The 64311-nt window shown below is 52.0% G+C and overlaps 1 protein-coding gene and 1 long non-coding RNA gene across 2 annotated transcripts; one reads left to right on the top strand and one right to left on the bottom strand.

Moving 5' to 3' along the window:
- Window positions 1-26099: 26099 nt before the first annotated feature.
- LOC115897669 lies at window positions 26100-36395 on the bottom strand. The gene is made up of 3 exons (XR_004057431.1): window positions 36201-36395; window positions 28198-28365; window positions 26100-27868 (listed from the first exon to the last, which is right to left on the bottom strand). It is a non-coding gene; the product is annotated as an uncharacterized LOC115897669 (long non-coding RNA).
- LOXL1 (lysyl oxidase like 1) lies at window positions 34838-60882 on the top strand. Its single transcript, XM_010383266.2, has 7 exons — window positions 34838-36309; window positions 51832-51940; window positions 55408-55545; window positions 56044-56200; window positions 56820-56915; window positions 58408-58523; window positions 60580-60882. The coding sequence occupies exons 1-7, from the start codon at window positions 35196-35198 to the stop codon at window positions 60584-60586; spliced, it is 1737 nt and encodes a 578-aa protein (XP_010381568.2). The 5' UTR covers window positions 34838-35195; the 3' UTR covers window positions 60587-60882.
- Window positions 60883-64311: the final 3429 nt, after the last annotated feature.

The following is a 64311-nucleotide window of genomic DNA, read 5'->3' as shown; positions in this document are numbered from 1 at the left end:
AGCATGGAAAAGAGGCTGAGAGGCTGAGGGGGTGCTAAGGATGGCTCAGCATGGGCCTGCAGGCACCCCTCACCATGGACAGCCTGGGCACCATGGATGGCAGGTTAATGACAGCAGGAGGCAGGCAGACCCTGGGTGGGAAGAGGACAGATCCTGGTGAAACCCCACCTTCAGGCCAGGGACGGTCTGAGACCTGGGGGCCAGGCTGCCAGTTCCACGGACTGCAGTGACAACCTATGGGGCTTTTTCTGGGCCTGCCCTTGGCCACCCATGGGCCAGTCAGCATACACTTCCTCCCCTCTGAAGCCCATAAAAACCCCCAGACTCAGCCAGCCTCAGGCAGACTACCAGATGACCTGCCTGTGGAGAGGAGCTACTCACTGAGGGTCTCTTCTGAGCTGTTCTGTTGCTCAGTAAAGCAACTCTTTGCCTTGCTCACTCTCCACTTGTCAACATGCCTCATTCTTCCTGGATGTGGGACAAGAACTTGAGATCCATCGAATGACAGGGTTGAAAGAGCTATAACACAAACAGGGCTGAAACCCACTCCTTGCTTGCCATGTTGCAGGTGACAGGAAGGAGAGAAGAGAGAAGGAGAAAAGAGCTATAGCCCTTTGGGGAGCCCAGACCTAGGAGCTCCCTAAGCCAGGGCTGTGACACCCTCTTTGGGGTTCTGTGGTTCTTGGTGTCCCCAAGCTTCCATGCACGACCGCATTCCCTTGTGCCAGCCATGGATGCTGCTTGTGGTACTCCTGGTCCAGCCACCACCTTGCAGGGAGCCAGTGCCCATGCCAGCATCCGGAGCTGCCCCTCCCACCACAGCTGGCATGCCTGGCTGTATGCAGTGGCCAGACCCCACATTCACTCGTTTGTACACCCCTCAACACTCCATGTCTGGGTCTCCCTTGGCAGGTGTGGGCGCCAGGCCAATAGTGCAAGCCTAATGCAGCCTGCCAGGTCGAGTGAGCAAACAAGCCCAGTAGGCCCAAGCAAAACCCAGGCAAAGGTGTCACTGTCCCGAGAGGTTTCCAGCTGGAAAAGTAACACCTCAAGGATTCCGTGACAATAACACAATAGAGTAATGTCAGTGATGATGGTGGTGATGGTGATGGTGACGTCGGAGACGTCAGTGATGGTGGTGAAGCTAATTATATGGTGATGTTGGTGGCAGAGGTGTGATGTCATTTATGATGGTGGAGGTGCTAGTGATGGTGACATCAGTGGCAGAGGTGATATAGAATCTGTCAGTGGTAATGATGTCATCACTGGTGGTGGTGACGATAGTGCTGACTTTCATTCTGCCAACAAAAACTGACTGTCTCTAATGGTATTCCTTAAGTAGCACCAGAGGAAAAGATGTGAGATTCAAGGAAGGGACTGAAGGGGATTGCAGTGGGGAGGGCTCTGATATTGGTGATGGCAGTGGTGGTGAAGGCAATCATGGTGGAGATGAAAGCAGTGACTAATTCATTCTGAAAAAACTAGTGCCCAGCACACTTCCAATGAGCAAGGCCTAGACATAATATCTTTAAATGACTCACCATGGCCATGAGCATAGAGATAAAGAAAATAGAAGCAGCCAGGCCCTATCCAAGCTTTCCAAAACTTAGTCCTGAGCCAGATATGAAAGCTTGGATTGGATTGGCTGCATTCCTTCCATGCTCTCACTCTCACCTCTCTTTCTTTCACTCTTCTTCTAAGCCTCTTCCCTGGAGAATTCATTCATTTATTCCTTCTTCTCTGGCTACATTGAATGACCCCAAGGCCACTCTTTGTTCCTGAAGCTAGGATAATAGCTCTCTACCCACTAACAACCGCACAGAGGCATCATGGATAAAACTCCAAGTTCTCTGGACCCCAGGGTCTGTGTTTCCCTCCTCAGAGAGGAAGAAAGCAGGTGGGCTTCTGCACCCACCCTCAGGCTTGCCAGTAGAACCCAGTCCTGGCCTGAAGCCACCAGACCTTTGGTCAGTGAGGAGGAAGAACAGAGCTACCAGGAAGGGCCTCCACTGCCCAGGACCCAAATCCAAAGGACAGTCAGTGGGCTGGAGCTTCAGGAGGTCACGAATAAGGTCACGTGACCCCTGCCCTCACAATTATATAGAAGCTGTACTAATTGGGTAATTAATATGTTCCACGCCTTGTGCTAAGCACTCACATGCTTTATCTAACAGAATCAGAATTCTGATTCTGATTTCACCCTCACGACTGAATTCAAATTCAGAAACAGGTGCAGTCATTACCCTCTCATTACCAGCGAGGAACCTGAGGCACTGGGTTACACAGCTAGTGATTGGCAAAGTCAGGATTTGAATGCTAATGGGTGAACCCCAGGGCCCCACCATTATGCCACAGCATTGGCTCTTGGGCAGCTTCCGTTTTCACCTCTTTCCCGGCCCACAGCCTCACTTGGCGTCTGCCATCCTCCCGCAGCCCACACTGAGTCTCCTCTCCTGCAGAGCAGGCCCTCATCTCACAGGCCACCCTACTCTTGGCAACGGAAGCCCCACCGGTGGGCCGAGATGGTCCAGGGCTGGATGACGGGGGTTATGTGTGCAGGAGGCTCTGCCCTACTTCCCTCATCCCTCTCCATGCTTTTGATGACCCCAGTAAGTGTGGGAGGGCCCAGAGGCAGCCATGTTTACTGCATCTTGTTTTGAAACAAAGCTCTGAACATTCCTTCTGCATTCCTTCTCCAGGAGGGGGAGTGGGCTGGGGATCTGGGGTTGCAGGAAGTCAGTCTGCGGGGGTGAGTGTGGGGACCCAAGATGGGGCTGGCAGTTCCCGCATAGAAGCAACAGCAGCAGCGGCAGCAAAGCCTGGGCAGCTGGGGTGGGCCAAGTGTGTGAGGGGAGAGCCGCGCAGCTCTGGGAGACAGGGTGGAGGAGGGCCGTGCAGGAATAGCCTCTCTTTCCTATCCCTGCCCAGCCAACCTTTCTCTGGACCAGCACCGGGGCAGAGACCCCTTGGATGGAACAAGACCAAGGTGGAGAGGAGGGAATTTCCAGTTGGTGCCAAGTGCCATTAGCCATACTGCCCAAGAGGGAAAAGGACTTATTTCTGGGACCTCAAACAAAAGCACTAGCTCCAAACTGTCCTGCCAGACCCTGGGGCTCGCTGAGCTTGTAGTGCAGAAGAGATTCCAACCAGAAATGAGGGAGGCTGGTGGCAAGCTTAGGGGGGTGGAGTCACAAGCAATAGCATTTAGTCTGGGTGCACATTAGAATCACCAAGGGAGCTTTTTAAAAACAACGAATTCCCAGGGCCCACCAATTAAACCAGCATATCTGGGGGTGGGGCCAGGGCACTGGTCTTTTTCAAAAGCTCCCAGGTGGTTCTAAAATGCGGTCAGGAATGAGAACACCTGAGTTCAGAACAGGAGCTTAATGAAGGGGGATTAGTGATCAGCTGGTTTGACCCCTTCCTTCCACTTAGAGGGAGTTCAAGGAAGTCCTCATAGTGAGTGATTATGGCCCAGAGAGGACAGGAGTGACTGTGCAGAGCACTGTCCAGGAGCAGAGCTTGTCTCCGCAGTTGACTCTCCTGCTACTCTCCTCCCTGGACCACACCAATGGCTGCCCTCTTTCCAGGAGCTCTGGAATAGACCTCCCTACACTCCCACCTTAGTGTCCTTCAGCTGACTCTAGAATTAAGCATTGCAAGTTCTATTCTAAGCCAGCACATAAAAGAATTTATTTAGGGAGTTAATAAGAGCCAAAGTCTCAAAGGTCTGACCGTCACCTGCAGTAATATGCAAATGGTACCCGAACACTGGTAGTGCAGCATTCAGAGGCTGGGAGCAAATAGGATGCAAATGTATGCAATCATTATGCAAACAAGGGGAGCCCAGATTAATGGCCTCAATCGTTCAACTAGACAGCAGCTGTCTCTTTAGGTATGGGCATGGCTGACATGGAGGACTGCATTGTCTCCTGTCAGAAGCATCCTGAGGAAGGGTCAGCTCTCAGGTCAAGAGGAGGGATTGTTCGGACACCTGGCTTGCTGATGCTCTGCTCTGAGAAATCTGGGCAAGGATGTCTGTCAGCCAGGCAGGATATTCTTCTCTGCCTGGGCTCCTTACTCAAGTCCCAGGATCAATGCTAAGCACTGAACTTTGTGGGGAGAGTAGTGGTGATAGGGATGATGGAGGTGGTGGAGGTCATGGGAGAGGTAATGGTGGAAGTAATAGAGTTGAAAATAGTTGAGAAGATGGCAGAGGTGGAGGTGAGGGTGATGAAGTTCCTGGTAATGATAGTGACCTGAACAACAGAGATAATGGCGACAACAGAGGTGAAAATGGGCTTGGAGGAGATGACAGCCATGGCAGTAGTTCGGACAAATATAATGGAGGTACTGGTAGTGGCAGCGGTGGTGACAGTAATAGTGGAGGTGATATTGGATGTGATTCTGCAGATGAAGTGCAGGTGACAGAGGTCGTGTTAGTGACAGTCATAGTGGAGAGGATGGCAATGCAGAGGTGAGGGGTGGAAGTCATGGGGAGGAGGAAAATAGTGACGCTGCCATCACAAAGGATAGAAATGATGACAGTGGCAGGTCATGGTGGCAATGGTGAAGATCATGGTGGAGGCTCAAGTTCTAGAGGCCATGGTAGAGTGGTGGGGACAGTGAAGGTCATTGTAGTGACCAATATAAGATGAAGGTAATGGAGCAGCGGCAGAGAAGATGAAGATGATGGTGGGGGTAGTTGGTGACAATGAGTTCTCAAAACTCCTAGCTCAATAGGAAAGGGGGCTAGAGAACCTGGCAGAACAAAGGGACAAGGTGGGCGGTAAGCTTGAATAAGAGATACAAGGTCTGTTGTGTTGGGGAGAGAAAGCGTGAGGCCCCCAACCACAGGCCTAAAGAAGGCTCAGAGACAACACCCGACTTCTCTCTACTTGGGAGACTCGGTACGCACTCCAGTTTAACTCGGTCAGTGGGGTGAGCCTGAGGTCTGCCAGTGATCAGTGGGATGGCCTGAGATTGGGGAAATCGCAGTCCCCATTAGTCCTCAGTTTCCCCCTCTGTGAAATGGAGGACAGCATGAAGTCCAAGTGCATGCCCCATGGCTGACTAGTGGTGCATGTGTAGTGGGATGGGGCTGCCATGTGTGTGTGGGGTGGGGATGGGGGGTGATGTCAAGAAATAGCCCATGATAACTGGGCTGGGGAGATACTGACAAATGTCTTCTCAGGGAAACTCAAAGCAATGGCCTCTTGTCACTTCTGTCCCATGCCTTGGATCCTCTCCATTTCTCCATCATCCCTACCTCATCTTGGTCGCCGCACTGTTGGTCACCAGAGCTTGGTCACCAGAGCTGTTTCCCTGACTGTCCTCACACCTCTCTTTCCTTCCTAGAAGGCTGGACCCTAAGTGGGCTGCAGTGTGAATTAGTTAGTCCTTGGACTCTGGAATCGGGCTCCAGGTAATAGTTGTGTGACCCTGGACAATATACTTAACTTCTTTGAGCCTCTGTTTTCTCACCAAGAAATTAGAAATAACAATACATGACTTACAGGTTGTAATATGGCTATGTCTATGATGCATTTAGCCCAGGAAACTTCGACTCAAAGAAATGGTAGCTGTTGGAAAGGCACAACAGGAGCCAGGCTCAGAATTATTTTGTAACCCAAGAAACTGTAGCCACAGGAGAGAGGACCTCTCCAGGATCTGTGGCTTCCCACAGCCATAAGGTGCAGCCTCCAAGAAGAGCCACCTTCTCCTTCCTGTGGAGCCTGCACTTGCGTGTGCCAGCCTACAGAGGGCGCTCCTCCTCCTCCACAAGCCCAGGACTCCATGGGGAGGCCCGGTTGCCCCAGGGACCAGGCACTCTGCCCAGGTTGCAAAAGTCCTGGGCAATCCCTGTGCTCTGGGGCAGAGGTGTTGCCGAGAGGGAGGAAGCCTAGATGGCTGGCCCAGAGCTGCTTTGAGACTGAAAAGGGGTCAGGGAGGACTCTGTTTTGTTCATGGCTCTCAGAGGCCCTATGCCTTCTACTCTGGCTGCAGATTTGCTGGGGAAGGAGCTTGGGACCAGGGGAGCCTCAGGTCCCCCCGAAGCATTTCCCGGCAGCCCTAGGACCCCGTGAGCAGGTGCAGTGGGACCCACACTCCGCCTCTACTCCTCCTTTCCTGGCTGGGAATCCCGCCTGCCCCCACAACACACACACACATTCTCAGTGTGGTTCCATGTGATTTACTGTGAATGGTCATCATCGTCCTAATGGCCCGCATCATGGCCTGAGGAGAGCAGAGACCTCAGATGAGTCATCTCCCCAAATGGTAATGAGGGCAGTCTGGAGAGGATCTGTCCTTCAGCCTCCTCCCTGGGCTCTCGGTCTCCATCCCCTCACCATGAACAGGCTTACCCAAGGAGCTGCTGCTTCACCAGCGGGGGCCTGCTGTGCCTCTCCAGGTCGGTGTGGCACAGGGTGCAGCTGTGCAAGCCATGCCCTCTGGCCACAGGGCAGGACATTAGGCCAGCACTCATCCCCTGCCACGGTCAGGGTTGTGTGCGGCTGGAATCAGAGGCCTCCTCTGTTTTCTCAACCTGATTCATAAACATTATCTGTTTCACTGTGAAAAACTATCCATGGACCTCTCCTGTGGTTTTCTACTCCCAAGACCAGCAGTGTTCAATAGGAACAGAATGTGAGTGAACCACAATTATTTTAAAATTTTAATAGCCACAATAAAAAAAAGTGAAAAAAAAATGTGTTTAGCCCAATATATTCATAATATATTGTTTCAATATGGGCCAGGCACGATGGCTCATGTCTATAATCCCAGCACTTTGGGAGGCCGAGGCGGATGAATCACTTGAGGTCAGGGGTTCAAGACCAGCCTGGCCAACATGGTGAAACCCTGTCTGTACCAGAAATACAAAAATTAGCCGGGCATGGTGGCGCATGCTTGTAATTCCAGCCAGTCGGGAGGCTGAGGCAGGAGAATCGCTTGAACCCAGGAGGTGGAGGTTGCAGTGAGCCAAGATTGCACCACTACCCTCCAGCCTGGGTGACAGAGTGAGACTCCATCTCAAAAAAAAAAAAAAAAAAAAAAAAAAAGATATACACACACACATGCACATATATAGATACAGAGATACATAGTTTCAATATGGACCCAATATAAATTATTAATACAAATTTTGCCTTTTTTGGCACAATGTCTTCAAAATCTGACATATACTTTACACCTTTAACACATTGCAATTGGAAACAGCAGCATTTCACATGCTCAGAAGCGCATGTGGCTAGCAGCTCCCATATTAGACTTCACTAGCAATTGTTAGCTCCTAGTACCATCTTTACAGGCAGGTGAGTCTCCTAGGAACCTGAAGCAGCCATGGCCGACCGGTCTGATGAGCTTCAGTTTCTCTACCTGAGAGCCCAGCCCTTGAGAACCTCCTGGGAAGTGGGTGAGCCTTCTCCATGGCCCCCTGGCTCACAACTGGATGCGCCCTCAATTCCTGGCCTGAGGGCTCCTGCTCACAGGAAGCTGCCATCTGGTGCAGTCCCTCCAGAGGAGAGAGGAAGGTTCAGGAGGCGCCCTCCTCAAATCCAGCGTCCGGGTCATTCAAGGCCCCAGGCTGCACTCCCAGAGCTCCTTGCCCTGGGCCACGCTCCCACCTGATGCCAGGGCTGTGCTTCAGCTCTGCATGAGGGGAGGGGCTTTGTGTAATTTGAAAGGAAAGTTAATATTTAGATAGTGGAAATGAGAGAGTAAGTAAAGAGACCCAGGAAGGCAACAGTCTGGCCAAGGGTCTGGAGCTGGGAGGTAGCGGGACAGGAGATGACAGGGAGCCCAGGAGGAATCAGGGAAGAGAAGAGAAGAGGAACAGCCGTCACCCTTGGAGAGGGGTGTGTGTATGAACACTAAATGCAGAGCCTGGACAGAATGGAGCCATGGAAGTCTCTGAGACAGGGAAGGAATTTCAGTAAGATCAGGATTTGAGGCACATTAGTCTGGGGGCTGTACAGAAAGGACTGGGAAGGGAAAGATGAATGGGGAAGTAAATGGGGTAATTAAAAACATAGGCAGGAATGCAGAGCACTTGGACCTTCTGTGGTTGGCCCCAGGGAGCTCAGCCTGGGATGCGGGCCTCTGTGCCAGGAGTCTGCACAGGGAACTGGGTTAAGGGCTTTGAGGTGGGCAGCGAGTCCTGGGGCCCCGCCTCCTCTGCCTGTCTCCAGGAGAACCTGGATAGCTCCTACAGAGGGATTTGCAGAATAAGTGGCTTCTGGGGATGTGACTGTGAGTTGAATGTGGGTTTGCTTCTCCCTCCTATACATCCATCACCACCCGTTCTCTGCCCTGAATGCCAGGGTCTGAGGGCTGAGCTGCCAGCTCTGGGCTCCTGCAAAGCCAACACATAATTCCGGGCCACTGAGAACCCAGACAAAGCTTTTGTGAGAATTAAACAAGACAGGCCCCTCTGGGCAGACACAGCCTCTTGGCAGATGGTGTCTTTGTGCTAAGCAAAAAGTGCCCGGCGCGGGCTGGGTTTCAGTCCCCACCACACCCTTGGCTGAGGCCTGGCACGTGAACCATGTAACCATGCACGACAGTCCTGCGTAATTCCCAGTGCTGGGGGAAATGGTATGAAAGCGGTGAGTCATACTTGAAAACCACAAGGCACCAGAGAAGAGACCTTCAAATGAGACCCCCTACCTGTCCTGCTTTCTCCTTCTCCCCTGGACCAGGGGCCCAGAGCTACTGGGGGACTGGGCAAGGGGAGGTACGGCAAGAGCAAACTCACTGGATCCAGGGAGTCATAGCAGCAGAGTCTCGGGCCCAGGCACAAAGCCTGCATACATCTCCTCTCTCCTGGAGCCAAGTGAGAAGTGAGAACAGCCCTAGGAGAGAGGCAGGACAGAGACTAGAGTCTTGTTTTTTTTTTTTTTTTGAGACGGAGTCTTGCTCTGTCACCCGGGCTGGAGTGCAGTGGCCAGATCTCAGCTCACTGCAAGCTCCGCCTCCCGGGTTCACGCCATTCTCCTGCCTCAGCCTCCCGAGTAGCTGGGACTACAGGCGCCCGCCACCTCGCCCGGCTAGTTTTTTGTATTTTTAGTAGAGACGGGGTTTCACTGTGTTAGCCAGGATGGTCTCGATCTCCTGACCTTGTGATCCGCCCGTCTCGGCCTCCCAAAGTGCTGGGATTACAGGCTTGAGCCACCGCGCCCGGCCTAGAGTCTTGTTTTTTAAAAACAAAACAAAACAAAACAACAACACAAAAACAAACAAAAAAAAAACTTAGGCCAAAAGAAGTTCAGTGGTCTATTCAAGATGACCCAGCTAATAAGTAAGGGTGGACAATGAGAGGCAAAGTCACAGGGCAGTGAAGAGGCATCAGGTGGCCTAGGGAGAGTCCTGGCTCTGACTCTGAGCATTCATTGAAGTTCTTCAAGTATCAGTCTGCTCACCTGTAAAACGGGGCTCATAGCTACGGTTATTCCTAGGATTAAAGACAGCAGTGTATGTAAAGTGCTTAATGACAGTTATAGAAACTGGGACTCAAACCCCAATTTCCTGCCTAGGGAGAGATGTGGATACATTGCAGAATTCCTCAATAGATGACGAAGCCCAGGATATTAGAAAGTTGTCAAAGTACCAGGCCCATAGAGCAAAGGAAGAAGATTCAGAGAGATGCACCTTCCGCAGCTCTGGAGGATGCATAGCTTGCCCCCTGGGGCCTGCTTCAGGACCAAGGTGAGCGTGGCCGAGGGCTCAAAGTAGGGTCCCTCTCCATGAACTGCTCTTGGCCAAAAGGAGCTGCCCTGTTTCAGGCCACATCCCCTGCACAGGGAAGCCCCATCCAATGACTGCGTGAGTCCCCGGGCCAGGCTTTCCTGCCTCAATCTCGGTAACTCTGCAGGCTGCCACGCCCTGGAGCTTCCCAAGGAATCACCTGCAACTGCCCACCTCTGCTCTTCTCTCCCCACAGGTGAGGGGCACGCCCCCAAGAGCACTCCTCACGCAAATTCCCGTGTGTACATCTTCATCACAGAGTCTGCTTCCTGGGTATATTGTTTCTGTGGCTGCTGTAACAAATTACCACAAACTTGGTGGCTTAACACAATGCACATTCATTCTCTTACAGTTTTGGAGGCCAGGAGTCTGAAATCAGTTTCACTGGGCTTGAGTCATGGTGTCATCAGGGCTGGTTCCTTCTGGAGACTCTAGGGGAGGATCTGTTTCCTCACCTTTTCTCGCCTCTGGGTGCTGCCTGCATTCCTGGGCTAGTGGCCACTTTCTCATGTTACTCCAACCTTGCTTCTATTGTCACATCTCCTACATCCTCCTCTGACCTTTCCTCTCTCTTGTAAGAGGAAGGCCCACCCAAATAATCCAGGATAATCTTCCCATCTCAAGATCTCCTTTTTTTTTTTGTTTTTTTTTTTTTGTTTGTTTGTTTGTTTTTTGAGATGGGTCTCACTCTGTCACCCAGTCTGGAGTGTTAGAGGCACCATCATGGCTTATTGCAGCCTTGACCTCCCAAGTTTAAGCAATTCTCCCACCTCAGCCTCCTGAGTAGCTGGGACCACAGGCGCACACCACCTCGCCCAGCTAATTGTTTTTATTTTTATTTTTATTTTGTAGAGATGGGACTCACTTTGTTTCCCAGGCTGGTCTCGAACTCCTGGCTTCATGCAATCCTCCTGCCTCGGCCTCTCAAAGTTCTGGAAATTACAGACATGAGCCACCACGCCTGGCCAAGATCCCTAACTTCATTATATCTGCAAAGTCCCTTTTGCCATTCACAGGTTCTGGAAATTAGGATGTGGATATTTTGGGGGACTATTATTTAGCCTGCCACACCAAAAAACCTAACCAAAGAAAGCAGCTGCCTGCTGCCGTGGCCTTCCTCATCACCTACCAAGCATCCTCTTGTTGACACCTCCCCAGCAAGGGCAGTCTGACTCCATCACAGGATGGTAGGAGGGGTCTGGCTATGGAAGGCCTGTCTCTGGAGTCAGTGAGCCCCATCGTCCTGAGGGTGTGTGATACCCAGCTATCAGGAAGGCTTAAGCAAGCTGGAAGCCTCTGAAATCCAGAAATACCTGTCCCCTCTTTTCTCTGCCTCTCAGCCTATGTCACATTTCAAGACTTGGCTGCTGCAAGAAGCCTTCTCCAGAGCAGACAGAACAGCTGCCTCTTCTCCAGCCTCCACCATGCTCGACGGTGGCACCACTGGTGCCCACCCCACAGCCTACTACATGCATCTGTCATTTCATGCCTACCTCTCCCCTCGACTATGCAGTAGGTCTTTCTCATTTTCCCACCCACTCGATGATTAGCATGGGGTCTGCTCCCCTGGAGAACAGAGACCTTGTCTGCTTCCAATCAGTCAAATAAATGCTTGCAGAACTGGGTCATGCTGAGCCAATCCACAATTTCCAAGGAGGAAGACGGAAGTGTGAGGTGTCAGCCGAATATCCTGGCTGCTCAGTCTGAATCATTGCAGGCTGGGGTGGCCTGGGGAGGCCCCCCTCTACATTTCCATCAGTCTGGGTCTGGCAGCTGGTGAGATGACATGCTGCTGCTCCTGCAGGTCTGCCTGCTTGTCTCCCTGACTCAGAGCAACTCCATAACCAGACCCAAGCTTGCCTGTTCCCCAGCCCCAGCGACCGTGCAACAGTTTTCCCATTATCCATACTTTTCAGAGTAGTCCATAGTCTCTGTGTGTCCTTCTCTCTCATTCTCCCTGTAACTCGCTCCCCTTTTTCCCATCGAAACTGCCCTCCCCAAAATCACAACCACCTCTGTGCTGCTCAGTCCACAGGACACCACTCAGTCCTTACCGTAACAGGCTGCTGCTGCCTCCTGTCCTGGCACGAATGCCTCCAGCTTCTGCATCTCTTCATGAGGGAACTATCTGGCCCACATGGAATGCCAGGGGGATTCACACCCCAGGAGCGGCCCTTGAAGGAAGGGCAGGGAGCTGGTGGATACATACCCCAGATTCCCCACCCCTCGATGGGACAAGTCTGAGACCTATTCTGTACACTCAGAGAGTCCATAGGGGGCTGAACCTCCGTGTTCCACAGCAGTAGCTGCTGGGTAACTCACTCTTATCTACCTTTTTCTCTTCCCTATCTCACTTCCCTACTCCCTCACATGCTGCCTGGGATCATCTTCCAAACAAACAACTTCACCCAAATCCTTGTCAAAAGGCCTGTTTTGTGGGGGCGGGGAACCAACCTACGGCAACATATTCAATCATGTTACTCTCCTCAATGCTAATAAGAAAAGACCAGGCCCCTTCACTCAGTATTCAAGACCTCATTGATCCTGTCCTCAATCTGCCCCTTTGACACCATCTCTTACCTTTTCTAGCCTCAAATGTATACTCTGGGCTGGGCACGGTGGCTCTCGCCTGTAATCCCAGCACTTTGGGAGGCCGACGGTCTCGAGGTAAGGAGTTTGAGACTGGCCTGGCCAACATGGTGAAACCTCTTCTCTACTAAAAATACAAAAAGTTAGCTGGGTGTGGTGGTGTATGCCTGTAGTCCTAGCTACTCAGGAGGCTGAAGCAGGAGAATCACTTGAACCTGGGAGGCAGAGGTTGCAGTGAGCTGAGATCGCACCACTGCATTCCAGCCTGGGCAACAGAGTGAGACTCCATCCCCCCCCCAAAAAAAGTATACTCTGGCAACACAAAATTTCTCATCTGTTTTGTGTCTTAGCCCAGGTATTTCATCTAGGAAGTCTTCCAAGTCTAGAGGTCAGTGGGCTTCCTGCCCCATCCTAAGGTGAGCACTTCTATGAGTCAGCCGCAAGGAAGAACTAACCAGGCTGGAGTGGGCTGTTGGCCCAAAATCGAGCTCCATAAGGCTACAGTGGGCTGCTCTGTAGCCAGCCATGTGGGCACTCTCCCTGCCCCCGCAGCCATTCAGGAAGCCCCTTCTTGCCTGGTGGTGTGCTGAAGTCAGCTTGCACTGGCTCAAAAGAATGAAACTTGTGTACCTCTTCCAGTTCTGCATTCAGTAGCATTATGTGGGTTGTCTGAAATCGGCCATGGCAAGAGTATTTACACCATGGAAATTGGCACATGCTACAAATCAGGAGTTTCATTTTCTTCAAAGAGTGACCATGGCCTCCCACCATGTGCCATAATCCTGAGTATGTCTGTGGGTTCCTAGTACAGGTCCCAGTTCTGAACTTCCCTCAAGAGGCAGGGCAGAATCAGCTTGGGGGAAGGGGTGTTGACTGGCAGCATGGTGCCAAGATAGATGTGGAGCCAGGGGTCACAGTGCAGTTGGCTGAAGTGGAAACCGAAGGAGGGAGGAGAGGAGCACATGGGACCTGGGGACAAGGGCCAGGGGTGTGTGTGTGTAGGAAAGAGAGAGACTCCAAGAGAAATGGAGAGAGACAGCAAGGAAGAGACATGGAGAGAAGAGAGAGACATGGAGACACAGACAAAACAAAAAACACAGAGGGAAGGAGGAAGACAGAGTGAGACAGCAAATAGAGACAGAGGCAGAAACAGAGAGCAAGAGACAGCTTGAGACTGGGAAGAAATGACAGAGTGGAGGAAGCCAAGGGCAGAAATAGAAGAATTCAGCAACAAAAACAAACTGGAGAGTGACAAACAAAGACCATAGCAGCAGAGAGGGCTCAGGAGGGTGTAGCCCAGGCCTAGTTGGGGCCCATGGTGCATGGGGCAGCTTGCAAGAGAGGCTCAGGGCCCACTTAGGACAAGGCCTCCCTTGCCCCCTAGCCCCAGCCATCATGTGAATACCTCCTTAGCTGTCCATCAACTACTTGAAGATGTGAATGTTTGATTGCTTCTCCAATTTAGGCATTAAATCCCTCAGTAATTCAATAGTGCATTGTCCAATTACCCACATGACACACAACTTTAAATTAGGAAAAAATATTTAGACAATTCAATTGCTAAGTGATCTGATTGTTTCTGAAAGAAATTCCCTCATAATGCTCCCTTGAGTTATTCTCCCTTCTTAAATCAACCTGAGAAAGGGATGTGCACACTCAGCAGTCTGTTTCGTGGCTCTACCTGGCTGAATTCAGCACAACCTTTAGATTAGAGTCCCCGGATTTAGGCCCTTTACCTTGTCCAGTGGTGTGCTAAAGTCAGCTTGCTGGATAAAAAATGCAATTTTCACACCTTTTCTTAATTCTGCATTCAGTGACATCATGTTGATAGCTTGAAAATGGCTGTGGTGGGAGTATTTACACCATGGAAATTGGTAACTGCTACAAACCAGGGGATTTTTTTTCTTTAAAGAGCCACCACTGCCTTTATTCACCTCCCATACTCCCACCTATCTGTGGCCCCCAAGTGTGATAAAACCCTGAGCAGATTTGTGGGTTTACAGCATTTGCTCCAGGGCCCAGCTGGGAGCCTCCCTAAAGGGGCAGAGCAGAATCAATTGGCTTGGAGGTTTGGGAGAGTCAACTGAGCAGCATAGGACCAAGCTGGGGATACCAGGGCCCTTCCCTGGCCTTTGTCCCAGGGATCACTGTGCCTCCCCATCAAGACAGCACAGTCTGGAATGAGGAGCGCCTGCCTGAACATTGGGAGAACACAGGTATCACTCAGTGTTGGTCAAGGAAACCCAGGCTCAGCAAGGGACTGGCTCCTGGTCACCAGCAGGGTGGGTGGGATGGGTGTGTCTACTGGGCTTTGGCTTTATGTCCTGTTGTTCTAAGCTGCTCACACTCAGAGTCCCAGAAAGTTTGTTGTTGTGCACTTCTAAATAGAGAAAAATTTTGTCTCTATGAATTTATACTCTCTACTGCCTTCTCAGGAAGCTGAGTCCTGGTCACTGGTGGCCCTTTGTGCTGCCATCCTGAGGAGCTGGGTAGACCAATTAGAGACAGGAGGGGCTAGGGAAGTGGGAGACTTATGTGGGAGGAGGTTGGGGAGAGGCTGGAGAGAACTATGGAAGGATTTCATGTGTCTCCTTGGGGTATGAGACCATCTTCTGAATCTTCCCACCCAAATTGTCAGTAAACTCAACCTTGCTCCCTGATGTCTTTGAGTGAGTGGAATCTGGAGGGGAGAGTGTGGTGGCAGGTTGGAAAGAAGGATGAGGGACCAGCCCCACTGGTTACGTGTGGAGAGGACAAGGTATGTGGAGGAGGAAGGCAGGCTTGGCAGAACTCAGACATCTGTGGGAGGAGGAGGCAGGTTCTTGCCTCTCTCTTCCTCTGGGAAGCAGCTTGTCTGGGAAATCCAAGCACAAGTCCATCCAGAGCAAGTTCCTTGATTTTCCCTTGTGAGGAAGAAAAGGGCTATCCTGACCCAGGAGGAAGAGAAAACTGAGGTCAAGTCAATCAAAGGGACAAAGCTAACCCCTATGCCATCAAGGATGTATGTGCAGTGCTGAGTACTATTCTTTGGATCTGAGCTGTGCTGAGTGTTGGTTTACAGAGCTCCAGAACCCCCAAGTGTAGAACGACTCATTCACTGATGTCATGTGTGTAGAGAAGAGACCCGCAATCCTGGAAGATTCTCCTCTGCAGGCTCTTGTTCTCTGTCCCACCAGCCTAGTAATATGGGCAGGTCTTAACTTCATGAAGAGGCCCTGCCAACCACAATTCCACGCAAAGCTTGCTGCAGAGACTGAACTCTGAGGGCAAGGACCCCAGGCCAGACAGCAGACAACTGGGCATCTCTCTTTCTCTTTTCCTCCTCTTTCTCCTCCTCCTGCTCCTCCTCCTCCTCTTTCTTTCCTCCAGTCTGAGCCCTCACTCCCCACCAGCTAACTAGCCCAGAGCAAGCAGCTAAATATAGTTCCTTATTCTTTGACTCTTAGAAATCAGCCACAAACTGTCTGTCAACATGAATTTCTCAGCTCAGTCTTTCTAGCCATGAGCAGCTGCTGCTCCTGATACTTCACTGGGCTGCCCTCAAGTTCATATTTGGTGGGGTCTGCATGGGAGGAAAACACAAATTCGAGAGGGCAGCTTTAGAAAGTGTGAAGCCAGAGACTTTGAAATTGGAGACAGGAACCAAATCTTAGCTCGACCACTTCCTAGCTGTGTGATCCTCTGCTGGCTCAATTATTGAGCTCTTACTTAGATTCTGTGAGATGCTCTAAGATCTTTCCGATAAATCCTCATTTTGGTTCAGGCTAATGTGAGTTGGGCTTCTATCACTTGCAAGCTGAAGAACAAGAACTTGCTTCTCAACCCCTTGGGTCCTCTGCTGATGGCCTCTTCCATCCATCCTCACTCACACATTCCATTCCCACATTTTTGCCATCTCTTACCCCTAAAATGTTCCAAAGCTGTTTTCTTTGTCTTTTACTTTTAAGGAAGATTTTTTTCAAGTGTAACACACTTATTGTATAGTCTCAATTTGTTGGGGTATAGATGTGAAATTGTTTTCTAACTTCCCTGAGCCTCACTGTCTTCATCTGTACAATGGGACTACTATTGCCTGGCTCACAGGACTGCTAGTGCAGTCAACCAGGAAACCTAGATGGAAAGCTTCTAGCCCAGGCCTGGCACAGTGTGGACTCCTCTCCCAGTGTGGAAAGTTATTCTTTACCTATCACACAGTAGAACAGAGACTAGAATTATAATGCCTGCCCCCAGGAAGTGGCTTTATTGAGATGTACAAAATATTCTACACAAATTTTTATTTCATCCTCACATTTATTGAGATGAACAAAATCAGTGTTGTAGATTGTTATAGACACAGTATCTGTCCCTGTGCCCTGACCCTGACTGTGGGACTGTCAAATGTGCTTCCTAGGGAAACCAGACACAACAGACACACCACACACACACACACACGAACACACACACACACACAAACACATGAAGCCAAGCACATTCAGAGACAATTTGATGACTGTAACACATACACAGGCACACACACACGAGAGCATGTGCACGTTTGTGAGTGCACTGCAGGTCCATGGCTGGATGAAGCATGGGAAATGGGGGAATCCACAGGTGCACGTAGCCTCACTGTGCTGGCTCTCAGCGCTCTCCTTCTGGGCCAGGCCTGGGCCATGGATGTATTGAGAGGCTTTGGCGCCCTCTGCTGACTGTGGTCCTGCCTGCAGCCCTCTCCAACCTAGCCAGAACCAGTGCCGCAGGCCCAGGGAAGCCAGGAGTCTAGGAAGGGGGAAAACCAGAAGGGAAGAGAGCGAAAGGGGATAAAGAATGAGGGAGAAGAGAACCAGGGCCTATACTGTCCCCAAAACCACCAGGATGGAGGACCCAGCTATGCAGCCACTCACTGACCACAGCAGCTGCTTACAGACAGGAGCATCACCTCCCAGGTGCTCATGATGACTCTCTAGAGACCCTGTGGTGGCACAGCTGGTGGTGTGAAGGGCACAGGCTCCAGAAAGTTCCTCAGGCTCTGGCTGTGATGCCTTGTAACTCCACGTGGCAGAACATCCACCAGACCAGTGAACTTTTCCACCTCCTCTGAGAATGCCCAGGCCCAGAACTTCAATCCTGGAGGCTAGGGAGCTTGATGATGGAAAACATGGACTTGGGAACCAGACTGACCTAGGTAGAATGCCTGCACTGCCCCTCACTAGCTGTGTGACCTCAGGCTCCTAATCTCTCCATGTCTCTGCATCCTCGTCTGCAAAGTGAGGGGAGTAAGACAGCTGCAGTCAGGATGAAATAAAAATCCATGTAGAGGCCAAGTGCAGTGGCTCACACCTGTAATCCCAGCACTTTGGGAGGCCAAGGCAGGCAGATCACTTGAGATCAGGAGTTCGAGACCAGCCTGGCCAACATGGTAAAACCCCGCCTCTACTAAAAATACAAAACTCAGCTGGGCATGGTGGCACACGCCTGTAATCCCCAGCTACTCCAGAGGCTGAGGGAGCAGAATTGCTTGAACCCAGGAGGTGGAGGTTGCAGTGAGCCGAGATCATACCACTGCACTCCAGCGTGGGCAGCAGAGAGAGACTCCATCTCAAAAAAAAAAAAAAATCCACCTAGAGAGCAGCCCAGGACCTGACGCAAAGTGCATAATAAATGCTAGCTACTAGCATTACTGTTGTCGTGTTGTTGCCCTTGCCACGGGCTTCACGAGAGATGAAGGACATAGCTTCATCAGGCCCTCTACAGCTGACATGACTCCTGGAAAGGGGAGGGAAGGTGGGATGATCAGAATCTCATGTTTGCATAAGGCCATGATGTCAGGCTGTTAGACTCCTGTTGGGAACACCTGTCCCAATTGTCTGACCTTTCTTCTAGGGTGGCACAGCCCTGTTCCTCTGCAGGACTCACTGCTCATCTCCCTACATGAGGCTGTTCACCTAGGCCGAGCTGACTGTCCAGGACTGTGTGCCTGGCCTGAGCTCAGCCAGGGAGGCCCCTCTTCTGGTGTTTTCAGACTCAGGGACGCGGAGACTCACTTCTTTCTCATGACATAACCTCCAAGTTACAACACTCAGAAACTGCCAGTGGTCATATTTTCTGTCTTAGACAAAACCAGTCTTCTGGGGAAAGAACGAATGAGGCTGACCTGCAGCAAGAAGCAAAAACAAGAACCTGGTGGGGCTGCCGTGGCTTGCAGATCCTTGGTCCCAGATGTCTCTAAGGCCAACCCACATCCCTGCCCCTCTGCTGGCTCAATTACCGAGCTGTTTCTTAGATTCTGTGAGATGCTCCAAGATCCTCCAATAAATCCTCATTTTTACTCAGGCTACTGTGAGTTGGGCTTCTGTCACTTGCAAGTCAGAGAACAAGGACTAGCTTCTCAACCCCCTGAGTCCTCTGCTGAAAGTCTCTTCCATCTGTCCTCACTACTCACATGTTCTTATCCCACAGTTTTGCAATCCTCTACTCCTAAAAAGTTCCAAAGCTGTTTTCTTTCTCATTTACTTTTAAGGACTTTTTTCAAGTGTAGCACATTTATTGTAGGGCCTCAATTTCCTAGGATGTAGACGTGAAATTGTTAATAATCTCTCCTGCAACACACACACACAGTCAACTGTGCTCTTTGAAATCCTTTTCCTGCTGGTGGTAGGGATCTTAATGACATCATGGCTGCATCCCACAACTCCGCTGTCACTTTCACCTACTAGAACTGTCTCATTTCAGTAACCAAGACTTGTTCCTGTTTGTGTCTCCTGCCATGCCCATTTCTGCCCAGACAAGAGTGGTGACTGTCCCTCCCACCCAAACAAGGCCACAATGGAGGGGAGCATCCCGCTCCTGATCAACCTCCCTATCACTTTTCTAGTCTTTCAGTGACAGGGCGGCCAGGAGAGGGACTTGGAAGCAATTCTCACATGTCCTCTCCTGGGTGAATTGTCACTGCTTCTCTGGCTACTCCACTGCCTCCTCTCTGCCCTGGTGACTGTTTCATGGACAGCCTGTGCATTCTCTCAAGCCCTAGAGAGATGCCCTCATGGGTGAGACACCAGCTTGTCCACTTGAGCCCAGCCACCTCACACAGCTCTCTCTCTCCACCCTGCCATCTGTCTCGTATTGCCCTCTTCCCCAACTCAGGCAGCTCAGAGGTATACAAGGGGGTTCACAGACTAAGGAGATGCCCCCTGGGGGATGCTATGCTTGTCTCTCAAGAAATTATCTTATGTTATCAGGGAGGAAAGGCACCCCACCCTACCCCTCATCTCCCGTGAAGAGGGGAGCAAGCAGCCTCTACCATAAACACTGCCCTCCCCACATGGCAACCACCGACGGTTCCATCCCCTGCTCCTCTTCCAGTCGCTGTGGGAGGTGGTGGTGGTTGATGAGAGAAGAGCCATCAGCCCTGCGGGAGGGAGATGGTACTGGCTGCTGACCACCCACTGACAACTCTCTGAATGCAGAAGGCAGGGTCCCCGGTGCCTTTTGTACTCAGCTTTGGGTGTTAGCTGCAATTCCAGAACAGGAGGAAGAGTCCCACACAATATCCTGTTATGCTGGTGCAGAACTCTCCTCCCTCCCAGATCCCAGCTGAATTGATCAAAAGACTAGGAAAGAAGAGAACGCCTGTTGGCCTGGACTGAAAGCCAGAGAAGGTACATTCTCATGCCAGGAAAGCTGGGGATTGCTGTAAAATGTGCAACATACAGATTAAAAGAAGACCCCAAGGGCTGATTCACAACTCTAATTTTTGAGAAAGCAAAACTATACCATGAGAAGTAGATGAGGTCCTGGCAGAAAGTACTGACCCTAAATTAGGGCAGATGGTGGGACATGGGGCTTGCAGGGCATCTTTGGAAAGCCCTTTCCATAGTACCAACTACCTTGGGAAGGAGCTGACTGGGAGGTGGGCTGGGGTGGGGGTATGTGGTTGCCATGTCAAGTAGATAACTGAGCTGGGTGGGGTGGGAGGAGTTCCTCCCTCAATCAGTTTCTCTCTAATACCATGTTCCTCCTTTCCTGTTAGAGTGGGCAGAGGTCTTATCATAGCTATGTTGAATACCTACAGCAACAGCCTGGAAACCCTGGACACTGTGCAAATAGAACTGGCCCTTGGTGCAGAGGAGGCAAGGTTCCCTGCTAGGCCTGGCCCCGGCCAACCTCCACACATTTGTCCCAGCTAGATCCCTGAGCTGGTAATGCCCCTGGAAGCTCTACCTGGAGTGGGGGAAGAATGGGACACTTGCACGCAAACACTCACACAAAGCTGCAGCCAGCTCGACTACTGGCTGGTGCCTCTGGTGATGAGTGAGTGGGGAGGCATGTCATAGATGGTTTGTGTTCATAGCCAACTGGTGACGTGAAATTGCATTAACCATTCCTAAAATATGACAGGACAATTGGAGCAACATCCAGGTGAAGGGTGACCTAAAGAGAATCCATTTCCTTCTCCTCGTTTGGGGGAAAATAACAAGACTTTATCAAACACTCATTTTTAGCTCGGTGTGGTGGTGCCTGCCTATAAATCCAGCTGCTTGGGAGGCTGAGGCCAGAGGATCACTTGGGGTCAAGAGTCCGAGGCCAGCCCAGGCAATGTAGTGGGACCCAGTCCCTAAATAAATAAATTTAAAAAAAATAAAATGTAAAAAAGTTTAAAACACTCATCTTTAAAGTAGGAGTACAGAGAAAAGCAAACACACCCCCCCACACATAAACCCACATGCGCACACATATACTTGGAAATACACAGAGCCTTTGAAAAGACTCTGCATGAGGCAAGGAAGAGAATGTGGCCCTAAAAGGGCAGAGAAAAGTAATTCCTTTGAAAAGATTTATCACATAAACATAAATAACTTGCAGACCACATCTGCTCTGTACTCAATTCACTTAATTAAAGTGTGCACTCTAAGAAATGAGAGTTGAAAAATAAGATGGAAAGAATGAAATGAGAAGGCTGCTGGCTGAGAGGCAGGTGGAAATCAAAAACAAACCAGAGGAGAGAAAGAAAGACTGCAAAGAAACTAAAAATGCAGCAGAATTTTAATTTCCATCAAGATGGTAAAGAACAGAATTGGAACTACAGAAAATGGAATCTGTAAATATGAAGGACAGATAGAAGTTCTCTGAGACCGCAGAGGAAAAGCCCAACAGGATAAAAAAACAAAGGGAGAACATGATAGGTATCCGGGCTTACAGAAGACACTAAACAAATGAAATAAAAGCAAGAATTACAGGAGAAAGATGTTCCTGAGCTGATGAGAAGCCTGAGCTTATACATTTAAAAGGTTCCTCCTTAAGTCAAATTAATAAAAAGAAATGAACACTTAGAAATGCCATGTAGAATTTTTGTATTGCAAGGGTAAGGAAAGAATTCTATCAGCACCCATGCAGACAGAAATACGGAGAAATATCTCCAACATTTATTTTTGTTGTTGTTGTTGTTGTTGCTGAGACAGGGTCTCACTTTGTTGCCCAGGCTGGAGTGCAGTGGTGCGATCACAGCTCACTGCAGCCTCAACCTCCTGGGCTCAAGTGATCTTCCCACCTCAGCCTCCCAAGTAGCTTGGGACTACAGTCATGTATCACTATGCCCAGGTAATTTTTTTGATTTTTGTAGATATGGGGGGGTCTCACTATGTTGCCGAGGCTGGTCTTAAACTCCTGGGCTCAAGTGATCCTCACACCTTGGTCTCCCAAAGTACTGGGGTTACAGGTGTGAGCCACGACACCCAGCCCAACATTTCTTAAAGTGTATAATTGGAAGAGAGAGTCCATGGAATTTTGTTAACTATTTATGCTGGGGACAAAAGTTTCTGTCATAAAATAAGCTTGGGAAATGCTGAATTAAACAAAACAAGATAAAACCCTATGCTGAGGCTTTCTCAGGGCTTTTAACGTGTTCATGCATGTTGTTAAACTGGCAATATTAGCAAGCACAGTTTTCCGAACTTATAATGACTATGGAATCCTTTGCCATAGACAATGTGGTAAGACTGGTGTTCAATAGAACACACTTTGGGAACCACTCTTCTATAGAATTTTGAGAGAACAGTTGTGACCTTACATTTTAACAATTTGCCTGGTGCATTCATGCATGAAGACAACAGAAAAAGACTTTCCTACATGCCAGAACTTAGGACACATGCCATGTATGGCTCTACTTTTCACGGGGAAAAAAGTACTCAGAGATGCACTCTTTCCAAGCCAGCAAGAGTCAAAATAAGTAAAGTAATAGTAAGTGAAAAAGCAAGTCCTGGGCTGCAATTCTCAACCCTGACCCAAATAAACTCTCTAAATGAAAAAAAAAAAAAAAAAAAAAATCCAGCCTGGGCAACATGGCAAAATCCCGTCTCTACAAAAAATAAAAAATAAAACCTTAGCCAGGCATGGTGGCACAAGCCTGTAGACCCAGCTACTCAGGAGGTGGGCAGATAGATTGAGCAGGAGAGGTCAAGACTGCAGTGAGTCGTGATTGCGTCACTGCACTCCAGCCTGGGCAACAGATTAAGACCCTGTCTCTAAACAAAAACAAAAACAAAAACAAAAAAATCAACACAGAGAAATTGTATAAAAGCCCTGGAAGTGAATATTAAAAACATGTTAAACAAATGGTTATGCACGTATTGGTCAGGAGACAGAAATCACACCAGAGCCACTTCCTTCCCTGCCCAGCCCTGAGCCCCACAAACTGCATTCACCACCCAGGCTCCCTTGTCCTCCAGCTCCTTGCTGACTCTGACAATGGAGGGTATGGGTAGGAGTGTGGAAGGCAGGAGGTGACAAGAGCTGGTGTATCTCATCTGTGCCCTGCCTCTTTTCATGGCCTCTCTCTGGCAAGGCCTTTGTTCCTCTACAAGCTCAGCTCTTGCCTGCACCTCTTTTTCAAGGTTCCAGCTCTCCCTGGGCTCCAGTTACACTGGTTCCTCCCATTGTCCCTGAAGCCCTAAGGACAGTAACACCATGTCTAGTCTAGTCTCTGGGTACCTCACCTTATCCACATTTCCTTTTTTTTTTTTTTGAGACAGAGTCTCACTCTGTCACCCAGGCTAGAGTGCAGCGGCACAATCTTGGTTCACTGCAACCTCCACCTCTTGGATTCAAGTGATTTTCCTGCCTCAGCCTCCCGAGTAGCTGGGACTACAGGCATGCGCCACCATGCCTGGTTAATTTTTTTATTTTTAGAGAGACAGGGTTTTGCCATGTTGGCCAGGATGGTCTTGAACTCCTGACCTCAAGTTTTCCACCCACCTCGGCCTCCCAAACTGCTGGGGATTACAGGCATGAGCCACTGCACCCAGTCCCCTTATCCACATTTCTATAAGAAGTCCCTTCATTAAAGTCTTGTTAGTTAAACCATCTTGGGTGAGTGTTTCTTGCCAGGACCTTAACTCAAACCCTTCTCAATTATTTTTGTAAAGCCAGAATAACCCTGATACTAAAACCTGACAAGTGGCACAAAGTGAGACAGAATAAATGAGTCATACACTAGCCTCATTTATACAAATGTAGAGTCCTAATGAAAATTTAATCAGATAAGTCCAATGTATGTCAACAATGTATTAAAAGAATGCGGCATGAGCAAACATTCCTGGAATGCATGGATAATTCTATATTAGAATGGTAGTGAACTGATTTACCACAGCAATAGGTCAAAGGAGAAAAAGATCATTTTACATACTGAATAGATGTTTGGTAAATTGCAATGTCCATTCCTGATTTTCTTTTTAAAAGCTCAAGTAAACGGGAAATCAAATTATACTTATCTCACGATAAAAAATAATAAATCTCAAACCAACAGCCAAAATCAAAAGCGTAAAATACAAGTAGCATTCCACCAAATCTGAGAACAAGACAAACAGTTCTAGTATCTTGTCATTTAACATTATTCTAAAGATCCTAGCTAATGCAATTATATAGAAAATAAAAGAGAGGGAAACAAATTATAATTATTTGCAAATATGATTGTCTTCCCATAAAAAACTAAGAAAATACAAAATTACCAAAATAGAAGAATTTAGTAAAGTGGCTAGTTATAAAATAACTTTTTCTTTTCTTTTCTTTTTTCGAGACAAGGTCTTGATCTGTCACCCAGACTGGAGTGCAATGGGGATGATCTCGGCTCACTGCAATCTCTGCCTCCTGGGCTCAAGTGATCCTACCACCTCAGGCTCCCAAGTAGCTGGGACTACAGGTGCTCATGCCACCATGCCTAGTTAATTTTTGTATTTTTAGTAGAGACAGGGTTTTGCCATATCGCCCAGGCTGTTCTTGAACTCCTGAGCTCAGGCGATCCACCCACCTCGGCCTTCCAAAGTGCTGGGATTACAGGTGTGAGTCACTGCACCCAGCCTAAAATAAATTTTCATTTCCTAATAAACTGTTAGAAAACATGATGCAAAAAACAGGGGCTATATTAGTTATCTCTGCTATGTAACAAATTACCCCAAAACTGAGTGGCTTAAAACGTTTATTATCTCAAGTTTCTGTGGGTCAGGAATCCAGGTGTGGTTTAGCCAAGTCCTCTGGCTCAAAGTCTCTTACAAGGGTAGAATTAAGGGGTCAGCCAGGGCTCTGGTGTCATCTGAAGGTTCTACTGGGGAAGGATTTGCTTCTAAGTTACCTCACATGGCTACTGGCAGCATGTGGTTCCTCACCAGTTGTTGGGCTGTGGGCCTCAGCTCCTGGCTCGCTGTTGGCCAGCCACCAGCCTCGGTTCTCTGCCACTCGGGTTTCCCATAAGGTGGCTCATAACACAGCAGCTGGTTTCATGAGCACAGGCAAGCAAGAGGGTTAGAGAGACAAAATTACAGCAAAACAGAAATTAGCCTCTTATAACCTAATCTCAGAAGTAACAACCCATCATTTTTTGCCATATTCTATTTATGAGAAGCAAGTCACTAGATCCAGCCCACACACAAAGGAAAGGGATTCTACAAGGCGGTGAATACCAGAAGGTAAGGATCACTGGGAGCCATTTCAGAAGCTGCCTGCCACAGATGTCATTGCTTTCTTTTATGAAAATAAGCACCAAACACACTACATTCACCTATAAAATAAAGCTTCCTAAAGACCTATAATAAAAAAGACCTTAACAATAGAAAGATATGCCACGTTCCCGGACAGAAACACTCAATAGTGCAAAGAAGTTGATTATCAGTAAATTAATCTACAAAACTAATCCAATTGCAATGTCCAGTGGGATTTTTGTTTGCTGGTTTATCTTGGCAGAAAAAAAAAAAGTTTAGAATTTATCTTAAAGAACATATCAATGACTGCAAAGAACACTTCGAAAGAAAAAAATGGGTCGGGCGCGGTGACTCACGCCTGTAATCCCAGCACTTTGGGAGGCAGAGGCAGGTGAATCACTTGAGGCCAGGAGTTCAAGACCAGCCTGGCCGACATGGTGAAACCCTGTCTCTACTAAAAATACAAGAATTAGCCGAGTGTGGTGGCACACATCTGCACTCCCAGCTGCTTGGGAGGTTGAGGTGGGAGAATCACTTGAACCAGGGAGGTGGAAGTTGCAGTGAGCCGAGATAGTGCTACTATACTCCAGCCTGAGCGACAGAGTGAGACCCTGTCTCAAAAAAATAATAATAAAAATAATAAAACAAAACAATGGGACTTGTATTCTCCGTCACTAACCCTTATTAAAAAGTTACAATCATTAAAATAGGGCAACAAATACCAATGTAAGAATGATGTGACAGGCCAACGGAACAGAATGGTAAACCCAGTCAAACACACAAAAATATTTAGTGTATGATAAAATGGCCTTTCAGATCATTGGAAAATGATTAATTTGTTTATAATTCATTTGGGGATAGTTGGAAGTTATGTTCTTACCTCTCACCACACATGAAGGTAAAATAAAGAGTTTAATATAAAAAAGTGAAATGAAATCAAAAAATCACAGAAGCACATTTAATTGAAAATGTATATGTTCCTGGTGAGGCAGCAGTTATGCAACAATAAAGTCCAAGACCATAAAGAAAAGATTAATAATCTGACAGCTTAAAAATGAAGCATCAAGAAAGTATTTTAAAAATCGATGGAAATGATAAATTAATTGCATAATATGTGACAAAGAGCGATATATGAAAAGGTGCTAAATACACATCTTATAAACCAATACTAAAAAGATGAACATTACAATAGAAAATAGTCAAAGAATATGAACAGAAAATTTATCATTCATTCACTCAACAAATATTTATCGAGCACCTCTTCTGTGCCAGACAAGTTTACACATGGGACACAGCAGTGAACAAGACAAAGGTCTCTGCCCCAAGGAGCTTACATTCTACTGGAGACAGGCAAACAATAAACAAGTACATTATGAAGTATTTTAGATAGTGGTAAGTACTATTGGTTAAAAAAAAAGAAGAAGAGTTAAGGCGATCAGGAGCGAGGCATGGGGAGCTCAGGGGCTGGGGAGGTCTCATGAGGAAGGAGACATCTGAGCAAAGCTTTGAACAGATTCAGGGAGTTGACCACACAGAGCAGGGGAAATTGCCATGGTGCGGTGGAGGGGCAGGAGAAGGCCAAGGTGGCTGGAACAGAAAGAGCAAGGGACCAAGTGGCGAGGATCCTGGAGACCTTGAACAGGACTTTGGCTTTTAACCTGAGAACCATTGCAGAGCTTTAAGCAGAAGAGTGAAATGTCTCAAAAGGATCATTCTGGCTACCGTCTTGAGAGCAGACTTTTGGGGTACAAAGGTAGGAGCAAATAGACCATTTAGGAGGTCAGCAAACACAAGGCAACATGTTCACTCTCACAGGTAACCAAAAAAAAAAATGCAACTAAAAAAATGTATTCACCTGTTTTTAACCTATCCAATTTTTAATGTTCTTTTAGAAAACTGTACCCAGTATGAGTAAGGGTGAGGGCACTTTAGGCAGGTAAATGGGAACCACCTTTCTGGATCTGGCTGGGTAGTCTATGCCAAAGCCTTAAAAACACTAAAACCCTTTCACCAGAAATGCAACTTCTAATAAATTAATCTAAAGGTCTAATAATTGCTGATACTTAGTGACTGCTTGTACGCACCAGGTTTTGAACTAAACACACTCCACATTACCTCATTTAAATTCATACCATTATTCCCATCTTACAGAAAGAAAAAAGGCATGGAGAGTCACACAGTTCACAAATGAGGGCTAGAACCAAACCTGGGCACTGTGACCTGCTACACAGCAGAGGCAGATATGAAGATTTCTTCAAGGGCGCTTATTACAGCATCATTTATAATAGCAAATAAAGTACCCAAAAAAATCAACAAAGGAGGTGATTCATTCAGTTATGATTTGTCCACATAAGTCAGTCATTAAAAATCCAGTTAAAGAAAACTCATTTCCAATCCAGCCAGGTGCTGATACAGGCAGAACTTTCCGGAGCTTCTCCTTGGAAGCTGCCAGTTGTTGTGATGTCCTATTTCTTGATCCAGGTGGTAATGCAGAGGTGTGCTCACATTGGGATCATTCATCAAGTGGTACACTTAGGATTTGTGAACTTTTCTGTCTGTGAGCAGAGATCGCGCCACTTCACTCCAGCCTGGGCGACACAGCAAAAAAACACGTTATTTTTAAAAATTTAAGTTGCCAGGTGTTTCTCCTCCTACGGGGACACAATAAGGCTGTGGAGCAGGCTTCTTGGGTCAGCGATGAGGCCATAGTTATGTAGACCCAAGGCTGGTAGCCACCACTTGCTCCATGTGGAATTAGCTCTCAAGATTCTGTGGTCTGAGAAAGCCTGGTCCTTCCCATACTGCAGGAAGGAAATGCTATGCAGGAAGTGGCTGGCCTTCTGGCAGATAGAAATGAAGGTACTCCCCCACCTCACACCCCACCTTCCCATTCCAACCAGTGGGTTAACATTTCCACCTCCAAGTGAAACTGGCAATCTGACTGCAGGCCCAGGATCCAGGTCCAGTCCTGAGGGAGACAAGGTTCTAACAGGGGAGGGGATCACCACTCCAGAACAGAGGGGGTATCTTGGAGAGTGGGGGACACAAGTCTTGACCTCCTCTTCATCTAGGCAGGCAGGAGCTCCTGTGATCAATATGAACATTGAAACAGCAGTTACCTTGACACAAGGAAATGTTCATCAACTGTTATCACACAAACAAAGCAGCTTGTAAAATGACATAGACACTATGATCTAATTGTTTTTTTAAATGGAGGGGGGTGTGGAGCCTAGAACAATGGTTTTTCTCTAGGTTACAGAATGAATTACTTTTTCTCTTTTACTCTGTATTCTAAATTTCCTATAATTGACCTATTTCTTTTGTAATCTGAGATTAAAAATTATATTACAAAAAACCTTAAGGGAGAGATTGCTGGTATCTCTTCTTTCATCACCCTGTGGCCCTTTCCTTTCCAGCGCTCAGCTGGGCAAAACTAGTCTCCACTGGCCCCGAGGGCCTGCTCCTTCTGTTACAGGAAAGGGGTCCCGATCCAGGCCCCAAGAGAGGCTTCTTAGATCTTAGATCTCACACAAGAAAGAATATGGGGCAAGTCCACAGAGTAAAGTGAAAGCAAGTTTATTAAGAAAGTGAAGGAGTAAATGAATGGCTACTCCATAAGCAGAACAGCCCTGATGACTGCTGATTACCAGGCATCTATGATTATCTTTTGATTATATATTAAAGAAGGGGTGGATTATTCATGAGTTTTCTGGGCAAGAAGTAGGGAGTTCCCAGAACTCAAGATTTCCCCTGTTCCCCTTCCTTTTAGCTCGTATAGGGTAACTTCCAGATGTTGCCATGGCATTTGTAAACTGTCATGCACTGGTGGGAGTGTCTTTTCACATGCCAATGTGTTGTAATTAGCGTACAATGGAGAGTGCGGTCAACCAGAGGTCATGATCACCACCATCTTGGTTTGGGCTTTTTGGGTTTTGTTTTGTTCTTTTTGAGACAGAGTTCCGCTCTTGTTGCTCAGGCTGAAATGCAATGACGCGATCTTGGCTCACTGCAACCTCCGCCTCCCAGGTTCAAGTGATTCTCTTGCCTCAGCCTCCCAAGTAGCTGGGATTACAGGTGCACACCACCACGCCTGGCTAATTTTTTGTATTTGCAGTAGAGACAGGGTTTCACCATGGCCAGGCTGGTCTTGAACTCCTGACCTCAGGTGATCTGCCCTTCTCGACCTCCCAGAGTGCTGGGATTACAGGCGTGAGCCACCATGCCCAGCCAGCTGGCTTTTTAAAAAAATTTTAATTGCATTCTGTTTTATCAGTGGAGTCCCTGTGACCTGTATCTTGGGACCTCCTGTTTCATCCTGTGACTACTAAGGCCTAGCCTCCTGGGAATGCAGCCCAGCAAGTCTCAGCCTCATTTTATCCAGTCCCCATTCAAGATGGAGTCCCTCTGGTTGGAATGCCTCTGTCACTTCCATCACCCACCTCCACTCTCAACCTACACCACCTCCCCTTCTCCAGGTCCACTACCAACCCCCACCAGGGGGAAATAAGTAAACTGCATGAGCTCTGAGAAAGCAGAAAAAAAGTCACCTCATGAAGGTGAATCAAGGACTGAGTCACTGACAGAGACGGATGGGTAAATGGGTGGACAGACAGACATGGAGACTGAAATAGAAATGCCTCCCAAAGGCCACAGAGAGTCAGTGCCATGTCTTCACCTCCACCCAGGACTATCACTTATGACATCCCTACCAGCCTGGGCACCCACTGGAAACTTGGCAGGTCTGGCTGCTCTCTGTGACAACTGCCGTCAGCACAGGGGCTGGTATTCCACAGATACCCAGGCAACATGCTGAGTGAGTGAGTGAGTGAGTGAGTGAGTGAGTGAGTGAGTGAGTGGATGAATGAAGGAATCGTTCATTGGGAGAAGCATCAGCAGATAGAGATGACGGGAGGGAGTGTAAGAGAGTTGAGGAGGAACAGAAACAGATGGAGACAGATGGACGCTGCAAGTCACATAGTTGGCCACAGACAGAAAATGAACGAATAAGATGGAGGGAGGTTACTGCAGAAAATTTAAAAGCTATAGAAAGCCGGTCATGGTGGTGTGCACCTGTAGTCCCAGAGGCTGAGGCAGGAGGATGGCTTGAGCCCAGGAGTTCCAGGTTGCTGTGAATCCACTACACCCCAGCCTGGGGAACACAGCAAGACTATGCTTTTCTTAAAAAAACAAAAACAAACAAAGAAAAAGCTAGAGAAACCCAGAGAGATCCCAGTGAAAGTTAAATATACAGACAAAAAGAAAAGGAGAGAGAGTACACAAACCCTCCCTTAACCTTGTCAGGATGTTAGTAGTCAGAATCAGTGGTTCCTGCCTTAGTTTCCCTCCTAGATTTGCAGGCCTCTGCTGGGTTGTGTCCCCAGGGCCTGGCGCCCTGCTTGGTTTTGCCAGTTCTCTCCCTTGGGCAGGGGACAGTTGCCCTCTTACCCCAGGGCATGGTAGCTCAGGACCCTCCCACCCAGAAGGCCCAGACGACTAGAATCCACCCCCCCTGCCACCCCAGCCCCGCAGGCAGGTCCCTGGGAGAAGATCCCTCTCCCCAGCTGGTCCTCATTCCTGCAATAACAATGGGCCCCTGCCTCCACTGGCTCTGGGCTCAGGGCCCCCAGGTTGGGTAGGGGTTGGGGCTGGAGGTGGAGGTAGAGACAGGAATATAGAGTCTGTAGAGACAGGCCACACAGAGCCTGCTTGCCCCAGACTCTGGGGAGGGGTGAAAGTCAGAGAGGGGAGAAGCTCTAAGGGGCTGAGGGGCTTCCCGCCTCCACAGAACCCAACCTGAATGCCCAGAGTACTGTATCAGCTTGGTTATTTCCCAATCTCCTGGGAGCCATGGGGGAGGGGGCCCAGAGAGCTGGGAGGAAAAAGGACTGGGAAGTAGCCAAAGCCACAGAATTCCCCTGGGTCCTAGAGAAGGGTGGGTTCCTTCCACCCCCAACCCCATTAGTCCCTCGAAGAGGCTCTGACCTCACCTCCCCCACTTCCAGAGTGGAGTTCCAGCCCTGAAGAAACACTTCCAAACCCATGGCTCTGGCCCCCTCCTCAGGCCCCTTCCTCAGCTGCCTCGGCCCTGGGGACTGGGTCCCCCGCCCCACCGTTGCACCAGATGTGGCTGCGGGGGAGGGGTAGGCACGGGGCCCAGCTGGCAGTGGTCACTTGGTGGTCCTCTCCCTGCAGAGTCAGCGCTTTCTGTGCCAGCTCGCCCAGCCTCCTCACTCAGCACTTCCTCCAGCCCACTTTTAAGAGGCAGCAGCTGCCTGGATTGGGTCTTGGATTCCCAGTGCTGCCCAAAACCCATCTACAGTGCAGCCTGGAAGATGGAGGGCTTGGGTGCTCTGGGGCCTGCCCTCATGGCTTCCCCACTACCACAGAAAATTCTGACCCTCAGTGGGCCTCCTAGTACTTTCCTCTGCAAAGCAAGTGAGGAATCCCACAGCTCCTGACCCCTCTCTGCTTCCCAGACCCACTGCTGGTCAGGCCTGCTGCTTCCTGGCTCCCCCGTGGACTTTCCAGAACCCGGCCTTCCATGACAGGGTCACAGGACCCTGGCTGCTCCGTGGGAGCCCCAGCAACACAGAGCTGAGCATGCGGTAGGGGCTTAATAAAGTCGTGCCTGATCAACAGGCTCTTTCATCCTTCTATCACCGCCCCTCTGAGGGTCCCTTGACACTGGTTCCTAGTGCCAAGAACCGGCAACAAGCCTCAAGCACATGCCTGGGTCTTAAAAATGTGGGTGTGAATCCCGGCCTGTAGGGACAGGCGGAGAGAGCTGCCCTTCCCCACAGACGGCTCTGGCTCAGCTCAGCCTTAGAGTCCACGCCCTCATTTGACCCCAGCTCTGCACCCTCCATAGCCTGCCCAGGTCTCTTTTAGGACCCCACCCTGCAGGTTTCAACCTAAGGATGCCAGGACACCTCCAGCCACTGAGGCAAGGCCTTGCCCAGCATGAGGAGAGGTGAAGGTAGGCAGGCTCCCCTGGGCTCAGAGAGCTGCTGGGCCTGTCAGCCACTGCAGGAGACCTAAACTCAAGCAGAATGAGGTCAGAGGGAGGGAGTAGAGAGGAAGGGAGAGGACAGTTCTGGTGGAGGAGCCACCTCTGGCCCCCCTGCACAAGGTTCACCCTGGGCAAAGAAAGATGCTGAAGACAGATAAAAACAGGAAAGACAGAGGAAGTGGGAATGGGGGTCAACCCCAAGAGATAAACCCCTCCCTTCTCTCACAAGTCAAGAGGAAAGAAAGAAAATAGTGGCCACATGTCTGGCTTTGTGCTGGGGACTTTTCATAATCCTCTCATTCCATCCTCCCAAATATGCCACAAGAAAGGTATGATTACCCCCAGGTCACAGACGGAACTCTGAAGCTCTGAGAGCTTAAAAAGCTTCCCTGGGGAGTGGCTGGGCCAGGCCAGGTCCCCAGCTTAAGTCATGGTGTGGATCCTGGGTCTCCATCTCAGCAGGGATGGCTGGCAGGAGCGCAGTCCTGGCCAGGGAAGTCTGTGCAGAGGCCCAAGCTATGTTCAGAGCAGAGTTTATTCAAATAGAGCCTAACAGGAAACTTGGCTCCTCTGACTCACTCTGATTCGACCTTATTAAGAAAAAAGAGAGAGGAGCAGGAGCCAGCATCGGGTAAGGTTTCACGCCAAGAGCTGGCTCTGAGGCCCGCTGAGTGGAATGGCCTGTGCCCTGATCCCCCCACACCCAAAGCCTTGAGGCAGTCCCTACTCTGCTGTCTGAGTCAAGGCGAGGGGTTCTGCCTTCATTTTAGGGCAACTGAGTTCCCTTCCTCACAGTCATCCTCTATCCTCCCTCCACTCCTCTTCCCTTCCCTCGCTGCCTAGGGGTACCCTGAGGCCTGTTTCCACTTCTCCCCCTCTGCTGCCGCAGCTGCCCATCTGGCTGGCGGGAGGGTCCTACAGGACCTCAGGGATTCCAAGCAGCTGAGGCCAACACTGCAGGGGGCAAGCAGGAGGGAGGGAAGGCTTAACCCTCCAGGTCCCGGCCCTCAGTGAGCCCCGCCTCAGCATCTTGCTTGGTGTCAGTCACACCAATGGCTCTTTGGAGGAATCTTGTCTGGAGTCTGAGATGGAAACCCCACGCTGGGGAGCTGAGGTGTGAGCGTTGACAGGTTGCTGGCTGGGAGATATTGGAAGCCTCTGACCTCTGGGCTGAATTCTGGGCATTTAAAGGGTAGAGACATGCCAGAGTCCAAGCCTCAGTCCTGAAGAACAGTGCAATGGGTGAACAAATGCTGCCTGGCAAGGATGGGGTTGGGAGGTCTACAGTTCTCGAAGAATGTCCACTCTAGTTACCTCCTCCCTAGGTGGGCTCCAGGCATTTCCAAAATAAGAAGGAATATACAGGGGCCAAATTAAGGGCAGGTCCTTCATACCTTGTTTATAAGTCCAAGACGGCAATTTCTGCCCTTCGGTTCCCAGGAATACGGTTGGAGAAGGCAGCCCGAGGGAGGCCGGTAGAGCAGTATTTGGAGTGTGATTTCTTGGATGCCAAAGTGTTCAAACTTCTGGGACCCCCTCCTATCCCTGCCATTCCCAGAAGGAACAGAGATCACCCAAAGCACTCTCAGGAGCCATCTGGCCTAATCTTCCATTGGTAAGATGTGGCAGCTGGATCAGATAGAGTCAGGGACTGAGCCACACAGCAACAGGACCAGGCCAGTTCTCCGGAACCACCCTTCTGTTGTTCTATGCTTACAGGCTTCTCTGTCTCACAGTGACCCCTGTCCCATTATCAAAGACAGCCCCTGGTTTCATTTTATCCATGTATACACTCAAGTTATTCCCAGGCTATGCAGAGTCAAGAGATGCAGGACAGAAACCATACGTGATGTTTGGGAAGTTGATCTCTCCCAGGATCTCACAAGTGCTATTCAGCCCAGGGATATACCCCACTCTTCAGACTGGGAAAGTAAGCCCCTGAGGTGTGCCACGAGGGAAAAAGCAGCAGCTCCAGTGCCTCTCTACACAGGTCCAAGAGCTGCGGTGCACCTGAGGCCTGGAATTAGAGAGTGGTCCCTGTTCAGCATCTCCCCGAGGAGGCCCACAAACAAAGACGGTGTGTGGTTTTTTTTTCTTCTTATTGAGGGTGTGGGATAATGGCGGAAGGAACATACAAAGAGGGTGTCTCTTAATTAGCACTGGCTTTAGGGAACAAGGAAAATGGAAAACTCGGGAGTACTGGAAGGAGGCTGGAGCAGACAGGAGTCAGAGTCCCATTCCAGCCCAAAAGAGAAGGCAGTGAGCAAGGTGGAGACCAGGGATGCTGTGTCCAAAGCAGAGAGGAATGAGTGGGGTGGTGCTGACATTCCAGCCCTGTTCTGCCTGCCAGAGCCCCACTTACCAGGCCCGAATCCCCAGAGGTCCTCTCCTACTCCCTGCTCGATTCCCTTCCTCAGAGGCAGGTCTGTGGCTTGGCTGGGAACTCCAGGGACGGAGGGAGCACTGCAGCTGTAGGACCGGCACATAGCTAAAAGCCGGCGGGCCATAGGGCCCCGCGGAGGAGGCCCCAGCAGGCGGACCAAGAGGCCGAAGCCTCCCGACGCTCCCAGCCTGTTGCTTATTCATTCAGAGTGGGAAAGCGCCAGCCGAGCGGCCAGCCAGTGCGGGGCTGGCCATGTAAGGCCCACAGGCGGTCCTGCCCGCCCGGTGCCCTGCGGAGAGCCTCGTGCAGCCCTGGGCACCGCCCCTGCCCTGCCCTGACCCCTTGGCCTCGAAATGCTGTCATCGGAGGAGCAGTCCCGCTCGGGACAAGGCCAGCATGGACAAAGCTAGAGCTGGGGCAAGCAAGGAGCCTTCCTGTCCTCGAGGCCGTGGGAAGAGAAGCACGCCCAAGGGGCCACTCCTGAGAGCCTCTCTGTCCACCAGGCCTCTGCAGAGGGGTCACCATGGCTCTGGCCCGAGGCAGCCGGCAGCTGGGGGCCCTGGTGTGGGGCGCCTGCCTGTGCGTGATGGTGCACGGGCAGCAGGCGCAGCCTGGGCACGGCTCGGACCCCCGGCGCTGGCGGCAGCTGATTCAGTGGGAGAACAACGGGCAGGTGTACAGCTTGCTCAACTCGGGTTCAGAGTACGTGCCGGCCGGGCCTCAGCACTCCGAGAGTAGCTCCCGGGTGCTGCTGGCCGGCGCGCCCCAGGCCCAGCAGCGGCGCAGCCACGGGGGCCCCCGGCGTCGGCAGGCGCCGTCCCTGCCCCTGCCGGGGCGCGTGGGCTCGGACACCGTGCGCGGCCAGGCGCGGCACCCATTTGGCTTCGGCCAGGTGCCCGACAACTGGCGCGAGGTGGCCGTCGGGGACAGCACGGGCATGGCCCGGGCCCGCACCTCCGTCTCCCAGCAACGGCACGGGGGCTCCGCCTCCTCGGTCTCGGCTTCGGCCTTCGCCAGCACCTACCGCCAGCCGCCCTCCTATCCGCAGCAGTTCCCCTACCCGCAGGCGCCCTTCGTCAGCCAGTACGAGAACTACGACCCCGCGTCGCGGACCTACGACCAGGGTTTCGTGTACTACCGGCCCGCGGGCGGCGGCATGGGCGCGGGGGCGGCGGCCGTGGCCTCGGCGGGAGTGATCTACCCCTACCAGCCCCGGGCGCGCTACGAGGAGTACGGTGGCGGCGAGGAGCTGCCCGAGTACCCGCCGCAGGGCTTCTACCCAGCCCCCGAGAGGCCCTATGTGCCGCCGCCGCCGCCGCCACCGCCCCCCGACGGCCTGGACCGCCGCTACTCGCACAGCCTGTACAGCGAGGGCACCACGGGCTTCGAGCAGGCCTACCCCGACCCCGGCCCCGGCCCCGAGGCGGCACAGGCCTACGGCGGAGACCCGCGCCTCGGCTGGTACCCGCCCTACGCCAACCCGCCGCCTGAGGCGTACGGGCCGCCGCGCGCGCTGGAGCCGCCCTACCTGCCCGTGCGCAGCTCCGACGCGCCCCCGTCGGGTGGGGAGCGGAACGGCGCGCAGCAGGGCCGCGTCAGCGTGGGCAGCGTGTACCGGCCCAACCAGAACGGCCGCGGTGAGTACCGCCCCCGACGCCCCTCCGGCCGCGCGTGCCCCTGGCCGCGGGAAACTGCTCCGGGCGCCGGGCCCCTCCCCAGAACTTCCCAGAGGCCTCCCCTGAACTGCTAAGCACGGAGCAGCGCCCCCTGCCGACTTCCCCCGACCCAGCCAACAGCCCCCCTGGCACCTCACCTCCCAGCTTAACCCGAACCCAGGCATCATCAGTGCCAGGGTTTGGCCTGGCAGGTGTGGGCTCTGATCCTGGCTTTGGTGGAGGGACTAGCCGAGCTTTGGGAGGAGGTGTGCCTTCTGCACCTGGCTTGGGTCATCTGAGGACAAAAGGAAGAAACACCTCATCCAGCTTCTCCCTCATTTCAGAGAGGGCATCTCCTTCTCCCCTTAGAGATGTCCTGTGCCAGCTTACAGGGTGAGGCAAGGAGCATCAGAAACCTGAGTCTTCAGGGCCAGAAAGGCCTTAAGGGATGCCCCTGGAGGTGTGGCAGGTTGCCCATCACTGGGCATGTGTGAGCTTGGCCTGAGTGTGCAGGAGGTTAGAGGGGAGCCTGTGCTCCAGGCGGCAGTCCAGACTTCCTCCAGGGAGTCTGCAAGGCTGGGGCAAGAGAGACCAGTCAGGCACTGGCCTGGGTGCAGAATTTCAGAGGCTACCAAAAAACACAGTAGTTGAGATGAGTAATATTGAGATGTATTTTTTAAAGTCAAAATTAATGCAAAAAAAAAAAAAAAACCCTGTGATAAACGATATATCCAAATTTTAAATAGAGTCAGTAATAGTGGTATGCCAAGCCATATTGGAGCCTGAGGCAAACTGAAAAATCAGCAACACGGATCTTGTCTTAATTTGAAATTTGGATATTTTGTTCATTACAGATCTTTTTGCATTAATTTTTATTTTAAAAACTATTGCGTTAAATATTACTTATCTCCATTACTGAGTTTTTTTGGCACCCCCTAAAATTTTGCACCCCGAGCAAAAAAAGAAAAAAAAAAAAAACCACCTCGCTGGCCTCATTCCCCTCACCCTAGTCCTGGTCCTGGGGGAGAGCTCCAGCTGTGGACAGGCCTCCCTCTGGCTTTTCAGGGGGTGAAGATATGTCCTCCTCTTGGGAAGGCCCAAGCCCTCTGCGCATGAGGGCACAGTGAAGACGCAGCTTCCACACATGCTGTTAGCAGTCAGGGCTACTGTGACAAGGGCTGATGGGTGGGTCTGGCTAGTGCGGATGGCCATCATCCATTCTCTACTGTCCTAGAATCCCCCTCCCTGCTACCCTCTCCATACAGACAGCCTTTGGGTCAAGGTTTTCTGGTCAGTGCCTGGTACTTATGCAGTCCAACCCTGCCTTGCCTCTTTCAAGCTGTCGTAGTTCCCTCTACCCGTAATCCTCTGCTCCCCATTGAGGTTGCTGTGCCTGGCCCACCAAGTAAGGGCTGAGCCCTACAGTGCCCCAGAGCATAGGTGCTAGCACCCCAGCCTCCTCCTCAGCCTCTGTCAGCAGAGGGATGATGCCTTGTCTCCAGCCAAGCTGACCTCAGGAAGGGCTGCTGCTCATGGGGTGCCTGTCTCCCTGGGTACTGCTGGAGGCCAAGACTAGGCGAGAGGAGTGTCTCCACTGGGAACACTCACTCCGTCATATCCAAGGGGACTCATTTGAGTTGTGTGCTGAATTCCACTTTAAGAACCTGCAGGAGCTCAGGAAAAGTCGGATGGCAGGTCCTTCTGTGGTGTGATGCAGGATGCATCCACCTGCTCTGGTCCTTATCAGGTACTTGCAGCATCCCTGCAGAAGGGCACGTTATAGCCATACTTCAGCTGCTCTAGGGCCCCTTGGAGGATAGGATGTTTTACCTAGAGGGTGCTAAGCTTTTGCAGTGGCTTTTTTTAGAACGCAAGACCTCAGCATGAGACTCAGCCTGATGGGCCCCACCTCTGGGCAGAGAAAACTGAGCCCTCAAATGCCACAATACTGGCAGAGGCAGGCCTGGGACTTGGCATCTGGGCACCAAGTCAGTGGGTTTTCTAGGGCCTCTCTTTGGGCTGTTAGTTCTTAAGGAAGCCAATTGGTTGAGAGGGGAATGGGACAGGGCAAGGCCATGTCTGAAGTGGGGGTGCTTGGTGCTTAGCAGACCTCTGGCCACTACCCCTGAGCCCCACAGTTCATTTTGAGTCAAAAACATTTCTCGGCCGGGCGCGGTGGCTCAAGCCTGTAATCCCAGCACTTTGGGAGGCCGAGGCGGGCGGATCACGAGGTCAGGAGATCGAGACCATCCTGGCTAACACGGTGAAACCCCGTCTCTACTAAAAAAAATACAAAAAACTAGCCGGGCGAGGTGGCGGGCGCCTGTAGTCCCAGCTACTCGGGAGGCTGAGGCAGGAGAATGGCGTAAACCTGGGAGGCGGAGTTTGCAGTGAGCTGAGATCTGGCCACTGCACTCCAGCCTGGGTGACAGAGCGAGACTCCTTCTCAAAATAAATAAATAAATAAATAAATAAATAAATAAATAAATAAATAAATAAAATAAAAAATAAAAAATAAAAACATTTCTCCCCTGAAGGCAGCATCCTAGGTGCCAAGCTGAGTGTGCTCACATGCATCAAGTCCAGGCCCTTCCCTGGGGGAGTCTAGCAGGAGGGGCATCTCAGTGCTGTAATTAGGCAAGCATTGGTAGGGCCAGGGGCTTTGGGATCCCAGACGAGGGCCCTCCCAGTCAGAGGCTACGGCTCAGGGAGACTTCCAGAGGAGGCAGTGTCTAAGCATGCTGCAAGGGATGGTCGTCAGCACCATCCAGATGTCCCTTCCCGTAATCATTGAGGGTGTGGGGTGGGAGTGTGTTTTTTGCTCGGGAGGGGCTTGCAGGCTAGTTTAGGGCTCACAAAGAGGCCAGAGAGGGAGCAATAGTCTCTCCCATCATTGGTTCCTCCCTCTCCACCCCGCTAGGCCAGACCGTGGAAAATCCCAGCCCAGGGAAGGCCAAGCCTTGTACTTGAGATCAGACCCCCAGGCCTGGTTGGGAGCCCAAGGCGGATTCTCTGAGACTGACTTCATTCCTCCTGGCCACACACCCAGGGGTCTGAGGCTGGGCGCTGGCAGCCTGAGCGTGTGTGTGGGCGTGGACATGTCCTCACAACACCAAGCACATGTGAGCACCACCCACCTCCCTCCATGGGTGGGTGGTTTCCAAGTGCCTGTCCTGAGTCCAGTTTCTTCCTCAGGTACCTGTGCCCTCTTTCTTCCCGCCCTGGGCACTGGTACTGCTTCCTGCAGTACCATTCTCACCAATTCTGAAACATGAAACTGAAAAGAAACTAGGGGAAACAGAGGCCCGGAGGGGGTCACATACTTTGCCTGGCTCTCATAGCAAATCCCTGAAGAGAGGCCTGGAGGGTGGCCAGCCACTTCCCAGGCCCAGCTGGGTCCCCTGCACTGTGTCGGCTCCCTTGATGTGACCTCTCCCTCTACCACCAACCAGGCCCTCCTCTCCTGGGATCCTTGCCTCAGCTCCTGCCTCCCTGGAGTTTCAGCTTGTCTGAGCTGGGGGTCTTAGTGCCACGTAAGAAGCCCTGCAGCCCCAGAAGACCAAAGCTCCCCTCCCAAGGCCTTACCCTCCCACCCCCGCCTGACTCACTGGCTCTGGCAATCCTGTGAAAGGAACATGGAACAGGCTGCCCTGGGCATCCTCCCAGGGCATCTCGGATGGCTGTGCTAGCCTTGCCTGGCATGTGTCCTCTATCCCTGACCTCACATGGCCAATCAGAGGCCAGGAGGGAACTGCAGCTGCCTCCTCCCTGGTCCCTTGCTCCCAGTCTCTCCTTCTCCAGTCTATCCTACATGTAGGCAGATAAACCCCTGCACTCTGACCAGGTTACTCCTCTGCTCAAGAAGATTCTGTAGCTCCTCAGGGCCTTTAGGACAAAATCTAGTGTCTCAGCCCAGCACTTCAGAGCTAGAGGCACCCCTTCCTGTCCTTTCTTCCTCCTTTTCTCAAGCCTCCATAGCCCCCGTCGGACCATGCTGCTTGTGGGCCTAGATGTTACACCTCCCTAGACACATGCAAGGGTGTTTCTAGGGTACCCCCTTCTCTGTCCAGCCTCCTGCACCCAAGAGGCCAGACCTGTCTGGACCCTCAGTCCCTGAGAGCAGCCCTGGCTGCCTGCTACCACCCCTCCTGCCTGAGCCCCTAGCTCACCTGGGCCTGCTCCACCCCACCTCCACAGGCTGCCTGCCCTCCTCTGCCCTCCAGATGACTCACCTTCCCCTGCAGAGTTTGGAGTAGATGCAGGGAAGGACCAAAGCAGGCTTTACCCAACAAGCTTCCAGAGTTAGAGCCCAGAGGCAGGGATAATAATGCCAACTTGGCCATTTGCGGAAGACTGCTTCCTGGGCTTAGTGACTTCAATGTGCAGTTTCATTCATCCTCACAACCTCCTAATGAGGTGCAGGTTATGGTACTCCTGGTGTAGATGAGAAAACTGAGGCCTAGGGAGGTGGCACAGAAGGGTACAGCCGAGCTTGAATTCAAACTGATGCATCACAATGAGACGACCCAGGAGGATGCCATGTTCAACCTGCGGGCGGGGCAGGGCGTGAGCATGGACCCCTCTGCCATCTTTGCCTCTGTGGTCCTCACCTCCCCCATCTGCATCCAGAGGAAGAATATGCTTGCATTTGCTGAGTGCATTACACATCATCTCCTTTAATTCCCAGGTCCTAGCCAGGTACTGTTTTTTGTCCCATCTTACAGATAAGGTGACAAGTTCACTTGCTTGCTTTTAGTAGTGGAACCAGTATTTGAGTCTGTGTGACTCCCTATCTTGAGTTCTTAACAACCATGCATTTTTAAAAAATTGTTGTGTATTACTGCTTATCTTGTATGCCTCATTTATTCACTCATTCATTTGGTCATTCATTCATTCAACAGATATTTGCCTGCTAGATTCTGGGCACTGGTTGTGACAGGGTGAGATGGGACAGTGAGTGTGAAAGACTTTGGAAGCAGAGTCTCTCCCCAGTGTGGTGTTAGGGTGTAGCCTGGTCATGGTCATTGCTGATTCCAGAACGTTTGTGTAACAAACACTCATATAGTGCATACTAAGTGCCGGACGCTGTTCTTGGAGCTTTGCAGTTAGAATCACTTAAGCCTTGGCCAGGCGCGGTGGCTCACGCCTGTAATCCCAGCACTTTGGGAGGCCGAGGTGGGCAGATCACGAGGTCAGGAGATCAAGACCATCCTGGCTAACACGGTGAAACCCCGTCTCTACTAAAAGTACAAAAATTAACTGGGCGTGGTGGCGGGCACCTGTAGTCCCAGAAGGCAGGAGAATGGCGTGAACCTGGGAGGCGGAGCTTGCAGTGAGCTGAGATTGTGCCACTGCATTCCAGCCTGGGTGACAGAGTGAGATTCCATCTCTTAAAAAAAAAAAAAAAAAAAAAAAAAAAAAAAGCATCACTTATCCTTGTAACAGCCGTGGGATTGTTATCCCCATTTTGCAGATGAGCAAACTGAGGCCCTGAGAGGTTAAGCAACTTGCCCTGGAGGCAGAATCACAGATCAGCATCCCTCCTTCCTTCCCTGAAGTTGTCTCAGATTGTTCCTTCAGAAAGAAAAAGAGTCATCAGGCTTAGAAAGCTGTGTTGGATCAGACAAGCTGTGGAAACGGAGGGTTCTAGGCCCTCCTCCTGCCTCCCTGTTTCTCCTTTGAGAGTCATTAGTGTCTGAACAAACAAGTAGAGTCCTAAGCAGCCTCATCCCAGGCAGACTTCCTGTCTCCTCTCTTATCAGCCACTTGCAAGGCACCTTCTCTCTCCCCTGGTCTCAAACTGGACCATCCCTGCAAGAAGAGACAGCTCCTGTTTTCAATACTAAGAGTAAGAATATCTGATATTTATTGAACAGACACTATGCTAAGCATTTTATTTTTCTCATTTAATTCCCACAACAGCCTTGTGAGATTAATAGTACTATCATCTCCATTTTATAGATGAGGAAACTGAGGCTTGGAGAAATTAAATAACTTACCCAAGGTCTCAGGGTTAATGAGTGGCCAAGCTTAGACCTAGGCTGACTGTCCACTCCAGTGGGCCCGGCCTCTGTTCTGTCTCTCAGGGAAGGGTGTTTTATGTTCTGTGTTATCTGTCTCTGTGTTCACTGTTCCCCTGAGGTGTGAACACCTGAAAAAAACAAAATTTGGGTTTTCGCCTCAAGTTCGCAGGCCCCACAAACTTGCTGTGGATGGTAGCAGAGCTGGGTTGGGAGCCATTAGTGCCTTTATGGGTCCCAGGCTACTGCTAGACTTGGCCTGGGAGTTCTGGCTTTTTGTCCTCTCTCCTTCCTCCTAACCTCAGGGGTCCCCACTGCAGCATCCTCTGGTCTCAGAAGGGGTACCCCTCTCCAGTAGCTCCTGAGTAGCTCCTGAGTCCATTCTACCTCCTTTCTAAGCTGGAAACACATGGAAGACTTCCCAGGACAGTGGCTGACATGGGCAGGAGAGAAAAGGGGCAGGGAGGGAGCTGGGGTCCACCCAGGTGGCCCACACCTGCTTCCAATTGCTGTGCCCAGCATTCCTGCAGAAGAGCAGTCAGGGTTGGGATGCTGGAGAGAGAGGTTTGGACTTGCCCCCTCCCCTGGCCCTGACCTAGCCACCTCATTTCCACAGGCAGCTGGACCAAGGGCCTTCTTTTTGTCTGGACTCATGATCACAGGGCAAGGGTTGCATCTGGGACCTTCTCCCTCTTGCTGATGAGCACCCAGAAACTGGGCATTGCAGTACCACCTGGAAATGGGGAGAGGGGTCTCAGAATGCCAAAGCAGGAAGAGACACAGGATGGGAAAGCGAGGCCCCAGCGGCCTTTGCCATCCAAACCTCAGGAGACAACCCAACCTTCCCCCTGCTTGTGGGCCAGTTGGAACCACAGGTTTTCCAAACCTGAAGCAAATCCTTTTGCAAAAGAAGGGACTTTGAGAATCGATTCCAGACTCTGCTTGACAATGAAGTCTGTGCTCACACAGGCAATGCCACCAGACCCTTTATGGAGTATGGGCATTGGCTCACGCACTTGCCAAGGGCATACAGGTGCTAGGCCCTGAGCTGGGCATGGAGAATTTCAGGGGCACCTCAGACCCCTCCCTGGCCTCACTGACGTCTCAGCCTGGCAATAAGAAAACAGACACCTGGGGTGCAGAGTGGCCTAAGCCCACATCTGTCTTTGCCAGCTCCCATCATCTGCTGTGCACCTGGGAGACATGCGCCAGAAGCTGAGTACAGGCAAAAGACAATACCACTCACCCCTGCCCTCATGGGCTCTCGCCTCGCTGCGGAAGGCAGATATCATCTTGTGAGGAAATAGTCATGTAACAAATATTTATTGAGCGACTTACTGTATGCTGGGCACTGTTCTAGAGCTGGGTATTTGTGAAAAGAGACAAAATTCTTGCCCTTGTGGATCTTCTATTTTCATGTATAAACATAATGAATATGTAAAAAAAAAAAAAGAAGGTAATAAGTGCTGTGGAAAAATAGAGATAGGTAAGAAAGATCGGGAGTATAGGAGAGGGGCAGGTTGCAAAGGTGGTCGGGCCTCATGAAGGTGACATTTGAGCAAAGACTTGAGGCATATGCAGCTGTCTGCAGGAAGAGCATTCCAGATAGGAAGACAGTCAGTGCAAGGCCCTGAGGCAGGAGTTCTCTGGGGTTTTCAGGTATGCTCCAGTGTGGTTAGAACAGAGTGGAGTGGAAATGGAGGTATAACAGGGGACAGGTCAGAGAGGTAATGGGATCCAGGCCATGGGGAGCTTGTCAGCCATTGTGACGGGTTTGCCTTTTATTTTCTGTGCATCCTTTTCCTCAGAGTTTGAGCTGAGCAGAAACATGGGTTTCTGCTAAACAGGGCCCCTGACTGCTGCGCTAGGAGTGGACAGTGGGGAGTCAGCCGGGGAAACTGAGAGGCGGCTGTTCCAGAGACCAGGAAGAGTGATAGCAATGGAGGAAGCCAGCTTTAGGGTTTGTTCTTGAGATAGAGCTGAGGGGATTTCCTGCTGGGTTGGATATGGGGTATGAAAGGAAAAGAGGTGTCAGGGATCACACAGTGGTTTATGGCTGGTGTGGCTGGAAGGATGCAGTTGCCTTGAGCTGAGAGGGAAAGGCCATGGGCAGAGTAAGTTTTGTAAGAAATATAAAAATTTCAAGTCACTCTGCAGGGCCTGAGAGGGCAGGGAGGGAACCCCTGGAGTAACCAAAGCATCAGGGGAAGCTTCTAGAGGTGGGATAGGGGGCACCAGGCAGGGCTTGCAAGGGCGAGGAGGCCTGCAAGGGCAGGGGTTGGGTTCACGCTGGGAAGAAATGTGCATTAGGTGTGCAGAGAGGCAGCAGAGGCTTGGCCTCTGGGCAGGGAGCTGACCTCCCCAGTGGGTAGTGTCGTCTGCCTCTCCCTCAGCCCAGCCTGCCTCCTGGGCAGCTGGTGCAATCAAGCACACACTTACAAATCCCTTCCGTGAGTCAGGCCCTTCTGCTGCTAGCTGTCTCTCCCCATCAGTGGGGTGGACAGACGAGTGCTGTAAAACGGTGCAGGGTAGTGGTGGAGGGGTGGTCAGGTGTGACAAGGTGGGCTTTGGAGCTAAAGACTGTGTACCCCCGCATAGGTAGAGCTGTTGTGTGTGTGTGTGCGTGCATGCACACACATGCATAGCTGGGAATTCCAGGACAAGGGCACCATGGGATCAGGGGGTAGAAAGGTTGGGGTATGCTGCTAGAGACCTGCCTACTGATCCTGAGGGTTAAGAGTTCTGGAAGGCTAGGTAAGGCCAAACCACAGATGGCTTTAGCTGCCACTCTAAGACTTCTGGGCTTGATTCTGTGGGCAATGGGGAGCCATTGAAGACTCTGGGCCTGGCTTGATGGCTGTCCTAGCTCTCAGGACCTTCGTTATGGGGCAAAGTGGAATCTGCAACCACCTTGCCTGCCTGCTCACCAAGTAGGTGTGGCACCACCAGGCCAGTGCTGACAAGTTAATTTCCTGATTTTGAGATAATCATTTCCTAGGGAATCGGGCAGCCAGCTCCAGCCCTAGAGGCCTCTCTGGCTCATCTTTATTCAAGGCCCTGCTCTGCAGAGCTTTCTGCTTCTCCCCCACCTAGGGGCTCCTCTGGAGTCTGGCTGTGCTAGCCAAAACATCCCTCTCAGCACATATTTCACAAGCAACTGACCAGTTGCTGCTGGACTTTGTTTATCCTCCAGCCCTGGGCTCAACAGATTAGGGCTCTTTTACGTTCCACTTTCCATCATCTGCCCCTCATGAGCAGGAGGCTTGGAGAGGAAAGATTTCAGAAACAAGGTTTACTGAACCACAAAAAAGAGGAAGCCAAGAGGGAAACAGGTGAGGTGTGGACGAGCAATGGGAAGGCAGCCACAGGGCCCTCAGCGCTGGGCAGCCTCCAGGAACCGTTGGGCAGGAGGGAACAGATTTCTAATGAAGCAGGAAGGATTTAGGTCAGACGGTGGGAGAATTTCCTGACTGCTAAAGTATCGTCTGTAGGGGTTGTGAGAGGTCTCGGGCTCTTGCCCAAGGCTGGGGAATGAACTGAAGAGCTCCTAAAAAGTATTTTAATCTCCAAGTGTTTATCGATCCATCCAACCTGTGTTCAAGGGCCAGCTAGTTCAGTCTCCCTCATCATCCAGATGGAGACAGTGAGCCTCAGAAAGGGGACTGGGGAGACCAGACAAGACAGTGAACTCGCCCCTGGAGCCTCACCCCTGAGAAGGCCCCAGCTGCGTCCCACCAGGGAAGGGGCAGATGGTCTTTGTCCCCGGTTCCCGAGGGCTGGCACAGGAGACATCAGCAGCTCTAGACCCAGCGTTGAGCAGGAGGACAGGGTGGGCTTGTCCCAAGCACATGGGCCCCAAGAATCAGTGTGACAGGTTCCTCCTACTGTGCCCCTGCACACTCCCACAGAGGAAGCTCCAGGGGCAGAGCCAGGATATAGAACTTTGGTTCTGTTTTCTCAGCTCCATGTCTTCACTGCCCTGGAGGGTTGAAGGGGCTGCTATAGCTAAAAGGCTTACCCCACACCAGTGGCTGGCTGTCTCCCTGTGGAATGAATGGCCCTGGGACCCTATTTCCTTGCACCCAGCCCGTCCCCAGCCGAGCAGCCTGGCTTTGGCCATCTCAAGGGTATTCGCCACCCCGTGACTCAGCATCCCTGCCATCCTGGCCCAGGCTCTGTGCAGCCTGCATCTGAGGAAGAACGCCCATAGAGGCCAGCACAGGGCCTTAGGCCCTGAGTCAGGTGGAGGACAATTAGAAGTGGAAGAATGGAGACCATGAATTCTGAAGTGGGGCTGGGTCAACCCAAGGCCACACAGAAGTCCTATGACACAGTCGAGTAAGACCCTAGGCTCCTGTCTCCCTCCTGGGAGGAAGAAATGGATGGCAGCCAGGGTTTTCTTGGGCAGTCTGAGCAAGCCCATCCACCCAGTCTTTGGATGGTGAGACCCGCCCCAGCCTACCCCCCACCAGTGGTGCTGGGGGCTTGGGAGAAGACTGAGCAGGGCTGTAGGTGACCCAGGGAGCTGGATGTTTATCTTCAGGCCCAGGAGGGGAATGTACACGTAGCATGTTTGTGGAGTGGGGAGTCAGAGGCAACCTGGGGGTCTAAAACAGGAGGCTGGCCGGGCGCGGTCACTCACACCTGTAATCCCAGCACTTTGGGAGGCGAAGGCTGGTGGAACACTTGAGGTCAGGAGTTCGAGACCAGCCTGTCCAACATGGGGAAACCTCATCTCTACTAAAAATACAAAATTTAGCCAGGCGTGGTGGCACACACCTGTAATGCCAGCTACTCGGGAGGCTGAGGCAGGAGAATTGCTTAAAAATACAAAAATTAGCCAGGTGTGGTGGCATGCGCGTGGTCCTAGCTACTTGGGAAGCTGAGACGGAAGGATCGCTTGAACCCAGGAAGCGGATGTTGCAGTGAGCCGAGATCGTGCCACTGCACTCCAGCCTGGGCTGATGGTTTCCCCTGTATTTGGAGTAAGCAAAAAGACCTCATTTGGCTGGGTGCAGTGGTTCACACCTGCAATCCCAGGACTTTGGGAGGCTGAGGCAGGAGGATCACTTGAGCCCAGGAGATCGAGGCTGCAGTTAGCTGAGTTCATGCCACTGCATTCCAGTCTGGACAAGAGAGCAAGACCCTATCTCAAAGAAAAAAGAAAAGGTGGAGGTGGCGTGGGGAGCTGGATGTATACCTTCACCAAGTCCAGGATCTTCCTTTAAAATGCATACTTTTTGAGGTGAGGGCTGATCACACAGTCTGATAGTAACTGGACTTCACCCAATATTGGCCACTCTGCTTGGAGGGCCTATTGTACCTTACAAGCCAGAAATTGCAGACCAGCCTCCCTACTCCTACACTGAACGTGTCCACCAGCCCCCAACTCAATCAACCCTTCTTTATCCTCTTCCAACATCACATAGAATCCCCCAGCCCCAAGCCCTGCAGAGAGGCCAAGAGCCCAAGCCTACAGGCCTGACCGCTGACGAAATGTCCCCTGGGAGAGCTGTCCAGAGAAGGAGGCATTGTTCCTTCCTGGAAAAACATACCAGCCATGGGAGGGGGTCTGCTGTTCTCTGGGACCTCGGCAAGGATCCTGAGCGTGAGGCGGGGGGGGCCTGGCCTGAACTCCTGAGGCTACTCCTTTCCAGCAGCTTCCCCAAGCTGCTGCCTCTTATGTCACCCCATGGCCATGAGGGTGTGACAGAGTAGAGCACAGAGAGGAGGCCGTTGGGGGAGTCACAGGAGGCCCCGGTGATGCTTAGAGATGTAGAACAAAGACAATTACAAAATAATGGTAAGAGTGATTCCACTTAAGTTCTAGAAAAGGCATAACTAATCTACAGAAGCAGTGCAGTGGCTGCCTGGGGTGGTGGAGGCGGGGAGGGGACTTACAGGGAAGGTACCAGAGGGTGATGGAAACAATCCACAGCTTGATTGTGGTGGAAGCTACATGGCTTTCTACCTTTGTTAGAACTTGTCAAACTGTACACCTAAAATCTGTGCATTTCACTGTGTATAAATTATAGCTCAAGCCGGCGCGGTGGCTCAAGCCTATAATCCCAGCACTTTGGGAGGCCGAGACGGGCAGATCACGAGGTCAGGAGATCAAGACCATCCTGGCTAACACGGTGAAACCCCGTCTCTACTAAAAATACAAACCTAGCCGGGCGAGGTGGCGGTCGCCTGTAGTCCCAGCTACTCGGGAGGCTGAGGCAGGAGAATGGTGTAAACCCGGGAGGCGGAGCTTGCAGTGAGCTGAGATCTGGCCACTGCACTCCAGTCCGGGCGACAGAGCGAGACTCCGCCTCAAAAAAAAAAAAAAAAAAAAAAAAATTATAGCTCAAGAAAGTTTATTTTTATAAAAAGAGTGACAGGTGGAGTCCTGGGAGGGCAAGGAGACCTAGGATCCCCTCCTGGGGTACCCCGGCTCCCTGTGCGACCTTGCGCAGATTTATGGGCCTGAGCCTCAATTTCCTCCAGTGCTTCCAAAGACATTGTGTGCCTTGGTGTCTTGGGGGCAGGACATGGAACACACTTCGGATTGCCTGGAACAGTCATTAAAGAGGCTCTCCTGACAGAGCCTGAGGGGCTTTGGGCCAGTCAGTCACCCCTAAAACAAAAGTTGCTCCACTGAGGTTGAGTAGGACTCAGGCCCTGCCCATAGAACCCCGTCTGGAAGGGAGGAGACACACACAGGTTAATATGGTGAAATCTAAGTGTAGATCAATACAAATGGGGTAGTGAGAGAGGAGAAGTGTGTGCAGCCTGAGATATCATTGCGATCAGGGGAGACTTCCCACAGGAAGAGGCCCCTGCCTGAGCGTGAGATTCCTCAACAATAAGAGGAAGAAGATGATAATCTGTGGGAGGGTCAAGGCTCAGATTGTGACCAGCAGCCCCAAGCTGTTTGTCGTTAGCCTCTCTTCCAAATCTCCACATGCAGTACTCTACAGATGCCCTCCTCCATACCTCTGATACTTATAACCCTACCCCACTCAGTTTTAATCAAAAGGCTTGATGATATCACAGCAATTCCTTTTTTAAGGTTTTTTTTTTTTTTTTTTTTTTTTTTCTTTAGCTGAAGAGCTTTCGCCCATGATCAGGGGACAAACAGAAATGAGCCTGAGATTCAGAATTGCTGATAGGCATCAGACCTTGGTCTGTGACCAGGATCAGGGCCCAGTCTGTGACCAGGATCAGGGTTCAGTGTGTGACCAGCATCGGGGCTCAGACTGTGATCCTGAACAGGGCTTGGTGTGTGATCAAGGCTCAGGGTGTGCCCAGGGCCAGGGCTCAGTGTGTGACCAAGGTCAGGGCTTAATGTGACTAGGATCAGAGGTCAGTCTGTGACCAAGGTCAGGGCGCAGACTGTGATCAGGCACAGGGCTCAGTGTGTGTACATAGTCAGGGCTGGGAGAGGCCAGGAACAGCATTGGCCCTCACTGGCCCCACCTGGCCTCTTCCTCCCCACTCCTGCAACTTCCCGGGGTTGCGTAGCCAGCTCATGAAATAGCCTAGAGAGGAAGGATCAGGCCAGAAAAGCTTTGTGGAGCCATCTGTGCAGTATTTCTTGAAACTGGGCCTGGGGTGGGGGCAGCAAGCTGTCTGATGTCAAATGCTTAGTCTCCTGAGTCTTAAAGGCCCAGCTACCCCACCCTATACACAGCTGAGGGAAAGGCACTGGGTGATGGGGACGGGGCCCATCCCCAGTCCTCACCCCTCCCCCAGAGGCTTCCAGGGTCCAGAGAGTGAGAACCAGCTCCCAGCTGGCTTGAGGGCCTATGGGTCCCTTGGGAAATGACTGCAAACATTCCTAGGGGCTCAAGTAACAGGGCCTAGGCTGGCCAAGAAGTCCCCCACCAGCCGGGAACCACCTCATCCTCACCCACCCTTGCACTCCAAGCTTCTTCTTCATTCCAAGTAGGTGAGATCACCCTGGCTGCCTGGACCAGGCTCCCCCATGAGGCCCAGGTCCCAGGGAGAGCAAAGCTAGGGTCTGGGAACTCAGGGTGGTCTGGGGAGGGGAACATGCAGGCAGACACTTCTGCCAATGGCTTAGAAGCCAGCCTTCCCCTCCTTGGCCTCATCTTCCACACCTAAAAGCTGATGAGAGGGTCTTGGCAGCAGGAAAGGGGTGGGAAACCCCTCCATGGGACTTAAGTCCTCCCACCTTGCCTGCTGTCACCCTTCCCGAATCCCTCAAGAGCAGAGTACTTCAAAGAAACTAAGAGGAGCTTATAGCCTCATCTTATCACTTACCTGACAAAATCCCTGAGGCCAGAGAGGAGAGGGAATTAGAGGCCCCAGGACCACTCCCCTTTAAGTCAGTGGCTGGGCTGGGATAGAGCCCAGGGCCCTGGAGTCCCCCCTGCCTACACCCACCCCTGCCCGTACCCACCCCAGCCCACACCCTGTCACTCCAACATTAAGATATTCCTTCTTCATTCCAATGCGGGATGGAGTCTGGACACCTAAGTGTGGTTTCTGCTTATTCTTAGTAACTCCTGCTCAGACTAATGCATGCCCAGGGAGGAAGGTGGAGGGGCAGGAACAGGATGGACAGGCCTCGGACTCTGGCACATCCTGGGGAACAAGGGACCACAAGGACGGGGGCAGCCTCCAGACTTCCCCTGGGTGCTTGACCCCAGACCTTGCAGGGTAGGGACCCAGGGTCTCCCTCAGATTGCTGGCCAGAGGTTGCAGACAGAGGAGGGTGTGGTCAAGTGTAGGGCACTGATGGCAGGAAGTGGTGGCAGGTGATTGGGGGTGGGGGTACAGGGAGGAGTGGCTGTGCCAAGCAGAAAGGAATCCTGAGAAGGTCGGGCTGGGCGCCCAGGCTGAGAATCCTGCCCTGTCAGCAGCCTGCTCTAGGGAAATGTTTTCCTTCTAGCCCATCCCTTCCTGCCCACCCCGACTCCTGCCAGCCTGCATCCACCTGGCTCTGCCCATGAACCTTCAGGGACACACTCCAGGCCAGAAGCCAGGACTCTCTTGGTGGTTCACAAAGAATGCTGACTGCAGGGATGAGAGGAATGGAGGGTGTCTGGGGGCTGCTGTCCAGAGGCCTGGGGAGTAAGGACTCGAGGGAGTGCCTCTGTCAGGAAATTACATGGTTCACTCATTCCTGCCTCCAGGTCTTTGTTCATGCTGTTCCTTCTGCCGAGGACACCCTTTCCTGCTCTCTGGTTCTCTAAATCCTGCCCCATCTCCCAGATCTTGTCCATGTCCAAGCTTTTCCAGGAAGTCTTAGCAGCTCCCACACCACAGAGCTCGAGATGCAAGCTCTTGCTGCCTGACTTCCCTGACCCCACACGTGAGCCCAGGACCCAACGCCCAAGGAGAATGGCAAAGGGTTTTGGGGTATGAGAGGATGTTTGGGGTATGAGGAGGTGTCTGGGCATTAACAGTGGCCAACCTGATGCTCTCAATGTCATGCTCTTCCTCCCTCCCTCCTCTCTCCCACTGCCCACTCCAGGTCTCCCTGACTTGGTCGCAGACCCCAACTATGTGCAAGCATCCACTTATGTGCAGAGAGCCCACCTGTACTCCCTGCGCTGTGCTGCGGAGGAGAAGTGTCTGGCCAGGTAAGCAGCTGAGGCAGAAGTGTAGAGTGTTGGGATAGTCCCTGGGAGTCACCCAGAACCCAGCCTAGCTGTGGCTGCCAGCTAGGCTGTCTGCAAGCTGATGACCCTGGCCAAATGCCCCGGCCTCCCAGGACCCTGACCTTTTCATCAGTGAGCCTTGCCTGCCCTGAGGGAGTCAGGAGGGGAGGGGAGCAAGTGGGGACCCAGCATTTCTGTATACTGTACCTTACTATACAAGGAACTTCACTTTTACTGTGGCACCTCATCTTCATACGAGCCCTGAAGACATGGGTTGCCCCCTCAGGAAACTGAGGAGCAATGAAAGGAACTCAAACCTTTTGGATCTGAGCTGCTTAATGAGAAGGTTCCTCTTGGGAACCCAGGCTTCCAGTGCTCATACAGGGACCTATGGAAGTCCTACTGGGTGGATGTACCTGCAGGATAGAGCCCAGGACTATGGAGCCATGTCCACAGAGGACAGTTGTGGCTTTGGCTGGCCCAGGCTGCCTCTGCCTGGTCACAGCAGGGGCAGTGAGCCCGGGGGACAAAGAAGCTTCAATTATATGTTGCACTGGAAAGAGGGGAAGGAGACCAGTTTCCATGAACCCAGAAGGTGAGCACAGCTGGCTCGCCATTATTCATGGGTGATCCTGCCTCTCACAGTGTTTGCTTCTAATTTATTAGCAGTTCATATTCTGCTGGAATATAGGTTCTTTGGGGATACCTCCCTGGGCTAAAATAATTAGTTAAGATTATGTTATCTGCTTCTTTTGTTAATATCCCTCTATGTTGAAAGCACCTATTTTTCTTAATTGCCTGCTTTTTGGACATTAGAACTCTCTGTTTAGTTTGACTTTCTACTATCTAGGAAACTCTTCAGAATCTCAACATTTTCTCATTTCTAGAACTTCTAGTTCACTACCACTATAAGTAGCTGATCATAAACCCTTATCTGTCTGTAACAAGATAAAGAGCTTGCACCAGAATGTAACTCAATTCACTCTTTCATTGAGAAAGTCTTGCTTTAAAAAAAGAAAAAGTGTCCGCTGAACTAAGCACAGTGATTAGGAATGTTGTCGATATACATTCTGGTGCAAGTTCCCGATCCCATCCCAGACTGGCATCAGTGTGGAAACTGCCCCTGGTTCAGGGACCACAGGCTGAGTACCACTCAGCCAGTCTGTCTGGGCAGTTCTTGTCTTGTTTCAGTTGTCCTGGGGAAGAGAGCGTAATGGTCCTGCTGGAATTCCTCCAGCCATGAGGAACTTACAGCCTCTATGACAGCCCTTCCAGTCTAAAGAGTAAGTCAAAGCCAAACTATTAATATCACGGCCTCTTCATGAAGGATCCTGAGTGCCCAGACCTGCGCTCCCAGCTGGGGAGAGGAGGCAGCCTGTCCTCTGTCCTGGAGGGTCTCCTGGTACAGCTGGAGAGAACAGCCCTCACCTGTACCCCAGTGACAGAACCAAGACACAAGTGGACTGGTTCACAGGCCAGGGCTGCTGGAGGTCAGAGGAGGGAGGGGTCAGCAAGGGCTGAGGCCTCAGAGGAGGTGGGCGCAAGAGTTCAGACCTGGAGAACCCTGCAGACCTGGAGAACCCTGCAGAACTGGAGCCCTGGGGCAGGAGGGCCCTCTGAGATCATTTGAAGTATGGGCCACGGGCTGGTGCCAGTTCACATGCTGCAGGCAGAACCCAGAGAAAGAAAAGGACCAGTTCCAAGTCTCACCGCTAGTTTGTGGCCAAGCTGGGCCTAGAACGTAGACCTTTATGGTTTCCCACGGTGTGCTGAGCCGAACAGAAGGGCAGGATTTAACTGAACAGAGGGAAGGAGGATGTTTTGTTTCAACCCAGACATAGACAGATTCCAAGCCTCCCCCAGACAAGGCTGAGGGCCTTTCATCCTGGCAGACAGTCTGAGCCGCCTGTTGTCCAGACATTCTCTCAAAGAGAGTGCTAATCCCTACGACTGGCCACCACTCCCCTCTGGCCTTAGGACTGGACCTTAATGAGTGCCAGGGAAGAGCCCCTGAGGCCAACAGCGTTAGCTGTCAGCCATCAGCTGAAGAGGGGAGGGGCCTTCAGCCACCCCTTCCTGTTCCTACCACACACGTGTGTGCGCGTGTGTGTATGTGTGCATATGTGTGTGTCTCGCCTCACGGCAGCCTCTCGTTCCTCTTTCCACCCTTTTCCTTTTGTCACAAGGCCTGCCTCAGTTGGAAATCTGGAGTCAGCAGGTAAATTGTGAGCAGGCAATTCATACCAGACCCACACTCCCTGAACGGAAAAGGACAGGTTGCCAGCCTGAAGCCATGCAATCAGGGAGAGGTGGCCTGGTCATACCCAACCCAGCGCAAGATGTAGGTGGTATTGGGCTATGCTGCAGTCAGTGCTGTTAGAGCTCACAGGCAATCAGATCCTCTAAGTAGAGCAATCCAGGCAGACTTCCTGGAGGAGGGGACTTTTGAGTTGCCCCTAGGAGGCTGGGTGAGTTTTGGAATTCTGAGTCAAGCTAACAGCATGGGGAAAAAAAGTATGGGTCAGGGAAAAAGTTCAGCCTGTTTGGAAAATAGGCTTTGAAGCAGGAACCCGGGGTGTGTAGGGGAGTGGAAGGGCAGATGGGACTAGAAAAGTGAAGAGGCTTTGACCAGAGGACCTCAAGTCTGTTTTTCAGGCCCACACCTAAGACATGGCATACTTTTGTCAACAATTAGGGCTGTCTGGAGGAGAGAAGACTTATCAGAATCTCCTGGATAGGACTTTTTTTTTTCTTTTTTTTTTAGAAAGGGGGTCTCACTCTGTTGCCCAGACTAGAGTGCAGCAGCGCAATTATAGCTCATTACAGCCTCAAACTCCTGGGCTCAAGGTATCAGTCTCCAAGTAGCTGGGACTACAGGCATAAGCCACCTTACCTGGCTAATTTTTTAATTTTTTAAAAATTTATTTAATTAAATTAATTTTTTAAATTTTAATTTCTCACTGTGTTGCCCAGGCTGATCTCAAACTATTGGCCTCAAGTGATCCTCCTGCCTCAACCTCCCAAAGCTCTGTAATTACAGGCATGAGCCAAAGTGCCTGGCTCCCGCAACAGGGCTGTTTCTCAAAGGCCCTTCAGAGATTTCTATGTGCTCCTGCACCCAGGGGCTGACCCCAGCTGAGTCACCTGCAGGTATCAGGGACACTGCCGTGCCTGGTACCGCTTTAGAAAGATGCCGTTGGCAGCTGCCGGCCACATGGTGGAGGCCAGAAAGGAGGGGACAGCCAGGATTTCACGGGGTCAGAAGACAGAGGAAGAGGCCTGAGCCTCTGCCACAGTTTGGGGAGTCAGAGGAGAAGATCTTCAGGGACAAGCGATGGGGCTGCAGAACCAGTGGCCAAGGACTAGGGGTGGGGCTGAGGGGGCCCATGCTGGGTTCTGGTGTCACTGTGCTCCAACCCCCCCCCTTATCTCCCCTGTCGTCCCTGCAGCACAGCCTATGCCCCTGAGGCCACTGACTACGATGTGCGGGTGCTGCTGCGCTTCCCCCAGCGTGTGAAGAACCAGGGCACAGCGGACTTCCTCCCCAACCGGCCACGGCACACCTGGGAGTGGCACAGCTGCCACCAGTGAGTGGGGAGGGGCTGGGCCCATCCTCTTCCACTTCTCCTCTGGACCAGGGACCTTGGTGCCTGAGCTCCCCTCCCGCCACGAGCACTCTGAGAGACACAGATACTGGATTAGAGGGCCCAGGGAGGTGTTATCTGCCAACTCTTGCTACTGGGGCAAGTGTTTCTCAGAGAACTCTTAGCCAAAGGTAGGCTGGAAGATGGAAGGATTGGTCTCAATAAGGGATGGAAATGTCTAGAATATGGGGCATTGCCCAGTGAGGTCATTACAGGTGGGAGCCCAAAAAGGAAGTGAGGGGTCCAGAGCATGTGCTGTCCTGGAGTGACCCAGCTAGGTGGGGAGCACAGAGGGGCCACCCCGCAGGACTCAGGGGACAGGAGAGCCTAGATTGGCCAGGAGGCTGTGCCACAGCAGGGTCACCTGAGCCCATCTCAGGATGAGAGGCCCAGGGAAGACTAGGCCCTCTTCTCTTCCTCTCTCCTCTCCTCTGCCCCTAGACATTACCACAGCATGGACGAGTTCAGCCACTATGACCTACTGGATGCAGCCACAGGCAAGAAGGTGGCTGAGGGCCACAAGGCCAGTTTCTGCCTGGAGGACAGCACCTGTGACTTCGGCAACCTCAAGCGCTATGCATGCACCTCTCATACCCAGGTTGGGCTGGAGAGATGGGGTTCAGGGCACAGGCGGATGAGGAGTGGGGAGACAAAGAGCAAGGCCTGCTGAGGCTGGCTGAGGCCTGGCTAGTGCCAAGGCTTCTGGCCACTCAGCTCTGCTCACAGTGAAGGTCTTCTCACCAGTCCTTAGGCTGCCACAGTGCCCTGCAGGGACTGTTCTCTCTCTGCCCAAGTCCCTTCTCATGTTATTCCCAGGTGATCTGCTCATGGAGAGAAGGAAACATTGCAACAGTCTGGAGAGCAATACGTCCCATTAGCCTGTTCACCCACCCATATCCCTCTTTCCATCAGCCAGCCTAAACATCCACAAACTGTCTGTCTGTCCCATCTCTCTTTATCCATTCTGTCATCCATCTTGCCCACGCAGACCGGCACATCCATCTCATCCCTCCCACCTGGCTATTAGAGATCTCTGTCTTTCCTCTGGTCCATCTAGCCAGTGACTTTAGGAAGGGGTGGACCCACCCTGAGCAGTTGCCCTGGGCCAGGGTCAGGGGAGAAACCCAGGGGAAGATGGGCCTGAAACTCCTGAAAGTGGGCATGGGGTGGCTCTGGGGAGCCAGCAGCATCAGCCGCTCCTCTTATCCCTTTCCCAGGGCCTGAGCCCAGGCTGCTATGACACCTACAACGCAGATATCGACTGCCAGTGGATTGACATAACCGACGTGCAGCCTGGGAACTACATCCTCAAGGTGGGCCTCTGGGTCTGGGGCTTTCTCTCCAACCGGATGTTCATCATTCCTGAAAGAAGCTTCAGCCTCTGGGCCTCTTCCGTTCTCCCAGCAACTGAGCAGAGGCAGCATCTGAGGCATCCCTCAAGGTTTAGGCTTCCCAGCCGAAGATTTAGGTCTCAGGCTGGCATAGCCTCTCTCTCCATAAAGAACCCAAGGAACCTTTGCCCCAGCTGTGGTAATGCTAGAGGCAGTGGTGATACTGTCTCCCTAAGTGACAGAGGACCAGAGAGAGCAAGGGAGACTTGGAGAACCATGTGGTCTATCTTCCTGTCTTCGGACAGGGCAGACTTTGTATCATTTGGGAGACAGATAAGAGGCCCTTGGCTCCTTACAGGGACCCCTGCAAAGCCAAGGGCTCCTGTGACCAAGACCCTTTTAGCCTGAACCCCTCCTGCTCTAATGGACACTCACCCCATCGCCTCTTCCCTTGGTTGGGAGAAAAGTAGAAAAGCATATTGACAACACACAACCAGACTTGGTACATACGTGTAGGCCAGGTTGTCATGGGCCCACCTGGGGAAGCCATGTCTCAGCCTCCTCCACACAGGTGTAAAATGAATAGGGATCATTCCACCAGTTCATCTGGACCCACTCAGAAGCAGAAAAGCAGCTCAGTAAAGGAAGAGCAGTGAAGCCAGGTTTGCAGGCAGAGGCCTTCCCTGCAGAAAGTCAGCTGGTGGAGAGATGCGTCCAGCAGTGGTTCTCTGTGGTTCCCTCCTGAGTGCCCCTCAGCAGGCTCCAAGCTTGCTCCTCCAGGGCCTGGGGTTGTCCAGTATATTTTTTCTTTTCCTCATTCATCCACTCAATCAAACACGTAGGAAGTCCCCTCTGAGTTCTAGGCACTGGACCCACAAACCACATAAGCAATACAGTTCACAGTCCCTGCCCTTTGGGAGTGTACCAGGATTTGAAAGTCACATCCCTGCATCTGTTCTTAGATGTTCTGCAAATAAAGCTGGCCCTACCCTAGTTAATCCAACATTTAAAAGTGTTGTATCCCAACAGCTCCTTTTCAGACAAAAAGCATAGACAGGAATGCATAGGGAACAACTTTGAGCCTTGGCGATGAGGAGGCCAGGTGTCGAGTCCCTGCTCAGCTCCTCGTTACTGCATTCCCAGGGGCAGGATCCAACCTCTCTGACCCCAAATGCCCCATGCAGGGCCCGCCTGGCACAGGCTCTCGCTCTAGGGAAACATCCAATCTTCTGATAAGGGGCATCAGATGATGTTTGCTTGGATTACCAGCTGCCTCGTCTTTCCCCTCTGTGTCTCTCTAGCAGTGTGTCTCTGTCTCCACGTCTCTTGGCCTCACATGGTCTTTCTCTGTCTCCTGTCTATGTCTCCTCTCTGTCTGTCTGTCTGTCTGCCTCCTTACCACCTTCTCTGGTGAGCGGTTGAGGTGCAGCCCCCCGACTAGACTCCCTTTCTCCCTGTTTCTCTTCTTCCTCAGGTGCACGTGAACCCAAAGTATATTGTTTTAGAGTCTGACTTCACCAACAACGTGGTGAGATGCAACATTCACTACACAGGTCGCTACGTTTCTACAACAAACTGCAAAATTGTCCAGTAAGTGCTTGCTCCCCATCCTTCCTGGCCCTGTCCCTTTCCTGCCTGGGGAGCAGGCAAGGCCACCTGAAATACCGAAGATACCTGCACTTTAGGTCACCCTGATGGCCGAACACAGCTGCAGCAGGGCCCAGCAAAAAGAGCCTTGTCCGTGCCAACCCCAAGCTGAGTGTTTACGTTGGGGCTCAGGCTGTAGGGTGTTGATCTGGGGCTGCATCCTGTGGCTCCCTGAGATGTCCCAAGTGAAAACCAGCAGAAGGCAGAGTCATTTGGTGCAAGGCCATGAGCTCTGCAGTCCCAGTTCCACAGCTTCCTCGCTCTGTGACATTGGGTAACTACTGCACTTCCCTGAGCTACTTTCATCAACTATAAAATAGGTATTTCCACATAGGCCGGGGCTGAGGATCTATAGGCCTGATGTCTGCATGTTCAACAGCCCAGCACACAGTGGCACACAGTGAACAGCAGCTGTGACCATTAGTGTCCGTATCAAGTGGACTGGATTAAATAGTCACAGATGAGAAGTGATTCTGGTTAAAAGGAGCCATCTTCAGTCCCTAGGCCCCCATTGTAGAAGAAGTCCCTAAAACCTGGGCTTGGGATTTTAGCACATGGCTGCTGGGTAGGGTCCTCAGTCTTTCTCCTGATCCCCACGTGAAGTACTTTGCAGAGGGACCTCCTTCCTTACAAGCTCACAAGGAAACCCTACCACACTCCAGATCAAAGGAACCCTTTTCCATTAAAAAAAAAAAAAAAAGTCCTAGAGCTTTCGGCTTTACTTCATCAACTGGGAGAAAGGTGGTAGAGATCTCAAGGCCCAGAGAGGTGCCTTTCCCTAAAAGTGTATGCTTATTAATGGATGGCAGGTATGAGAGATTAAGCCTATGACTGTGGTCAGGGTGTGGTGTATGGCCAGGGTCAGGGCTCAGTTTGTGACAAGGGTTAGGGCTCAGTGTGTGGCCAGGGTCAGGGCTCAGTCTGTGACGAGGACCAGGCTCATTTAGAGACAGCCCTCTCACATTTGGCTGCTACCACCAACCTAACTGTTCACAGCATGCTGCCACCACATCATGAATATTAAAAATGGGAACAGCAGCCTCTAGTTCAGTGCAGAGATTAGGTTCCTCAGGAGTAGGATGAGATCAGAATTCCCCAGGGCACACAGCGTATTTGAAAGGACGAACTCCTATCCCATCACTGGCAGTCTGGCTCTTTAGTAGGCCTGGGTTCCCAGCACATTCCCGCTCCTCAGGGCCTGTCTTAGCTATTCAAGACCCAGGGGTCACCTAAGTGGTAGAAGCCATTCTAGGGAAGGAGGAGGAAGGAAGAATGGGGTATCCAGGAAACAAAGGAGGCTGCTGGGGGCTCGGGGAGGCAGGGAGTCCTGCCTGCTGCTGGGAAAGGGGGATGGGAACAGAAACAGCGTCCCACATCCCAGGCGCCTGGAGCAGCCAGGGGGGCTCTCGGCAGGGCAGATGGAGAAGCAGCCTGCGCCACCCTGCCAGCTCCCGGGGGCCTGTGGGCAGCAGGGGGTGCCAAAGCCCTTCCTTCCAAGAGCTCTTTACATAAGTGCTTGGAAAGGCCAGGTCTTATTAGAGTGTCTCAGTCTCTGTGACCCTGACCACAGGCAGGCGGCTGGGCCAGCGTGCACAGGAAGCTGGACAGAGCGTTCCCAGAAAGGCCACGGGACTGACGCCTGTGGGTTTCCATCGTATTTCTGGAGGGAAAAGGAGGCTTAAAAAAAAGGTTCTGAGTTAGAAAAAACAAGAAAGTATTTCCAGACAGTAGCAGCTCTGCTAATGGCCTAGAAAACAATCTGGGACTAGGGCATGGGGAGGGGAATGTGCTGAGACTGTGCCCTGGGTGGGTGGGAGTCCATCAAACCCCTCCTTTTGGAGCTGGGATGAGGGGGTCGGCACTTTCTCTTGAGGGAAATGGAGGCCCATGCCTGCCCTGCCACGAGGGACCTGGGCTGTGGGAGGGAAGCCCGGGCTGAGGGGACCACGCGGGCCCTACTTTGCAGCCCCTCATTGACCCACTGTCTTTCCTTCCTCAGATCCTGATCTCTGGGAGGGACAGATGGCCAATCTCTCCCCTTCTAAAGCAGGCCCTGCTCCCCTGGCAGCCTCCCGCCGAGGGGCCCAGCCCCCAACCCACAGGCAGGGGCATCCCTCCCTGCCGGCCTCAGGGAGCGAACGTGGATGGAAACCACAGGGATTCCGGATGCCAGACCCCATTTTACATTTCACTTTTCTCTACAGCGTTGTTTTGTTGTTGTTGGTTTCTATTTTTTATACTTTGGCCATACCACAGAGCTAGATTGCCCAGGTCTGGGCTGAATAAAACAAGGTTTTTCTACTCTGTGGCTCTGCATGCGGCCTGCTGGCTGGCTGGCCAGCCACGGCTAGTTTGGACCTAGGGGATGTCCTTGGGCGTCACCCTTCCCCTTGACAAATGTGGAAAGGGCAGCCACCACCCGATCAGGACCACAGCGACCATGAGGGCGCTGAGCCCATTGTGGAAGCCTGTGGGGTTGAGCCCTTGGCCAAGCCTGTCATATGGGAATGGGACCACATCCGACTAGGGGAGGGCCCTGCAGTGGGGTGGGCAGTGCCAGCCTGCTCTCCTTGCTTAGCCCCTGCTCCTATCTGGGCTCGTGTGCCCGCTGCTGCCCCTTCTCAGCCTTCAGCCTCACACTCCCACCGTCCCCCACTCCTGGCCCTCTCACTCTCACCATTCGCTCTCTACCAGTCATCCACTCCCTTACAATTGCAGGTTCCTGAATTCAGTCTCCTGAAGGCCAGGCGTTGTGCTAGAGCACACGCAGGAGCATCGTAGCTCCTGCCCTCAGGGAGCGCACAACCACAGGGAACAGGGAGCACGCAGTGCCCAGTGAGGCAGAACCTAGGGGCACCAGGGAGCCTTCACATAGGAGAGGGCCTCCTTCTAGGCAGGGAGGGGAGAAGAGGATTCTTGGCAGAGAGACCGCCTTGAGCAGAGATCATGGGGTGGGGCTATAGGCTGATGGTGTGAGTGGGAGATGGAGGGAGGCCCCATGGCCCTGCAGCCCCCGTCCCCTGCCCTGGCTGTGGCATCCCAGAGGTCCTGGACACTGGGATGGACCAGGAAGAAGTGAGAGGGTGGTGCCTCTCCTCCTCCCCTGACCAGTGAGCCCTCGGGATGCCTCCGGACCCACCTGCTTCCCTGTGGGGGCAACACCAGTGAGAAAGGGAAAGAGACTTTGTCCAAGTACCAGGGCTCTGGATTCCAGGGCCAATCCTGCTCACTGCTGTGTGACTGTGGGCATGTCAGACTTCACCTCTGGGCCTCAGTTTCCTCACGAGTAAGATGGGAATGCCCTCCTGCTTGGCTCCCACACTGACATGGAGAGTTGATGAGCTACTGCTGCCAGGGAGGCACCGGGAGAGCTACAGGGTGTTGGCACCCACCCCTCCAGATCTTGGTAGGTCCCCGCCCATTTGCAGAGGTCCTCCAAGGAGGTGTCCCTGCTTTTGGCTCTGATGTGATCCTTGCCTCAGGGCCCCTGGTAGCAAGGAGGTTTTCTTATGCAGTAGAGAGGGAGGGCTTCTTGGAGCCATGCTATGCATCCAGGAGGGTCCTGGCCCAGTACCCTGGAGCCCTTAGGCCACTCACCAGCCCAAGCAGCAGGGTGGAGTGGGTGTGGCTGCAGCCCTCTCTCGCCCTCCCTCTGCAAGTCTGGCTGGGATTAACTCTGCTGACAGGGTAGGTGCCGTAGCTCTGCCACTCTCCCTCTGGAGCTGGACCAGGAGGGCCGAGAGGAGTACAGGCACATGCCTGTCATCCAGGGCCGCCATTCTGCTGCATCCCCTGCCGATGTGTGCCTCCCAAGATGCCATCCTTATTGCAGCCCCACCCCCTCTCCTTCCTAGGTACTCCCAGGAGTGAGCTGGGGACAGGGCAGACAAGGTCAACCAATTCCAGGCTGTCAGGAGGCCCTTATGAGGTAGAGACAAAAGCCCCCATTTCTCAGGTCAGAAAACTGAAGCCTGTCTGAGACCACAGGCAAGTTCAAGGCAGACACAGTGCTGGAGCTCACGTCTCTAAGACCTAGGCCAGGGCCAAATGCCAGGTGTGTGCAGTTTTCTGGGGAGATCTGTACCTTCAGCAGATGTTCAAGGGGGTGCTATGGCCCTGAACACAGAATTGGATGGAAGGAGACAGTAAGGGTGGCTTTTCCAAAAAGCCCACACATCATAAATTGTGGGGAGGTGGGGAGCATACAAGGAGACTCCCAGACACAGTGCTCTCACATGCACATGAACCTTTGGCCTGGAGTTCAGGTTCTGGGGGGCTAGTGGATGTCCCCAAGCCTGCCCTCAGAGTGAGGACACCTGGGCCAGTCCTCACATGCTGGGAGGACTCTGAGATTAGATTTCTGGGGAGGGGCTTCAGATACCCCTTTGCCCCCCAAAAAGCAGAGAAGGCGTTCACCCAAAGGAGAAGAGAGAGAGAGAGAAGAGAGAAGACAGCCACGATGCGCAGGGACCAGGGCAGTCCTCACCACTTCCTGGCTGACCTGTCAGTGCCCTATCAGTGCAGCTTCATGGTACTGCCCAGCAGTAATGGCCCCTCAGGAAAGGAGATACAGCTGCTCCCACCTCAGAGGGCAGGGTCTCCTCAGGTATTTTGACTCCATGTAGAATGGCAGAGTCTCCCTGGGAGTGGGGAGAGAAAAACTGTCAAGACGGCAGGAGCCTGGCAGGACTGAGCTGAGGGGTGCGGCTGGGAGAGGAGCGCCCTTCCAGCTCGGCTTCGGCCTCTTGAGGTCTGTCTGGCTGTCACTGCGTAGAGGAACAGCCTGCTTGTTCCTTGTTCTTGCTGTCACCTGGCTCAGGCCCCTCCCCAGATAGAGCTCACCTGGTGGTCTCACCCCACCAAGCCAGGCCCAGGGAGGGGTGTGTGAGGCCCACAGGAGGCCAGGTCACATGACGCAGGGACTCAGGCCCACGGGTCCCCTCACCCTTCCATTTGCCCCTTCAAGGCCAGCTGAAACCCGGATTTCTCGAAGCCTTTCCTTAACCATCCGCTCTCCCTTTCAACTGGCCTCACTCAGGACTCTCCCACCCCCACCCTGCCATGGACACACATGGGTGTGGGAGGAGGCACCCAGGCCTTGATGCTGGACAAAGGTTACGTAGGTGCCATCTCAGCCAGGTACAGTGACTCACGCCTGTAATTCCAGCACTGTGGGAGGCTGAGGCGGGCAGATCACTTGAGGTCAGGAGTTCGAGACCAGCCTGGCCAACATGGCAAAACCCCACCTCTGCTAAAAATACAAAAGTTAGCCGGGCACGGTGGCACCCGCCTGTAATCCCAGCTATTCGGGAGGCCAAGGCAGGAGAATCGCTTGAACCCAGGAGGTGGAGGTTGCAGTGAGCCAAGATTGTGCCACTGCACTCCAGCCTGGGCTACAGAGTGAGACTCTATCTCAAAAAAACAAACAAACAAACATAGGTGCCATCTTCACTCCTGACCCAGCACCTCCTTCTGGGCTGCACAGACCAAGAGGGTCTCTGCTGGTACACTGGGCACTGGTGTGCAGGAATCCACTTGGGCTGTAAGGGCCTGAAGTCAGCTGCCCAGCATCCCTCCCTGTCCTCTTCTTGCTCAGCCCGAGTGCTGGGGAGCTCACTGCTTCTCGAGACATTTGCTGTTAGAAACACCTTGAGGTGAAACAGACCCCCCAACCCTGCCCCCACAGCCTTCCCTTGGGCTGGTCCTCAGGGTCTGCTAAGTAAACAACTCT

Source organism: Rhinopithecus roxellana, chromosome 5 (assembly GCF_007565055.1).
Source record: "Rhinopithecus roxellana isolate Shanxi Qingling chromosome 5, ASM756505v1, whole genome shotgun sequence".
In the NCBI taxonomy this organism is placed as follows: domain Eukaryota; kingdom Metazoa; phylum Chordata; class Mammalia; order Primates; family Cercopithecidae; genus Rhinopithecus; species Rhinopithecus roxellana.
The sequence above is the reverse complement of the archived record's forward strand: the minus strand, read 5'-3'. Positions and strand labels throughout refer to the sequence as shown.

Excerpts from the sequence above, each read along its gene's own strand:
- LOXL1 (XM_010383266.2), top strand. The coding sequence starts at position 35,196 with ATGGCTCTGGCCCGAGGCAGCCGGCAGCTGGGGGCCCTGGTGTGGGGC. Across the intron at positions 56,201-56,819 it reads CATGCACCTCTCATACCCAG|GGCCTGAGCCCAGGCTGCTA; the intron begins GTTGGGCTGGAG and ends TCCCTTTCCCAG. Across the intron at positions 56,916-58,407 it reads CTGGGAACTACATCCTCAAG|GTGCACGTGAACCCAAAGTA; the intron begins GTGGGCCTCTGG and ends CTTCTTCCTCAG.